Genomic DNA, 72,089 nt, shown 5'->3' on the forward strand with positions numbered 1-72,089 from the left:
CTTTACTTATGCCCCTCTTTACATATATTATGATATTGACATAATTCTCTTCATCCTTCATAAATTTTTCCTCATTTTACTGAAAATTATGTGGTCCTATATCTAGCATCAGTAAAAGTATTTACTGATGTTAGATATAGGTTGTTTAGCTATAATGTGGTTGTTTAAAAATACTGGTAAACGTCGAAGAGGTAAAAGTATCAGCTAGCCCTTATAGGGTCTCAGGTTTGAGTCCTAATTATATCTTTTTATGAACGAACAAATCATTCATGAAAATTTCTGAATTTCTTTACTGTCTAACCTCATAGGCTTGGAAGAGCCATTATAGATTTGAAAAAGATTCTCATTAGTATACGCAAGACGAAAAAGCGTTTAAAAAACTCGAAAAAGAAAAATAAATAGACTAATTAATGCATTTACTCGCCAGCTATTTTTATGCACTCGCCAGTCGACTGGTAATGCGAATCATAAACCAGTTAATTTCTTTTTTGCATTTTGCAAAAAAAAAAAAAAAAAAAAAAAAAATCTGATAGACCTTTTGTAAATCTTCGGGCGAATGATATAACTTCAATGACGATGTTCTGTTTAACATAAAATTGGACAATCATCGTACTAATCAGATTCTATGTTTTAAAACCAGTCCTCAATACATCTGTCATGAATATAACGCGAGTGAAGCATTATAAATCAAGTAACTGGTTCTTTCTTCGTTGTGATGCAATAAAAACGTGATATGGCATCTTTAAACTTTCCAACCATAAAAAATCTAAATGGGCTGTTATATTTAACATCAACTAGATTAATAATTTCACTCGCCAGATTTCTATTTTTACTCGCCCGTCATCTATTATCGTGAATGAAGTCATATAAATGCAACTAACTGGTTTCTTCTTCGTTTGGACATGATGCAAACGTAGTAGGATCATTCTACATCTTCAGCAAAATAATACAACTTCGATGAAACTGTTCTATTTCTGTTCTAGAGTCGAAACTCGACGAATCCATCAAGGGAGAACAACTTGTCCCGAATGAATAGCTCTGAATGTATCGATTGTAAAAGCAAAGCAATTTAAGGCCAAACAATTTAGCTCGTTATCGAAGAAGGCCCATTAGAGGTACAAAAGTCCTCAATACATCTGTCATGGATATGTACAGTACACAATGATAGAAACACTCTTGTTTTAGACCTCATAGAATGAAAAAAAAGTAAAGCAAAGCAATGATGGATGAGTCACTACACAATAAGGTTGAGTTTTTCGATCTTCACCCCCACCAGTGGCATTCTGGGTAATACTAGGTTAGTGCCGAGTGGATATGCATCATTAAACTGCGCTGATCGCTGTCGTGTTTTACATAGAAGCAAACCCAGCTTTGTTGTACTCGCCATTACTGCACTTTTTCCTCTTTAAAGAGATGGCCATTGTTGGTGAAAGGATAAATAGATGATATCCTTCTAAAAGAGGATTCGTTTCGTAAAGTTTTTCCAGATTTTTTTGCCAATTGAGCTTTGTTACTGAGATAAAAAGTTTTCTGCCATTGAAATGAAGATAGCAGAACTGGAAGTACGCTTTCATTATTGCTAGGCTGCATTTCTGAATTTGTCTTAAGATTGTTGAAGATATTTGTAACGTACAGTACAGTACACGAATCCGTTTACATTAAGACGATGGAGTGATAACATTGATTAAAAAATAAGGCGGTTTAACTGTAATAAAAAAATTATCAATTAAAATCACTCGCCAGAATAGCGAGTATCATTTAGTGATGAATGTTTCCTAAGCAAATATTAGAGGAAGCTATTCAATGCTATCTTCTATCAGACATTTGATTTTCAACCAAGAGTTGAAGTATATCGCATAACATATCGAAACTTTGTCATAATAAAGAATGAAATTACTCCTCGGATCAGGTTACAGTTCAGGATATGTAAACAATCATCTTTTTACTTCTTTAATCATTTTCTCCTGATACAATAATTTAGGAGGGGGATAGGAAACATTTCTTATTAAATTCGTTGCTTTGCTTTAATTGATAATGAGGTAGGGGAAGATAATTAGGGAGTAGGAAGGAGTCACGCAGCATGTGATAGAGACATCAGCCTTCATTGTTGCCTCTTGTCCTCTACATGCTCCTTTTGTAGGATAACAATAGATGTGTGGAGAGAAGTGCTGCTGTTGTCTTACAATCGAGAAAAAGAATACACATTCCCCTCGCTCTCCGCCGAGAGGCAATTAAGCACGCCACTGAAAACATTCATAAAAATATAACCGATAGAAAAAGTGTTGCAAAACGAATTTGGTTAGCCGAGGACTTAGATAAATATTATTCTTTGAGAATTGGGCGGAGCTGTTAGCTGTTAGGAGACATACAAAATGATTCTGACAAGATGTTTTAGTTTGTTTTTTTTTAATGTAGGATGTATGCAATTACATTTTTCTGGCAGGAAAAACATGCATGAATTTTATCAATTGGGCGGAGTACGAATCTCCCTACATTATATGTGAATAAATGAGTGAAAAACTCGTCTTAGAGGGTGGTACTCTATCGATTTTGCTACAAGTTCTGATAAATTTTCTTATTTCTAAGTCGGATAAAGCTTAGGACGTTTATTAAATGGATGGAATAATAATCACAACTTTATTAAATCTTGTTATTATTATAATTTGAGTAGATAAATCATTAATTTTATCATTTATCTTCTTGTTTTTTAATCATACGTATAGTACAGTACATGTTTTCTTTCAAATAAATTCGAATAGGCCTATATGTTATACATACATATATATATGCACTATTTATATTGTACAGTACAGTATATTTAGATTAAAAAACAAATCGAATATTGGACGGAGCACATTTGAAAACTGGCAAGAGTGACGAGCAGAAAAGTTTTGCAATTTTATAACAGAACAATAAGAAATTGGTAGTAGTAGAATTTTATATAAATATAAGTATAGAAGCTCAACAAGAAGAAGAAGAAATTGTTAAAGGTAAAAATAGTAATTACTATGCTTATTGTTTTCAACCGACCGATACTTTAGGATATATTGCTTGCAATTTCGATTCTGATCCAATGGAATCTTCTGTAATAACTTCCATACTTGCTTTGCTGCTACTTTATAGTTTGCTGCACTTTTTCTTCTCTCCAGGTGAGCTTTTGAAAGTAATTATATTCTACCCCTCTGACTAAACTCAGACCAACTTATTAAATTGAAAAATATAAAGGTTTTAAGAATGATATATATTATATATATTATTGATTTTTCTTTTATTTATTTATCTGTTTATAAAAGAGAAACATATCATTGTTTATTCTATAAAGCGCATTCTCGTACTGTACAAGCTCACTTTCTTTTTTTTATTAAGCGATAGTTAAAATTAATAAAAATACGGGCAGAATAAACAATTTTTTTTAAGTTTCGATAATTATCCGAAATTGCTACCTTCACAATATTGGGCGGAGCTAATATTTAAATTTTCAACACCCTTTATCCATAATTAGACGTAGTTTTCAACAGTTTAGAATAAAGTATCGCAAGTTTTTAAGGGCTTACATCCGCTATTGGGCGGAGATAATAGAAAAATACGAAGGTAGAAATTTTTGGGCAGATGCTACTGAAATTGTTAATTCTAATATTTTCTTAAAAGGTGTTAGCCTCGTTAAAACCGGATGTATATTTGAATCATCAGGCATCTCACTTTTGTTAACCTATATTATTTTGGGCGGAGTAGTCTTTTGCTAAGTAATTTGTTTATTTAAAAAGAAGCCAATTATAAATATCGTAAAACGTAATTATTTTTAATGTGTGTAATTTTGAGCGTGACATAAAAATGGTCTAATTAAATTAGGGAATTTCTTTGTCTTTTAAGCCAACTTTTACATAATTATAAACATCTTAATCACGGATTTATAAACGTTAATTATATATTAATTAATTTACTTTAACTCTTATAATTTGGATTCTATATAGTATTCAAGTATAAATATCTTTATACAATATTTCGTTGGCAAATATCGCGCCCGGCATTTTATTAATTAAACACATTATGTAGGAAATCTTGAAGATAATTATCTCCAAATAGCAATTTTTGGGCGGAATCGCGAATATTGTAGCAAACATCATCGATAAATTAGCTATTAATCTTTGACGTGATGCTACAACAAATGACACAGCTACTGCTATTATGCGTTGTAAGTTACAGTGACGAAGATGGATTTATTTCTGAAGCTGTGACGAATTTGTAATTCTGGAAGTGGATACATTTGTCTGTAGCAATTGGCTTCAAACTGCTTTCCGCTCCGTCAGACATGATTGTAAATTTAAATCGTAGTTTAATCATTAACTACCTCCCTCTTCCGTTTACGGAATCAGGTAAGTGGAAAACGGAAATTGTTCTAACGGCAGCTGCTCATTCCTTGCTTCGATATGAATTTGACAGAATTTTTGTTGTATCTTATGAAACTACAAGATGTTGCACAGTTTCATTGGGTGGAGGCATTAATATTTAATATACCGATTTTATAAAAATATAATACAGAAATCAAGAAACAATTCAAGATCTCCATCTCTCTTTAGCAATTTCGTTATGAAAAGATCATTTTTAATTACATTATACGTGGTATTTTCATTTGACTTAAATATTTATATTCGACTGATAGAAAATATTGACTGTTTTTTTAAAGTCATGATTTGAATTAAACCCAATAACTTTTTAGATAATACAACTGTACTCTCCTTAATTTAAGCATAGAAATTTTAAGCTTTTGAAAGTCATTTAAACTGTACAACAAAAATGAAAAAGTAAACTATCTTAACTTTTAAGTAATCAAAATTCAACGTAACTGGAATTTTTATTAAATTTTAGAATAGTGCCTCATAAATGTAATCGGGCGGGAATATTGAGGTTTATAACGTGCTGAATTTAGAATCTTTCAGAATACAGAATGAAGCGTTTCAAAATTGTTATCTTTCTAATAATTTCTCCAAGAAAACTCATTCTAGGTGAGCTGGGTGGAGAATTTCAGTTAAGTTTGAACGCCTACACTTGATAAAAGTGTCTAACTTCATGAGGAGTTAAGCTCTTTTATCCAGGAAAATGTGTATTTTAAGAAATTTAAAATAATCACTTCTTATTTGTGGATATCAATAAAAATTTCCTTTAATACGAAACAAAATCGATCTTATTTTTGAATTTTTGGGAGTATTTTATATTTAAAAAAAACAAATGAATTGATTTGATTGATCCATATTTTTTTATTTTTTACAAGTTTTTAATCTGTTTCTTCTTACAAAAGAGCCAATCTGATGATAACAATTATGATCATGACACAGTCATTACTGTTATATACAAGGATGTGGCTATGTTGAAGCTGGACTTCTGGTGAAAAATAATCTGCATGTTCACTCATCGACCATATGTGTCTTCCCTTCTATCGCGTCGAATAACGTAGCCATACTTAAAAAACCTCTGCTGAATGAGTAATACTAGTGTAGTGGGGGCAGAGTTATCGATTCTCCCAGATTTACAAAAAAAAAAAAAAAAAAAAAAAAAGGAAAGAAAAGAAAAGAAAATTAAAAGCAAACTGCTAAAATTCTATCTGCATAGCTAAGGTGCATAAATACCTTTACTCTACTGTACATTAGATATGAACAGCTATAGGGCCATCTGGCCTGCTCCTCTCACCTTTACGCCCACTGACGTCAGGCATGGCGTAACGGAGTTTCTCCCAAAACCTTTTCTCCCCCCAGTGAAGTAAAGTTCCTGATTTACAGCAGTCCTTTAGCTCGGCATCGACGTCTCTGGGAGAAACACCACAAAAGATGAGGATCAATTTATTTCTACAAGTCCTGAGCATATTGTGCTGCGTAGATTTTGGGTCGTATCGGCTCCACTCTGTTCTCAGAAAGTTCTCCGAAAGCAGTACGATGATCCGTCTACTACTCTCGATTGCTTCGAACACCGCGTCTGCTAAATAACCACCTGAAGGCAGGTCACGATAGTGAAGGCACAATCTATATGGTGGCTCACCGTTTTCCAGTTCTGAAGCCAGAATCTCGCTGACGAACACTTCATCTTTTTTGCTATAGGAGAGGAAAGCATCGAACAGTTTTTCCTCTTGGTCCCTCTGTCTAAACAGGCGTAGGCCATATCGAGTGTACATCCATCTGCTAACTCTTCTTCGATAGGCGCAGGCCACAATCACTACAAACAGAAGCAGCGCAAATATCGATGCTATTACAACAACAATCGGCATGAAATCTTGCGATTGTAAAGTCTGTACATAGCTGGTAGCGGTGTAGTTGGTACACGTTGTAGTATTAAATTCTACCAATGCCACGCTGGCTGTGTCATTATAAAAGCACTGAAGTTCTTCCAAATCGGCAATCTCTTGTTCAGTATATTGTAACCAGTTAGAGAAATCTTCCACGAAGTCACACCTACATAACCAAGGGTTGTGCGAAAGGCGAATGTCTCGCAATTGTCGATTCAACCGCAACTGCCACACTTGAAACTCTGCCAGAAAATTATGGTCTAGGTAGAGTATCTGCAGAGATTTTAAAGAGGCAAAAGTATTGTTTGAAACGGCAGTGAGATGGTTATAGGAGAGATGCAATTCGCGTAAGTTAACTAGCCTTTCGAACTCGAAGCCATGAAGCATTACCAATTTATTATTTTGTAGATAAAGCATCTGAAGAGATTTCAGTCCATTGAAAGTTCGGTTGTTGATGATGTGGACGTTGCTGTGATTGAGAAAGAGCACTCTCATGTTCTTTCTTCCGATGAAGGTATGGCTGGATAATGAAGGAATATCATTACCATCTAAGTAAAGTTCCGTCACATCCATGGGAATCCTCCTGGGGACTGAAGTATGTCCCCGACTACTGCAGTCCACTATATTTGTATTCCAGCTTTGATCGTAGTAACAAGTGCAATGTTCGGGACACACCATTTCGCAATCACAAGCATCAAACTCGCAGCAGTGGCACAGAGCAAAGCAGTGGCTTTTGTAGCGACACAAAAATTGTGAAGAATGGGTCTTTACTAAAGACGTCACTACTTTGCGTCGCGTGAAAGAAAGCTGGCACACGATTTCCTCTAAATCTACCATCCTCGGGTACTGACGCGAACCATCCAAAGAGCCAATCCTTTGCAACCATTCCATGCTGCAGTCGCACATATAAGGATTGCCAGAAATGGAGAATTCTGGAAGAGGTTTTCTGCTTCTCACTTCCGTCAAACGAAAAGCGTTAACCTCCAATGTTTGTAAATGATTTCGAGTCAAGTCCACGCGTGTCAGATTGGGTTTACCCATAAAAGTGAAAGCGTGGATGGTTCGAATATGGTTGTTATTCAAGTAAACTATCTCGATGCCATTTGGTAATGAAGACGAGTCGATCTCCAAAATTCTATTGAAAGAAGAATCTAGAGTTCGTAGTTTTAGTACATTCTCCAATTCGAAATAATTTCCTAGCGCCTCAATTAAATTTTGATGTATATCTAACCACTGAAGGCCTATAGGTACTAGGGCATAATCAAACCACGTGATTCTATTGGCAGATACATTAAGCATCAATAGATCGTGAAGATTGCTGAAGAGCCCGTTGATATCCGTGACGTAGTTCGAATCCAGACGAAGTGCGTGGAGTTCGGGAACATCATCGAACGTGCCTTGCTCTACCGTGTGAATCATGTTGTCCGCCAAATTAAGGATCCTAAGGGAGGGTAAATCACTAAAAAAACCTTTGGATAAATTTCCAATACGATTATTTTGAAGGATTAAATTATAGAGATGTTGCAACCCACGATACGAAGAGTTACGTATGTTTGTGATATTGTTGCTACTAATATCAAGGCTCCTTAGAAACTGTAGAGAATGGACGGCTGATGGCACGCTCCTTAATTGATTTTTCCCCAGATTGATCTCCATGAGATTGGTACCATTTCTGAAAGCTTCTTCATGCACGGATTCAATAGAATTATGATCCAAATACAGAACATTAAGGACGTGCAACCCGCTGAGAGTGAAAATATCGATATGAGTGAGGCGATTGTGACTGAGCATCAAGGTGTGCAAGTTATAGAGTGAAGCAAAGGCGTTATCGCCTATTGAGCTGATCTGATTGTGGTGTAGTTCCAAAACTTGTAAACTATAAAGAGAACGAAAAGTTGAAGCATCAACGTAGGTCATTTTGTTATGGCTGATATCGAGCTTCACCAAGCGTATCAAATCCACGAATGTATCAGGGCCCAACCAGTGACTGCCTAACTCGTTGATACTCAAATCAAGTACCGTTAAATGTTGCAGACCTGAGAAGAGTCCTGGAGGGATGACACTAATAGAATTATTCTGTAAATAAAGTTCCACCAAACGTTCACATTGTTGAAGTACCTGGGGTGGCACGGCGACTAGTTGGTTGCTAGATAGATACAATATTTCTAAATTTTTTAATCCTTCGAGTGCCGATTCCTCCGCACGGGATATATGATTATTTTGAAGGTTTAAAATGGTCAATTGTTGCAATGAAGTGAAACCTTGATTGGTTAAAACTTTAATTGAATTATATGACAAATCTAGTTCTCCTATTCTAAGTTGGCACTGTCCTAAATCTTTCAGACTCAAACTGTGCACGTCGGTGAAATCATTATAACTGAGATTCAGAAAAATAAGACGATTTAAATTACAAAAGATGGATGGAGGAAGAGAAAAGATGTTGTTGTGACTCAGATCTAATTGCTCCAGTTTTTCGAGATGAGATAAAGCTCCAGGATGTATAATTAGCACTCTGGAGTCGTCCCAATCTCGATTATAGGTATTTATGGTGAGATTAACTAAGTGATGCAACCCGCTCAGCACGAGTGGAGATATTTCCTGCAGTTTGCACTTATATATAAGTAACGTCTTTAATTCTTTAAGATGTTCGAAGGAATGGTTACCTAGAGAACTGTCAAAGAGGACGTCTTCGCAAGAAATTATCAACTGCGCGGTATGGTCGGGTTGGATAAGGCTAAAGTTGGTGTTGTCAAAGAGGCCGTTGATGGTTCTCAGATTGCACTTAAGTGCCACGTCATCGGAGGAAGGATCGACGTTCTTCCAGGAGCAATCTTCTGGTGCTAAGTACCTGATGGACAGGACTGTGGTTAAGAGGGTGTACACAACGAGACTCACCTTCATGGCTAACCCTGTCAGGTCCTGCCATCGTGCAAATGGAACGTGGCACTTCCACATGTCCTTGTGGATCTGGTGTGCACATCCATGCTGTTCGTCATGAGAATCCACCAGAGTGGAAAACACCAAGTAGTAGTAAGGAACTGTAAAAAAAAAAAGAAAAGAAAATTAGAAATCACATTAGGATGAAATTTTTTTCCCCGCGTTAAAAATAGAACTTTCTTAGAAACAGTAATCCTTATCAAGTAAGTGTTACATTTGATTAATAGCTGATTAGATCTTTATCTAATTTCTTTTTAAATCTGTACCTACACAGAATGAACACTACGAATAATAAATAATTCTATATATTTGAAAAAAATATATGCAAAAAAAAGTCTCTAAATTTATAGAATCGAATGCGATATACATTAAATATCAGATAAAATATATTTGAATGAAAAATGATGCGGTTTTTCTAATGATTATTGATTGAAAAAAACTAAAAACAAGAGCTATTATGGAAATATTTTTAGTTGTATTATAATCTACTAAGATAACTCTACTTTGCTTTTACTTTCCGAACCAATCGTGATTATGTTAAGCACATTTCCAACCAATCTTTACAAGACTATTCCTCCTGATATCTTAAGTACAACCACTGATGGTCGTAAATAGTCTTCTGCAATCTACTTAAAAAATCAGCAGGCGTGCTGAAATGTTTCCATTCTCTTAGGGACGTTTCCTTTCCCCCTATATAACTGTTAAGATATACAGCACTCTTTATCTCATCAGAAATTTTACTCCGTTTGGATACATACAAAAATATATTATAGTTTTTATTTGAGATAAAAATTATCATCGAAACGAAGGGAAGTTCAAAAATATGTTTTATTATCTTTAGTTGATATCATTTTAGTGTCTGATAACCCAGACGTTCAAACTAATATCCATGCAAAGAACTCGAGCAAAGAACCAGATAACCGCTACAGATGAATAAATAAATTTTGATATCACTGGAACGATACAGAATTACTTTCTATACAAATACATTCCCAGATAACAGAGCGGAACAATCGCTTATTCATAATAATTTCATATTTTTATCGAGAAAAAATCAATATCTACATCCGATATATCCCGGATAACGTAATTAAATAAACAAACAAAAAGATTTTCTTAGATAAATTTATATTTGATATAAAGATATACACAAAGATAAAGTCAGTTAATTTGTCATTCTTTAGATCTTGATAATGAAAATATAAAAATTGATATCTCGAAGATACACAAGACCCTCTCTAAACATATTTTTGGATACTTTTTCTAGATGTAAAGATATCGTATCACGTTCACATAACTATGATGTATCTGCTAATCTGGACATCAAAAATAAAGTATTAGAGCTATATCTTTATCTGGAGTAACTATTAAATTAGCGTAGATAGAATTGATATCTTCTAGCTATGCCTTCGTGATTATTTCTATATTTATAAATGTAATTGTTTAGTTATAGATCTCTATGATCTAAACAGTTGTGCCCAAACTACGTCCCCCGGGCCAAATTTTGCCCGCGAACATATATGACACATCATTTATAAATGATAGAACTAGGCCTACTTTTTATATATATGGAATATACAAAATATTTATTGCCCACCTACTTACGACTTAGATGCAAATTGGCCCGCCAATGGAAAAGTTTTGGCACCATCGATCCAAATAATAGAAAATATACAGACGTTACAATTGTAATTTGTTATATCTTTTCTCATTTCATCAGAATTTTGATCTTCTAAACACTCCAAACATTTATAGAAAATGTTAAAAGTAGATTATAAAGCAGATCGATATGAATAAAGGAAGATAGAATACTAAGAAAAAAAATAACAAACGCTTAACAAAATTCGAGTAGAGGTAGAGATTATCGAATTTTTGTTTGTATCCCATCGATTGAAAGCAGTCGGTAGAAAACTGATATCTTTATCAGACATCAGATGGACACCAACGTCAACTTATCTCCATTTCTTACCAAGGAGCAGCAAAGAAATTATACGTCACTGACGTATATTTCTGTAACTTCTGTCATCTGTCACCACAGATTTTTTTTAAAAAATGCCAAACATCTCGATTTATAAATATTATAACAGCTTTGTTTGCGAAAAAACGCGATTCTTTCCTTTAAAGCGTGCAGTTTTCTATCCCTTCTCCGTTCCATTCTAATCACCTGTTGTAGTGCCTTATGGGCCAACTCCTCCCTTTAGGCTGTTGTTAACGAGGCTGTTATCTATACGAGCGTGTGACAAGACCCTGAACTAGCCCTTCCTCTAAGTAGAAAGCATGCACGATCCTTAAACTATCGATTTTTTGGAGCCCCGAAACCTCATATTTTTAATACAAGTTGCGGTGGCGAAAAGGAACCCTTCGTACTTAACGGCGCACAAGATGACAAAATCGATAATAGAGTTTTGCAGCAAAAACTGACGCATTATAGTTCTACTTATCTTTACTCCGAGTTCAAAAAGAAAGAAAGAAAAAATTTTGGAGGAACTAGAAGCAGAGCTGACATTCCATCATTGGCGAGGGGTCAAAATTCTTATCTCCTAAATCACGTCTAAAACCCAGTGCAGATGGAGAAGCTCTTCACTAATATTGGATTCTATTGTAGAAGGAGAGTAAGGGAAGGCAAAACCTAATATTTCTCCTCGTCTGCGCCTTAGGGTCTGGTTAGGTGTCTTTACTGTAGTGGAATAGTCTTCTTTACTTTTATAGAACGATAAGGGGAAAAATGAATACAGACTCGGGGCATGACGAGGATATTCATGTTCACAGCTGGCTGGAAAGATAAGCAGACATCTGCCCCGACTTCTGGCGAGTACCGCCTTCAGATAAAATCAGCTAGAGAGGACCAGTTTTACCAGTTCTGACCCACGTCTAGCCTCTGGCAACACCCTGTCACGGCTCTAAACGCGTTTAGAGCCTTCTCTGGTCTTCGGTCAGTGCCAACTGGTCAATTTGCGATGCCGTGTCGAGCTACTGTGGAGATGCTCGTTTAGGTCCGAATGTAGCTCCGGGGGTCTTCTCTATTGTGAACCAAGTGCCGCCCGTCAATACACTTACACAACTTTACCATCTAATCCCTCTTCTGTCTGTTCGCTTCGTGCCACCCTCTAGGAATAAATGGGCAGGTTTAATCGCGACACCTCCTCACATCTAGGCACAAGAAGTAAATATTTCGTATAAGCGGAGTCATTCAAGCACTTTACTACCTCTTTACGGCGTCAGAACCCGCGAGCGATGACTCCACTAAATGTAACAGCATTAATCCCCTAGATCTTCGGCCATTAATCTCTTTTACATGTATTAAAAGAAGCAAAGCCGAAAAGGGAGTCAGAAAAAACGAAGGAAAATAATGTAATTCTACGTTGGGAATCACATTGCAATTTGCAAACCTTCTGTAACATCCCTTATCTCGATAATCACAGCTTCTCTCATTAGCGAGTTACATAATCCTACTAAATCTTCGCTAGTGACTGTTTATCATATCCGAATTAATCTCTCTTACTCTCTCTCTTCTACATATGATTACGGAGCAGCGCCACAACTTTCGCATTTGCAGATTTCCCCCAGCTTCCAATCACGTGACTCGGAGGAAAAAGATTTTTCTCGCTGGAGAAGCCGAGGAGTGCTTTGCTACTTCGCCAAACAATACTTTATCTAGATAGGACTCGTAAGCGTTAGAGAAGGGATTTTAAAGCTTACTTTGTGACGTGTAGACTGCAAAAGATAGAAGCAACGATCTCCAGTTCTTTCCTTTTAACGATTCGTGTTATTATTTGCCATAATTATAAACTCTAACTAAGGATTATTTTGATGCGAAAGGCTAATTAGTTTTATTACTAATGCAATAAAAAGATTTTTATTACTGAAGAAGCATGTTTATTGCTATAGTAGCATCGTTTGAATTTTATTTAGAAAAATAAATGCATTAAAACTGAGATTTTTAAGTACAAGGTGCGATCCTCAGAGACTTAAATGATACACTTTGTTTATCATAGATTTAAGTTTAAGATTAAATATTGGGAAAATAAAATGCTTACTTCATAATTATAAAAAAATCCACTTAAATATTTTGAACATTAAATCCGCCTTTTATAAGAAACTACATCATGGTCTTGAAAACTATAAAAGCCAAAGTCATTAATATTTATGTAAAAAACAAGCAAAATTTTAATGGGGCACGTCAGCATGTATGTTATAAGGCGGGTCTATCATTTGAAACACTCGTCACATCATAAAATCTTTCGAATTATTAATTGAGAAGCATTCACAAATTGATCATCAAAACTATCTCACTCGATTAAAAATGACTTCTTGAAAAAAGCAGCCTCCCGGCATCATCTATCTAAATCTGGTTGTTGAAGACCCTATCGATTTAAGTTTATTAAAGCAGCATAGCTTATGCCTCCTATCAAGCATGCATGAGTCATTAATGCTAAATAAATCAATGCAAAACTCATAAATAGCTCGTTAATTGTGGTTGTGTTGCAGAATAGCGTGTAATGCATTCAGTCACGTGGTGGAGAATATCCTAATTAAAGGCTGATTACTGTATTCATGTATATTTATGTAGTGTTGACGTAATCAGGTTACTCATTATATAGCTTATATATACAGTTATAAGGCATTATTAATTTAATAAATTCGGATATGTCAATTTAACCTTTCTTCATATTTAAAATACAAACAAACAAAATTTTTCAAAGTGTTTCGTGAATTTTTACATCAACAAGAATCACGAAAACCACCTTATTTAACGTCACGAGTCTTGATAGAATTTATTATAATACCCAACACGTCACATTAAAGCCGGTCTCCAATGGTTTACAATACGAAACAGAAGCGCGAGATGCTTTAATTATTACGTCATAATTAAAACCTTCTGTGATCGGATCGATTTTTGTTACGCCTCAAGTTTTATAACCTGTGACGTAACGACGTGAGAGGGAACCAAATCGAATAAATGCGCGCCACGTCATAGAAAAGTCAAACAAAGCCTTTGTAACAGAGTCCAACCGAAGAGTTTTATTCTTTAATTATGACGTAACGTAACCGTTGCTCTGTAATTGCGAAAAGCCGAGCTCAGATTTCCATTCAGATTCCACCGACAGAATTAACAAGGCATTGTTGCGTCAGACCTAAAGTACTATTTACCCCGTCACAATAGGAAAAAAACAAACAAAACGTTACACCAAAAAGAGAACGAAATATGAAACCGATTAATGATTTATTGCGTTACAATAAAATATCGGAATCAATTTTATTACATCACGAAACGGACGTCAAAATACAAGAATCGTGAAATCGCGTGAAGTACCTCGGCGCACGATATCCTTTAATGACGTCACAAAGACATATTATAATACAAAAAAGGATTACTTTTTTTTGTATGTATTTTTCAGCAATGATTGAACCAATAAATTGTTTATGATAATAAGAACGATCCCAAAAAAGATTTCTAGGAAAATTCGATCGAACGGGGAGCATTTATCCAATACTCGAATGTCATATGACAGAAAATTGTAGACAAATCAAACCCATTTAATTCGTTCCGAGTTAACGAAGGTTAACGTTCAAGAGAAACATAAAACAATCGATTGTAGAGGCGCTTATCGTGACAAGTAAGAAAAGTCTGCTTGAATACTAAATACCGTATTCTGATTTGAAGGTTGAGGCAGCGTAAAGCGAATAAAGGTAGTCAGACATCTCCCATCTTAAATCTGCTTCACTCAGCTTCGATAACTCTGCCAAACTTATATGTTCATTGGCATTTTTTACAGTTTAATAACCTTAAAGTGACATTGCAGTCCTCCCAGTAGGACATTTGTCCGGCGCGTTTGACAGTATGGGTCGATGGTGGTAAGGGTATTACAACACCTGCTGATTGGGTGGCGAAGTAAGTTCTGCTGCTTTGGCACATTCCAGCCAGACGTGAATCAGCTATTTAGAAGGTCACTTGTATCATTAGGAGGTCACAAACATACAGGTAGAGATGAGTGATTTTTGGCAGTCCGCTTAACCGGATAGTTGCAATTTTTTCTTCTTTATTTTCGTGCAGATACAGCAGCCTTTCTTCGCAGAGGATTTCCGGATTAATTAAACCAAGGAAACAATAAATGTATATAAGCAATCGTACAAATGACCTTCTACGTTTTTACCTTATTCGCTTGATGTTTGTGTAAAACGATTATTTGAAGTAAACTTCCGCGTTTTTTATTCAGTAAAAACACCATTTTTAACCCATGATGTTGCGTAGAAAGAAGAAAGACATTGTTTGCCAAAACCACACCTAGAACGATTTTGAGTCCAGTCGAAAGAATACGTTACCTCAAAAATGTAAAAGGCTGCTTCTATCTACGGCATCAATCTGTATGAAAGAAACAATAGTAAATCTAGAGGATGCACGGGTCACTGACCAGAACCTGTTACTGAATAACCAGAAAAAAACACACACACATAAAAAAAATGCTATAGAATGGAAAGTCGATTTTTTTAATATATAAATCACTTCTATTTTCCATCTTTTCCGCTCCGAAAATGATTTAAGATCCAAAACCCAGAACGAATCGATTGATAGGCCTATGAAATTTCGTTATACTCGGTTTAATATATAAGAGTAAAGTACGTAAATCCATAACTGTTAAAATGGTTCTCATTGTTAGCCCATAGGGGGGTCATTTTCTGTAGAATCGAAAAACATCGAAACCGATTTAGACCAAAACTGCAATATAGAAGAAAACCATAAGTTAATAATGGGCTCGAATTCCCACAAAAATAGCTTTTATAGTCAACGAGAAACTATTATCTGAAAAGTTTTTTCAAAATGATTTTTCCCTTGACAAAACAGACATCCGGAACTTACTGTTTTTTTTAAAAACCGGGATATCCAAAATTAGATAAGTTAAACTTATTTTTAACTCAGTAAACGTAATTAATGGAGGTCTAAACTCATTATTTAAATGATCACAAGCAAAATTTGATATTGTGATTCCTTCAGCTTGCCTTATCTAAAAATATTTTCTAAACTTTTTCAGATTATTTTGATTATATAATATAGCCTATAACTTATTTTATACGGCGTGCGCAAAAATAGATTATCTAAGCTTATTTTTGAATGCACCTATCTACTTCATCTCTATGGTATAAGGAACAATTTGATATATTTTTCATTCCAGATAAAGAAATTTGGAGATTTCAAATTTGATTTTTAAGTTTAACGTGCCCAAAAAAGGATATCTCGGTTCAATTTCTAGTTGAGTATTCTCATTTTAGGCAAGAATACAAAAGTAACTGGGATACAAATTCTTAAATAGTGGAGTATCAGTGTTAGAAATCAACTCGATAAGGGTGAACTCGTTAAAATCCTCTAAATCACTAAGTCCTTTATATCCTTATAAGGATCACTATTGATAAGCCCCTTCCTCCCTTCTCCGAAAGAAAAAAAAGTATTCATCTACTAAATATAACCAAGAGCCCACCCAAGAGGACGTCTAGCATTTTGATTTATCATCGTGTAATTAAATGCACATTTTTCATTTTACTCCACCGGTACGATCTTTATACAACTTCCTCTTTACTTTTACAAATGGGAACGTGCAGAGATTAAGGGAGATTTTCTCCAACAAATCTGGATTAAGTAGAAGTGTGTTCAGTCACTAAGATCATTTGAAAAAGGTAGAAGATATCAGTTTAGTTGTTGGAGCGTGTAATGTGCTGACTATGCTACAAGGGGAAAAAAAAGGTGCAATATGGGATACAACTGGATAGTAATGTTATCTTTAGTACTGTAGAAGTACAGTTATTGGACCATCTCGTGTCATTATCGTTTGTGAAGGAGTATAAATCGATAAATGTGTAGCACAACCCACAAGAAGTCATTATTACCAGATCTAGAAGTAATTAAAGCATGCAAAACATACAAATCACCAAAATGGAATTTTGATATTACAACATATGTTTTGTAGCTTTTTTTATGACGTCGATCGACTTATTTTTTCGTCATCTTTTTTTTTTAAAGTTTGAGGTCGAAGATTTAATTAGAAATTCTTTACGCTACAATTTTGAACTTTGTGAAATTAGTTTGCTCTTTAAGGTTCTCTAATGCATTATTAAAAGATCAATTAATGGTTTATTATAATTTAATTGGCTTTGGAAAGTTTGAAACTTGTTAAAATTTATAAAATTATTATTTTTTAAATTATTTTAAATAGTTTCCAAGCTTTATTTTTAACATTTTGATCGTGCTTGGTATACTGGAATTTATCCCTTCGGGGTCACCTTCAGGAACTTCAATACTTTCTAAATGCTATTTTTTATGATGAAAAATTAATTGGTGTCTCTTCTTGAATTGTTATTGATATATCAGATTTTAAAAATAAATACAAGCTGCAAGAAATTTTTTAAATATTTTACTCCAGATAATTTATTACAAAATCATTCTTCTACATTTATACTTATATAAATACAATCTAACCTCCATTAACGGCCACCTCTAAACTGCGGCCATTTTCCGGAAACTTTTTTTGACAAAAAAGCGTACAAAATAACCTCTATGCAACGGCCGTTTTTATATTCCCTTCAACGACGTTGTTTACAGGTTTGGCTGTATTTTTAATTAAAATCAACTGTAATAATATTATTTTAAAATCAATTAAATATTTTTTAAAAATATTTAATCAAGATTTGTGCATTTTATGAATATTTTAGTATCTCAATGTAAAAATATTATGAAAAATATTGACTTGAAGTGTATCAAGTGCCTCATATTAAACTTTTAATAACGTGTATTAAAATTTTAATAAGAACTTTTAATAATTCTGAGTACAGAGAAATAGCACAATACACTTATATTAAATATAGCATTAATTAAACACTAGACAAGACATTATTTAACAATCTAAACAAAACAAAATTACAGAGCAATGCACAACAAATAAATAGATATAATAGTAGAAATGTTAAATATATAACGATAATAAAATTAATAATGATTAATAATTTTCCACGCTTAAATATATAAATTTAACATTAGTTCTTAATTCACATAATAAATCCAATATTAAATTGAACTCACTTCTATAAAAAAAATTGTATTAATAAAATATAAATTAATTAAAAAACCCATTAAATAATTTTTTAAAAACATTTTTATCAATGCAAAAGTTTAGTTTAATTTAAAGAAAAGCAGAAAATAAGAAAAACTTGTTGGGCATTTTCATTAGAGTTGATCGTTTCAATTATTTAATTGTTAAATAATTATTATATAATAATACCTGTATAGTTAAATTTTATTTTGTTTTATATATTTAGAATCGAGCAAGTTAAAAAGTTATAATCTGTATGAAACATCAAAATTGTTAAAGAGACAATAGGGTGGCAAAGCTTGATACCATCGTGTTGGGTGTTATAAAGTAGCAGGATTAATCAGAGTTATTCAATACTGCATAATGGAATAGTATAAAAGTCAAAGTATGGAAAGCTAAATAGTAGAGCCGGATTTATACGTAAGTTAAACAAGTTACAGCTTAGGGCCTCGCGATACGTAGGGCCTTCGCGCTTTTAATTCATTGAGTAAGGAGGATCTCTTATATCTTATAGCTTAGGGCTATAACAAGTCTAAATCCGATCCTAGAATAGGGAAATAAAATGCAAAATCACATAAAATAAGCATATGTAAAGTAGTTGAAAGTAAAGTTACACGTGTACGGTACCAGAGGAAATGTAGAATAAAGAAAAAAAGACAAGGAAAGAGTTTAATTTTCTCTTAAATATACGGATTAAATATAGTGAGGTAATTTAGAGATAAAAAGTACAATAAATCAGTATTATTAGATACAGTAAATAAATATTAGAGAGTGCTTTTATAGTTTTCTTTCGTTCTTTACATTTACTTTTTATAGAATAAAGTATTTATCGTATTTTATAATGTAGGAATTATACGTTAAAATAATAAAATTTTATTTAATAAAAAATATTTTTATCTATTAAATATACAATGTAGCAATTTAATGATAACATATAACTATACAGTCAAACCTCTATGTAGCGCTCTCCTAACTAACACCACCTTCATTCTCCTTAATGGATCTTCCGCAAAAAAAGTATTAAATAAAATGCCCTTTGGTGTATGTGAATTACTGAATATACAATTTTGCATTTTAAAGGATGCAATATCACCAAATCACGTGACTCACAAACTCAAATTTGTCTTTAGATCTCATTAGTAAGCTATATATTGTTTGTGTTACTTCAGTTTAGTGCTAGTTTCTAATGGCGCTAAATCGAATATTCTCTAAATCATTTAAAATCAAAGCAAATAAGTTACATATTTATTTTATATCAAGTCGTTAAACTTAACTTTGATTATTTTTTCTACAAATTTGAATGTGAGAGAAGAGATAAAATTAAATTTTTAATATTGTTTTAAATGAGAAAAATGCTTTTTTAAACTATTTTAAACGTTATTTTATTCTTTATTTAATAAACTTAATTTTGTTAAGTTTTTTTTTATAAAAAAATATTTAATAAAGTGTATAACTTTATTTTTTTCAATCTGTCTAAAATATTAAAATCTATTTTTTTAAAAACTTTCTCTTATTTAATTAAATATTTATTTTTTTTAACATTATAAAAATATTTATATACTTTCTTGATACGTTTTTCACCAAGTTTATTTATTAAATTTAAAATTTTAACTTGTTTTATTTAACTAAAAACTTTTTCCAGCGTTCGGTTTAGATCGTGTTAAATATTTGACATTATTAAAATTCTATTTTTTAACGCCTTTATAACATTAAACAGCACGCTTTAAGCATTAAAATCGAACTTAAAGCTAGTTAAATTGAAGTAAAAAAATAATTAATTAAATTACTTATATTCTAATTATAAAAAATTAAAAGTTTATTTACAAATCTTTAAAACGTTCGTACTGTTTACAGGCGGGGATGCGTTTAATTTATGAATTATTTAAGACTTTTATTGATACTTTAAAGTATTAAATATTACCTTCTCGAGCATTTTAGAATATTAAAATTTATTTTTCTTCATTCTAATATATCAAATGTCCAAAAGGTTTCTGCAAACAAATGAACATGTAATTTAATGTAGGGGAGAACGAAGTAATTCGTTTATGTCATCAGAATTCAGCGAAAGCTACTTGATCAATCTTTAATTAAAGGAACAATACTTAAAAACTAATTAGGTCTAAGTCTTTTAATGATGTGCCTATCAGCCATTTGATTGAACATCTCTTAAGATACCAGATCATTGTTTTCAAGTAAGAAGAAAATAGAAGATGCTTTACCTATTAATATATTAAGGGGGGAAGTGAAACTTCTCCAGAATGATTTTTAGTGTAATTAAAATAATTTCGAGTGAAATTTTTGATATTTATAGGAAATTCTCGAGTGCTAATTAAATTGCTGCATTTTAATATAATAATTGAAGTGGGTTATTTTTGTTTCTTGTTTCATTCTTCTCTATGAGTTTGCCTCCATCAAAAAATAATTAAAAGAAATCGCTTCTTTTCTATTCGTTTAACAAATCAAATTTAAAAACAAAGATAAAAAAAAACAATTATTTAATTAGTTTTAATTGCATCTACGCAGATTTTTCAGAGATTTTTTCATGTCTTTTTTCTTTTTTTTTTTTTTTGTAATATAAAAATTCCGTTGCGTGTTGATTTTGCTGGAAATTTATGTTAATTACTATTTACTGATATTTTATTTGAATTTTTCTACCAAAAATATTTATTGTAAATATTAGTTAAATTCCTTATTTTATTACTGATTTTTTTTTCTTCCACGTAACGTCTTAGTTCTCAATCATTTACATTTTAACTTATATCTTTAATCTAAATATTTTGCTGAAGTCGTCATTCTGAATATTCTGATAAATTAATTTCACCATAGATTTTTTTTATTTTAACATTATATTTTGTTAAATTCTCCATTAAAAAGAGTTTTCTGAATAATTTACGAATTCTGCTACAGATTTTATTATCTTTTGACAAATTTCTAATTGCAGAAATTCTTAACTCTTTATTATTACTTTACATTCAAGATAAATTCGTTATTCTGCGTGTTTTATTTAATTCCAATCACTTAAATTTCGGCAAAATTATAATATTACATTTTAAAAAATATCTATTTTATATTATTAGATCGTTTTTTACTGTATTTCACTAAATAGAAGGCAGCTAAATTCGTCTAACATAAGATTTATCCGAACACCCTACACTTAAAAACAGCAATTCAGCAATTTGCCCGGCTTCTATTTTCAGCTTATATGTTTATATATTGTTACACATTGTAACAATCCTATTGTAATTTTTAAACATTTCGTTTTCTTCCTTTTTTTTCTTCTTCCCCAGATAACTCCTAATCTATTTTTAGATTTACCACGATTGTTTAACCAGTATAATTCAATGGAAAGTACAAAATTAACTGCATAGTTACGATCTTAGTCGCTCTCGATTGTTATTTAGCAATTATTGTCAGTTATTAATGATGCACGCATTCAGTTTCCATTTCTACTTATTGTTTAATTTCGTTTAGAAAATGCAAGCTAGTTTAATTTCTGTCCGTTGTTATCATTTTCCATTACTCTTCTCTGAGTTGAATTGACATTTTGCACTGTTATTTTGTTCTTGTTGTAGTTCAATTGCCATTTTCTCTTTTGTTCGTCTGGCAGTTAAATTGGTACTTTATTATCATCCCACTTAAATCGCCATTTTTCAATTGCTATTGTTTAAAAGGTAGTTAAGTTAGCCATTTTTCTTTTTCTTATTTTTATCAATGTGCTAGTTTAATCTCAGTTTTTCCATTAAGTATCTTATCCGAGAACGATATTTAATAATTAAAATACATATTTATACATATATACAATAAATAAATTCATTTATTTTCAGATTATGCTTCGTTTATCCGTCATTAAGTGTGTGTTTGTCTTGATCGAGTCGTAAAATAAGTTTAAAATTTGCATAAATTCTTGCTAGCAAATATTTATGTCAGATTTCGAGAAAGTACTTTAAGAGTTGAATATTTACAGTGAGAGAAAGTCTTTTTTTATTTTTATTTTATTTTTTTTGTTTTATATCGACTTTAACAGCGACCAAACAAAGATTCGTTAGAAGCTACCACATCCAATTACCATCAACGTTGTCAACATTTGTCTAAGCCAAATTGTGGTTTTAACGGCAAACAAAACAAAACTTTACCCAGTTACATCTCAAGAAAACTTCATTTTAAAATTCATTTTTGTTCCTTAAAGTTAAAAAAATAAAACAATTAAACTTAACTGGGTAAGAATAGGACGCGACGACGATAATCGCGTCGCGCATCACGACGCCAGCTGTGTTTAGAGTTTAACATTCCAACATCGATTACTTAATCTTCAATGCTCTTAATTTAGAGTTATTTTTCTAGAACTTTCTTTAAATCGAACTAAATTTCGGTACGCAGATGAAAATAAACAAATGAAATAATAGAAAACGAGTGAGCGAATCGCGCGATTCACGCCTCCAAATCGGCATTTCTCTTTATTACAAACAGATTAAATTTACTGCCTTCAAATGTAACGTTTTAACTCATCTTAGAGCAGTCATTAGAATTTTAACCCTTAATTAAACTCGAAAGTGACGCGTAAAGACGCGCGAAGCGATTGCCGCAACGCGACGCGCGACGAATTGATAATTAGCGAGTGCTTAACCAGAAACAATTGCCTAGACGTAGTCTATGATATGAGTATTTATGTTGAAAAATGATACGACTAGTCATTTTTCAACCAAGTAGAAAATGAAAAAAGATTACTCCAATTACAAGTTAATTGGTAATCTGTGTCATTTTTTCTTCACCCGCTAGTTCAATTACCATTTTTCTATCTTTTTGCTCGGTTCACCCCAAGTTCACTTGCCAATTTATATCTGATACTCCATTTATTTATTTTTACTTTCCCCCTTTCGTCATTTTTATTATTTATTCAATGAAAGTTTTCCTCTCTTTTAAATATTTATTCACACTCCAAGTAAACGCTTAACGTTTCCAAAACTTACGCTGTTTACATGAAAATATATACTGTTAGTTTGCCAATTTTTCAACACCAATTGCCAACTTTCCATTTTCACTATATTCATTACACGAAAAATTTATTAACTAACTTTTAGCTCGTTTGCTACTCTTTACTCTCTTTCATCTTCTAGAATTCAGTCGGCAATTTTTAAAATTTTTCTTTCTAAGTTTCCGCTAATTACCATTTTTCTCTTTCTCCTTGTTTTACTTTTACTTCGGGTAAATAATTCAATGCTTTACTGATTTCTCTTTCTTTCCCCACTCTTCTTAATGTATTCGTCTAGATTACTAATAGTCAATTTAATATTTTCTATTTTTTACCCCCCTTTCATTTTTCAAGCCCTTTTTTACGCCGAGTCTGTTCTTTAGCTTATTAGTTCAATTACAAATTTTCATTTTCCTTGATATTCTTTGATCGATATTCTATTTGACTAATTTCATTTCATTCTTGTTCATCTTCTAGTTTAGTCACAATTTCCATTTCCTTTTCATTTTGTCACATTTTACCCGATTCCTTTCACCTCGCATCTATCGACATTCTCTTTGTTTCATTTCACTTTACCACTTTTCCCATTTTTACTTGTTCATATTATTACTTTTATATCCATTCCCTTCCAACTTTTTTGTTTTATTTTATTTCTTTATTTTGTTTACTTAGTTTTATCCCATATTTTATTTCACGTATAAATATATATTTTATAGTACCAAATATTTTACTAGGCTATTGTACTGTACTCTTATATCTACCTTCTACGCCACGACTCATTTATGCAAGATCGCCAAGAATCTCTTCTTCAAATAAATTCTTCCGAAAAATAAATTCTACATCTCGTTCGGAATTTAGATATTTACTTAATTTAAATATTCCTTTTAAACGTGTTAAAATGTATATACTTAAAACTATGTAAATTCAGCTTTAAATATGTTAAGAGATAATTAAAAGGCGCGCGGCTTGACTCTTTTATTATGTTTTACAATAAATTTTAGTTCAAATTATTTAATTTCGATTAAAAATAGATAAATTCCCGTTTTAATTATATATAAAACTTGTTTAAAATATATATATTTTCATTTAATTTTATTAAAATAACGAATTAAATGATGATAAAGACGATAATTGAATTAAAGAAAATCAGATGTAATGTAAGACTTTATAAATATTTTCTTCATTAAAATATATTAAAAGTTATATATAAATTTATAACTTATATGAGCAAAATTTATTATTTATTCGAGATTTTATTACAGTAGTTTTAATTATATTAAATCGAATTACTTTAAAATTATATTAAATATATACTGCATATTTTTTTTTTAATTTGTTAAAACTAAGAAATGAAAAATATGAACTTTCGATAAGTTGTAGTTGTTAAAGCGTAAAAACTAAGAAAAATATAAAAAAGGAATTGAACTAATCCGAAAGTTAACTTCCTAAACTATCTCTAAGCCTATATTTTTTAATCCTACATAATCCATTTTTCATTCTAACTTTATTCACTTCAACCAGTTGCCAATTTTTCATCTGCAGACATTGTTCACCTGCTAACGACAGTTTCCAATTTTAGTCGCAATAGCAATTCGAAGAAACTTTCGACAAGAACAGACAAACATTAAACCATGGAACGAGACCAAAAAATTCTCATCTAATATAACAATTCGGATCGGACGTGGCAGAGAATTACTAATAAAAAGGAAAAAAATTACGATCGCTTTTCATATGTATGAAAATCTTAAAACTCCCCGGGCTGGAAGGAAAAGTGATATACGAAAATTACCTCGGCGGTGACACATTATAATCACGATGGAAATAATTGCTGTCGACATAGAACTGTGACACCTGACAATATCCAGACCACACATGGCTTATAAATTTCTCATCAAGATATACGAATACGCCCTACGAATGATAGTTAGATAATTACGTCATGATATCATTAATCTTAAGACAGCTGATTCGTTCTCCAGTAATTATAGCCTTATTAAACCACAAATGGACATATATATATATATATATATACATACACACACTATCGGGGATCCAGCATCCAACCCCCACTCGGAATGAAAGACAAACCAATATGTCGACAGGTGTCGAATTATATAAATCCTGCGAGACCAACCGAAAGCATTAGGACAAAATATTTCTATTTTAGTAGCGATCCTTAAGTCGCAAAAGTAATCATTTCTTGGTCGACTCTTCTTTCCCATTCCGTGCTTTTATTATCTGTGCTATCTGCTTAATTGAGTATCTCATTCACAAAGTCTGACTGACTCATTTTTGCCTGGTATTGTGCCAGCGCAGTGGGACTTCTAATATTGTCCTATCTCTCTCTCCCAGTTACGTCATGGGACTTATGTATGATGATTGTGCATCCCTTCTTTAAATAGATTCGCATGCATACCGTTCAGAAACGAAAATTTACATATTTTAACTATGTCGGTTGAGTTTGCAAGCCGAGTGGTTACCAAACAGTGAGGAGCGAGAAGGGAGGGTAGAAGCGGATTCTTTATATCGCTCGAACTAAGATAAACTTCGAAACTATTTTGGAAGGTGGCAAGATAATTATCCAATTCTAAACAACCTCGTCGTTGGCATAGTATACATACTAAACACAGAAAAAAAAAGATCAAAGATAATTAACTCGATGCTTATTTCCTGTTAATTTTCTTAATTGTTGGTTATCGCCAGTTTGTATCAATTTAAACAGAAGAATATAAATTTAATTTAAAGAGAATTATAATGTAGTAAATAGTTATTATAAGACTCAACGGTTAATTAATCAAAAATATAAGAACAGAATATATTAATTTCTGAAAATATTCATTTATTTTATATCACGTCTATAGTATTTATTAATTATAAATAAAGTGGAATTTAAGAAACAATTTTATTTTAAATTAATTCAATTACTAAATTTAACTTTCTCACTTTTGTTTCTTACAACTGCTTCTTGGAGTTAATAAATTTCCCATTTACTAAACTTAGTTTTTTTTGCCCACCTGCTTCTCTATCCATTTTTACCACGTTTTCATTTTGTTTAACTCACTTTCTAAATCCATTTTCGTCCATAATTGACTCTGTGAACTTGTTCAATATATACCAGACTTTATATATATATATATATATATATATCTTATATATATGCGAAGTCAATTACAAGACATTAGTTTTCCCTTTCAACTTTATAACATTATTTTTTGGTACAAAACTATTTATTTATGTATTTTTGAGACTTATTTTCGTCCCTCTACCTTCGGCTATTGTTATTAAGTTAAATATATAATTTTTTTTTTAAAGTTCAATATTCTAACTTGCCATTTTTTCTCATTTACAAATACCATAAACAATTTTTAACGTGAGAAAAAACTTTGTTATTTCTGTAAAATGAAAGTGAAAGATAAATATTTTTTTACTGATTAAAAAATAAAGTTAATTAAATTTTTTTTCTTACCAGAAATTTTTAAACAATTACCTTTTTCTTTAAAAAAATAAAAGATAATTATCTGACTTTATTTTGACAAGAATATGATTATAATCACCGAAGACTTTTTCTTATAAAGTAATTTAATTAATTCAAACTCCATAGATTGAAAAATAAAGATTAAATTTGTTATATATATATATTTTTTTTTTTTTTTTTCATTACAATTAGGTATTTAAATAAACCTAAAGTGAAAAAGTCAATTAAAACAAAAGAGAAGAAGAGAAAGAGGAGGAAGAAGAAGAGAAGATGCGAGAATAATGTAATGTCTCATAACTGTGGAACTAGACGAGCAATTTTCATAAAAATTAATGTAAAAAGATGTTTGTTTAAATAATTAATTTGGATTTTAATTTTTGATCAGTCTCAACTTTCTCCGTTTAATTTAATTTGTTAAGAAAAACAGGTATAATGTTTATGGGAATATTTACTGTTAAAAAAATCATAATAAAAATATGGCGGTTGCAATTCTTTTATATATTTATAGCTGTTTTGTTATTTAATTGTTTATTTACAGTCCATTAATATTTTATAGTAAAAAAATATTTATTTTTAACCTTTTAGTAATTAAATATAGGAAACTTATAGAGCATTATTTAAATTTTTTATTTTTACGTCTTTACTTTGGATTTTATTCTTTAAAATAATCGATTTTCAATTTCGTATAAAGGCAAAAAAAAAACCTACAAAACTATGAATACTCGATATATATTTAATGTACACAGTTTTATTTTTATTACAAATTTTACAGAAAAATTAAAGTAAAAAATCAAGATACAAGATGCAGATTAGTACGACAGACCCGGTTTACATTTATATTTGTAAATATATCCGTATATTCTGTAAATTATGAAATTCTGTAAATTAAGAATTGTAGACTTATATTCTGCTTATAAAAGATAAAAAATTAGTTTAGTTTTATTCAAAGAGCAGGTAAATAACATTAAAAATAATATTTAAAAATTCATTTAAAAAATTAACGGGGCAATAGTACACTAAATACAAATTACCGGAAATAGTATAAATTAAGATTTAACAATCGATAATTTATAACGTTAGTTTAGAGAAATTGAGTTAAAACGTTTTTGAGATGTAATACATTACTGCTTCGAGCACGGGTCAAGACAGACAGGAAGTGCATTTAAAAGCGGATATAGAGGGAAAAGAGCTCGTTCAAACAATTAATTTTTCATTCACTTGTACTTTGTATAGGTGAACGAAACACGTTATGTATGTGTGTGTGTGTGTGTGTTTATACATGTGTAAATTTTAACAACGCGACTGGCAGAATAAAGTGATGGGTAGCAATTACACATTCGCGACTTAGCTTCTCACAATGGAAGATAGCGTGTATTCTTGATGACAAGTAGAAATTCCCTAACGACATAATGCACGGAGCTAGTAAGAATGATAAAGGACTTGAAAAGAGGAGGCATTATTGATTTGGCCAAGTGAAAAAACTGAATTTTACATCCTCCTGCGCTACCACCGATAGATCTTCACCTTGTATTATGTGTTAATAGATAAAGCTAGCTTATCTTTCCTTTGACTCATTTATTGATAGGCAACATGTACATAATGAAATTTCCGATGCCGCTCTTGTTTTTGATGGTGATTCTTGCTTTATTACGTATTCGTAGCAATAACGCTTATACTAATTCGCTTTTTTTTTCTCTCTGTTTTCGCTAAGGACAAATAAATAATTTTCTTGTTTAAAATTGAATAAATCGATAAAAATCGATACAAATGAGGAAAATTTGAAAAATATCTGAATACATTTTTTTTCCTATTATTGAAGAATTCGATATTTTTGACATTTTTATACAGTTTTGCAGGAAGTTGTGCAGTAGACAGAATTTATATATATGGGTACAAATCTGGATCGTATGCTGAATAGGCTCTATGGGGAACTGTGACTGCTGGCATTGAGCTTGAAATTTACTGTAAACGGTCAAACTATTCAATTCTGGTTGGAATATATAAGTTGCAGTAACCTAAACTGAACATAAATAATATTCACTACCCGACGTTAACTTTGAACGGAACTTTGAACAAAGTATCGTGTGACAGACAGTTAAAAAAATTTATTATGTAGCTGCCTGTATTGATAATGATACATAGAAGTTAAAGCAGAAATTTAAATTATTAATTTATTTGAAAATATATTCTAAAATAACCATAAAAAGTAAACTGAAATTTTTCTGGTTATAGACTATTCGGCACTCTCTTACATCATTCTGTATTGAACATGAATTGGTAAGCCATCTAGGCAAGGTTCAGTTTCGGCTCAATGTATGAAATATTGGGCTACCGTGGGAGGTTTGTCAGATAGAATATGACAGATATCCACCATAAGAAAACACATTATTGAAGATAAAGATTCAGAAATACGGAATGGCTTCATCAAAAACACATTCGATACTGTTGTCGAGGTAAAATGCATTATTTTGAAGCCGGATAAAGGTGAATAAAGATTACAGAAATGTATAATATATGGAAAAAAGAATATAGAAGCCTTTTGAAAATGGTTCCATTATCTTATGGCCTATGACGAATACTTTAAGATTCAACTTAGTTCAGATAAATCTCTCAGAAGACCCCTTCAGCAGGATTAGGTTTCTCTTTTCGTGTCTTCTTCAATTAGACACTGTGTCTTCTGTCTTCCTGCTACAAAACTAAAGGATCCGTTGAACTTTCGCGATGTCTATCACTTTCTATTTTAATCTTTGTTTCTATTCTATTGAGACCGATAAAAATAGTTTGGCTTCTATTCGAAAAAAGAAAAAAAAAAAAATCTATAAAATTTAGCTTTTGGGAATTGTGATTTTTTTTCTTTTAGAAAGTATTTGTTAATCTTTTAAATATATTTTTTCTATTAGATATAATATTAAAATTCTTCATTTTAATATTATATTAGGACTATCGATGTGTTAGATAAACGAAAATAAATTAATAAAACTGGAATATTTTTAAAAAAATTAAGAAAAGTATGTGTGAAAATCACAAAAATTATACGAATTTTTTTATTTTTCAAGTAAATTAACCTTGAGATTTTACAAATTATAGGTTAAGAAATTCGTGTCTTGAAAATTAATGGAAACAATAACGTTTATAAGCTATAAAAAAATAAAAATTTAAATTAATTCACTCCAATTGAATGAGCAGAGCCGAATAAAAACGTCCAGAAAGTAATTAGTATCTGTAAAAAAGAAAGCTTAGATATTAATTTTTAATAATTTAAGTTCAAGTGCTCTTGTACTAAGGATTCTAAGTATCAATAGAATTTCATAAAGTAGGCTCTCTTAAGAGATCAAAATCTATATAAAGAGAGGCCTTCATCCGTATTGAGGACTTATCAGTTGAAATAGATAAGTAAAAAAATCAGAACTAGTTGATTAAAATGGAAATGAATTTAAAAATACTGTCTATGGTGAAAGATATATAATTATGAAAATTAGAAATGATAATTAAATGTAATCTAGTTTTGATATCATCATTAAACATGAATAGTCACTGAATGATCAACATTAGGATATAAAAGATCAAGTACAGCAGTTTCTGCTTTAACCTGTTGAACAAAAATCATCCAATGGATATAATTGGCCACATCCTGTGGCTTGTCTTCTTGCCTTTATGGATATAAGTCTAGCAATTACTAGGCCCTATATCTCTTTAGATCAGTTACGCCTCACAATATTGATTGATAGTTCTGTCCCTGTTTTGTTCTAGATTTTTTTCCAACGTTCGAAAAGTGGTAATTATTGTTTCTTTTAGGTAGAATACATTAAGCAGGAAATTCTTTCATTAGAATAATAATTTTTTTTTCTTTACATCCTTGCTTAAGATTATTCTTTAGTACATTAGCGCTTTTAAATTCTCTAAGAATATTTATGGATTTAAATTAGTTTTCTTTATATTAATATGAAGTAGTAAATCCGTCAACTCATAGATAATTCATAGCAATATATATTGTTTGTTATGAAATTTTAATTATATAAGCATATTTTATTGTAATGACCTAAATATATTTATTTAAAAATAAAATATAATATATAAAACATATAATTTTAGATCAATCGCTGTTAAAAATAGTAACTGTCAATCAATATTACATAAACTTAATTATTTAAATAGAAAATTTTGATCAATTTTTAAATAGGTCTTGATTAACTTCTTATTTTTCTTTAAATTTTCTAATTGCCTTTAAGGAATTATAAACTTATCTTAAATAGCTTTTTGAATTGCTTATAAATAAATATTTTAATGATAATAAACCTTTTCTCATGTTTCATATTTACAGAGATGCAATTTTCATTTTAATTTAATCATATTTAAGGATCTATTAAGCTTAAACCCAAATTTTCGCTTCAATCTACAAGGTACTTACGGACCAAACTCGTTACCAAAATTAATGAATAATCTGACATTAAAGCAATTTAAGGTCAAAATTCAATTTTAAACTGCGATAAGCTTTAACTTTAGACATCATAATTTACAGCATTCAATTTCTGCCATAATCACCTGACCCAACAGATCACCCGCTCAAAATTAATTTCTATAGATCAATTACATTTATACTAACTATGATTATATTATTAATCTAGTTAAATATAATATTACATATATAGGTATAGGTTAAAATTATTGTATAGAGGAGACAATCAATTTTTTAACTATTTAATTACATTTTTTTTAATTAAATAAACACATTTGTTCTCTAACAAAAAAAGGGGGGAAGAAATTGCATTTCTATAATGAGATAATTAAATTTCTCTTCCTTTTAAGTGCTTTTATAAGTGGATAGAATTTGTAAGCTCTTTCACAAAGGCCTTTTTTCTAGAAAAAAAAACTTAAAAAATTGATATACAGGCCTTCTGCAACTGCTCATTGTTAACAGAAAGCATTGGGTTTGCAAGGGGCAGGTGTTACCGAAAGCTTCCTAACTTATAATTTTGGTCTAGTACCTAATCTGACAAAGAGAAAGGAATTGAGTTACAGGAAATTTTTCACAGAATAAGAGCTCTAGAGTTGAATGTTATATTAGAAGAATTACTTGTGGATAGTGTCTCGACTGTTTCATTCATGAATGGAGAATGTGTAAAAAATTGCGACTATGTTAAATTTTTTATCACTTCACACTTAGTGATTCAGACGTTCTGTGAAGCGAGAGATTTTCTAGCTTCAAAAGCATTTATATTCATTTAAAAAAAGATTTTAAATACAATTCATAATATGTAGATTCAATTAAAGAACTTTCTGAATATTTTATGCTTATTAAATATAATCTGTTGTATGCGGATGTAGTCGAGTAATTTAAACCAGTTTAGGGTTTAACGTATGAAAAAGATTTTATTTTGAAGAATAGTTTTACAGTGACTAAATTTATAAAATATATTTTACACGATTCCATTTCCAAACGTTTAGCATCATAAATTGAGAAATATCCGATTTCAAGTTTCTTAAAATCAAATTGAAAGTAGTTGTAAGTGAATCGTGTAGCATATTTTGATGGAGAATAAAGGCCTAAAATTCAAAATGAAACTAAATATTATAAAGATGTTCTAGTTTAACGCATGAGTATCCTGTAAAGTTTCAGCTGAAGAAAGAAGAGATTTGAAATTTTAATTTTCCAAAAGAAAATCCGGTAGTTAAAGCAAGTCTAATTTTATATCTTGCAAGCTATAATTAATTTCCCGAATGGAAGATCGAAAAATTTTCGCAGGACTTTGTGTTGTTTTATCAGATACCATAGAAGCGAAATTATTCGTAAAGTACATTTAATTTTAGAATGAAAATCTAATGTATACAGACTCATAGTTTCTTGACAGGAAGTCGTTTTGACTCATAGCAAAATTTAGCGAGTAGTAAATCAACAACTTTTAATAGAAATACATTAAAAAGGGCCAGCGAAGGCGTCCATTCCCCAAACGGCAATATATTCCTTTAGTTAGACTTGACTATCAAAAGGCCGAATGGGAAGACGTCAGCCGTCCTCGAGGGAGAAGCGAGTTCGCTTCAATTGTTTAGACTCAAATCCCTTGGGAGTCCGGAGACAGAAGCACATGCAATTTATGTTCATTAAATGGTGTAAAAGTTAATTACTGACGTGCAACTATCAGAAGGCCTTCTCGGCGCTAATTACTGTGTAGAACAGGTGTTAGGGAATAATAAATCATATCTATTAGATCTGTATAGTTAAAGGAAAATAAAGTTAAATTGCTGATGAAGATGATCTGCTTACTAATTGGTAAAAAGGTAAAGTGCTATCTGCTATGGGATCTACTGAATTTTTATGGTATTCATGCATTATTTACTTAATCTAATTATGGAGATTGTTTTACTTTTTCCAACAGAGGCATACTATTAGGCTGTCACCTTTTTGCATATTTCTACATGATCTTAGACAAACAATCACACATCTGTCTTAATTTTTTATTGACTTATTATTAAATATAATAAAGATCATTAAAGATTAACGAGATCGTTTTCCGTACGTTACTTACGGTAAAACCAAATATTTTAACTAAAATTCTAAAAATTTGGCAATGTTAACCCTTTAACAATCTGTTACAGATAACAAATGAGCTAAGTTTAACTTCTTAGCTTATCCGCACAACTTATATTTACTAGTTTCCTTGGCAGATACTTTATTCTATATTAATCTAAATTTAGTTTTGATCCATAGGCAAATTTTGATAATATAAACTGACCTAATTCGAATCATGCAATTAATATCACTGCTAGTTTGATTTCAATTGCATTATCTAATTTTTACTAATTAATGTGATCTCATTTATCACTTTCACATACTTTTACTACTTTAATTAGATCTAAATTAGAGGATATATTGTATTAATTAAGCATAAGAAAATCTGCATTAGTTTAGCTTTTAGCACGACTATTGGCTTCTTTATTGAATTTGTTTAGCTACAGTTTATTAATTTCACTTAGAACGTGTAGTTTGTCTAAGAAAAATCTATAAATTCCTATAATTAAATTAATAGACTGTATATTAAAGTCATCGTCTCGTAATTTCGCCAACAATTTAATCCCGATCTAACTCGAGATCATGGCTAAATTTCTCCTAATTTGATAAATTTTATGTTAAAATAACTTAAGAAAATCTACACTCGAGTTAACTTTTACAGACTTCACAGATCTGTCTGGTTGTTGAGGAATTATAAAACAGACAAAGAGTTCTAATTAAAATTAATATTTTGAAATTTAATGTAGAGGAGATTTAGAGAATTAGTAATTCTTGATTCTTGACACTAATAGAGCGACTGCTGTAAAGATAGATTATCATACAGAGATTAAAGGAGCATTGTCAAATTTAAACTTATAAATTCAAATAGGCCGCATTTCCTTTTTAAAACGCTCTTTATCCGAATTCAAATTTATGCTTGGATAAACTAACAAAAACACATTTTTAAAGAGTCGAATAATGGATAGGCCTTTAGAAAATGAATGAATATAAAAGTAAAATAGAAGTCAGGAGTGGGGAGAGTCCATTGTTTCGTCAATAGAAGGTCCTCCCTCGGGCCTTGGAAGGTCCGAGTAAACATTACACAGCACACTTCACTTATTTGTACATCCCTAAGGCCTTGACATCTGCTGCCGAACAATAATATTGAATTGCTATCTAAACACGGGGCCTAAAAAATAGAATTAATATATAAATAACTTTTTTATTATTGTTTTTACAGCTTGCTCCCATCTTTAACTTCTTCTTTTCTTCTTCTTCTTCAGGTGTAGCTTGTATCTTTGTCCTGGTATAATTAACGGCTGAAGTAATTTTGTTACGCTTCTCCTAATTACATTTGTGGGCCACAAAACAATCGGATTGTAGGTTATGTTGTTTTGTGGTAGAGCAATCCTTTTACTTTTATAGCACATTTGAGACGAACGAAAGAGAAATTTTTATCTTTATTAATTTAAAGGCAACTTTTCTTCTTCGGAGACGTGTTATAGTTCCCGAATCTCTAGATTTAATGATATTAAATCTAGATACAAAGAATATAATTTAATATTTCTTCTCTAAATTAAACTTGTAATACAACAGATAATTTAAGAAAAGCATCTGAACGGAAATTTTTTATAAGAAGATAAACAACACAGTTAACAGATATGAAAGCACGTGACAAAGCAGGATCTTTTCGTTTTACAGTGAATAAATCTCCTTACTTGGGCTTAACTTATTTATTTATCCTAACTAGAGCTTTATTTATGACAGTACGATAACTACAAATTCGTTTCGCTGTTTTAATTTTTAACGGCCCTAAAATGGGTTTATGTAATACCATTTATCTAAATTATTCGAGATATTTTACCAGAAAAGGTGTTTTCAAGGTTAGAGTTTTGCTTGACCTTCCCTGGGGTTGGGAGAAGTGGAGTTGTGACAGTCTATCTTTCCTAGACTAGATCCAATCACGCTTATAAATTACTTCTACTTGTCTCTTTGCAAGCAAGTTGTTGACAAGTTGTTGTTTCACCGTAAGTGGTCTTGTAAGAAAGGAAAAAAGCAGGTAGTGTGGCATATACAGGTGCCCGGAGTGAAGTGACAAAACAATGAAAATGACACGTCTGACAATATCCTGACATGTCAATTCAGCATTTCTTCACATCAACGCCGTAGATTTACCCAGGGAGAGAGGAGAGAGAATTTAATACTTAAGTTAACCTTTGGTATGCGTTGGAGGCATCGCCGCTCCTTACAAACTTGCTCATTCTTGCATTAAGAGCCAGACATCTGCTGTAGCGTAAAGTTGATGTAGATGCGTACAAAACTCGATTTCGGTTAAGATAATTTGTAAAGGTTAAGTTCTTTGAGAAGGGCAAACAACTTTACGAAATAACTTCTTTAGCTGTTCGTAAAGTAGATTCTTCGGGATGTCCCAAAAGAGGAACTTCATCTAATCGTAAAATGTATTCGAGCGTCGCGATTAACAAAAGTAATTTCTAAGAGTAAACATTAGCAGCACCCGGATTCGGCATTAAAAAATCACGTAGAAAAGAAGAATAAAAAAAAGAAAAGTGACGTTAACAAAATAGAAAAGAAAAATCCGAAAGCAACTGCCAACGACCCGCGACATCCTCTTCGTGTTTTCCTTCCAATTACACCAAAACCAACTCAGTAAAAGTCCATGAATCGAGTAAAGAAGGAAACTTGACACATAGTTGGAAAGATCTTTTGGGAGAAAGGAATCTCCTGAGACCCGAGGGGAAAAGTTCCATCCAACCAACTCTATTGTATTTGCAACATCGCCTCTTTTCCGCATCTCGATCGACCGAAAGACTTTCTTCTCTAAGGAGTCAATTCGACCACATTGTCAGCCTATCGAATCAATAAACTACATCTAAATTACCTACTCTCGCACTTCTAATCCATTTAAGGCTACCATCTGCGTTCTATCTCGTTAATAATCGGGTGGGGGTGGAAAGAAAAGTCATACGAGTCTCGGCGCGTCCGGAGACTTGGCTCTCTTTTAATACTCCAGCACTCACCTTAGTAGTCCCATGACATGGTATTGTTTCCTCTCATTGTCTGTTATAAGTCCTGTGTACCGTCAGCACCATACTACTACTCCAGCACTTCTAGTCTCCGATAGACGCTCTAGCTGGGAGGTGTATATACAGCGATTGTTGTGCCCTCTGGTGCGCGTTTCCTTAACCATGCGGTGACGGAGAAGAGAAGTGGTCAGGTACAAGTGTTATTCCCACCCCTTACTCGGGTTGGTTGGATGCTTTGCCTCTCCTCTACCAATTGTATCACCTTTTCAGACTCGCTGCACGTGTATTTCTCTCTAGGAGTTTTCTGCAAAAAAAAGTTTGAAAAAATTTAGAAAGACGTCATTCCTCTATTTGAAAAGTGAAGTATTCTTAAATTAAATTATTTAAAAATTTATTTAGAGTACGAAATTTTATTTTTTAACACGTAAATATATATATTCTGTTTAAATTAATATTAATGTTTGTGTTGAGCGGTAAATTTTTTATACAGGTAATTTGGACGTCTTTTTTTTGGATACTTTTGTCTTCAACTACGATGAACTTGTTTTCTTTATATATATATATATATATATTTTTAAAATAATTTTTAAACATTACTTTTTTATCAGATCTATAGAAATATTTCTATCAATTTAAACGATAAAAAATCTTTATTATCTAAAAATTATCCTTTCTTATATCTTTATAATTTTCGATAAGTTTAAAATTCTTTTTTATATAAAAATATTTTCAAATTTTTATAGGTGTTAATTAATTAATTTGTGAAAAATCTCTAAGAGTTCATGCATCTTTACAGGTATGGTATATAAAATGTCTACTTATAAAAAATTTCAGGGATAAATTGGGATTTTTGGTTGTATAATAATAAACTTAAATTAATTAAAATTATTTTTCCTTGAGCAATCTCAAATCATTTTAAAATCTAATTTGGTTACCAGCCAAGATTTTAAGAAAAAACAACAAAAAAATTCTGTATCCAGCTACGTTCCCAGGTATAAAGTAGCTTTTCCAGAGCGTGAAGGATCAGTTTAATAATAATGTAGAGTTTTAATACTTCGTTAGGCCATCTTGAGCATTCTGATAACTTTAGATCGTTAAGTAAAAACTTTTATACTATAAGCTTTTTCGTATTTTCATCACGGCATCCATCTACATCATTTAACACTCATCTTCAGCATCACTTTCCGATCTAGTACTTTCGTTCTACGCTGTATCTATAGTTACTTCACCCCTCAACTTCATCACCTCAGACGAATATTGGCACATCACAAATCAATGTTTTATCGCAGCAACATTGAAGACGTCGTCCAGATCTCATAAATAAGCCAGCATGTTGAACACGTCAATCAATTAAGCTGTTATATGGTTGAAGTATAGTTATTCAATAAGTTAACGGTGTGTTGAATAAATTTAATGGAAATGACAATTTATTGTATTTCCCTGACAAGTCTTTATCGGGTGTGAGTTAGTGGGCTACTTTCCAAAATATCTGTAGAAATCTCTTTTTTTTTTCCTTCCCCCTTCTCCTCCTCCTTTTCCTCCTGCATCAAGACGAACAATGATAATGGTTAATAATGAAGTAGTACATTCGGCTCTTTATAGGTCGTAAATACAAAATAGTTTAGGCTGATTTGTGGCCATAAAGTTTAGGATGATAATGAATTTAGTGTTTACTTTTCTTATTTTTCATATTTAAAAACATCCGATGGATATTTTCGCTAGTTTTATCATTCCTGAGTTAAATTATAATATTTTCGTTTAATTACAAAACTTTTTCTCGCTTGTTATTATTATTAAAGACTAGCAACCTACGATAATTTCCCTTTTTCCTGCAATTTTTCTTCGCTGTTTATTCAAATTTAATCAAATTCCGCCAGCTTAGATAACATTATAGTAATTTATCGGCCGTATTGGGAATTGTTGGTCGTGATGCAATAATTTTTCCTGTTTGGTTAGGATTTTTCCTGGATTTGACGAAATTCTTCCAATGTTTATCGAATAAGAATATATGACAATTCGATAAGATATCGGTGATTGAAAGTAGAAAAAAATATTTAGGGATATTTCGGAGACTTTAGGGATATTTTTAAAGATATTTCGTGGATACTAGGGATTTTAACTTTATCCAAAAACACACACGTTTTTTCCCCTATCGTATAATTTATCAGAATATATTTAAATAAGAAGACGTTTTAGGAATTTTCCCCCAAGAAATTCTAATCCACGGCCACCAGTTTCGAAAAAATTGATTTAAAATACTTTTATATATTTAATTTATTAACTACATCAGAGACGGTTGAGATGAAAAGAATTTTTTGTTAATAGAAAACTTTCAAATATTTTAAATATTTTTTAAATTATAATTTAAGCTACAAACAATTTGTTTCGATTACGCAAAAGAAAAAAGTATTTAATTTATGTTTAGAAAAAAATTATAAAAAAAATTTAACTGCTTTTCGAACATTAAAAATTTAGTGATTATTTCAAGAGTTGACTTAAAATTACTAATAGTTAATTTACTTCAATAAGAATTGATTATGTAAAAATTTTTAAAGCAGTAATTTATAAGTCATTTAGTTTACTGAAAATTTTCTGTAAAGATGTTCTTTTTTTTCCTTAAATGGGATTTTTTATGATTTTTTACAGGAATCGATTTAACACAAGAATAATTTGTTTCGATAAGAAACGATTTTAAATGTTTTTACTTGTAGGTAATTTAATAGCAGTATTGGGAATTATTTATAAAGATGTGGGGATTTTTAAAAAAATAAAAGGTCTGATTGACTTCAAATATAATTTATTTCAATAAGAAATGATTAGAAAATAATTTCCAAAGTAGCAATTAATGCTTATGAACCTTTGGGGATTTCGAAGGGGAAAAAATAGACGAGTTTTTCTCTCTTGACTACGAAATTGATTAATAAATTTAGAGAAATTTAGGAATTTTTCTTTATTAGCTGCTAAAATGACTGATAAATTTAAGGAAATTTCAAAGACATTTAGGGAGTTTTCTTGCTGTGAAGTACAGTACTGTACATTGGTAAATCTAGGGGAAAAATTTAGCGTGTTGGAAATCGCTTATAAAAATTAAAAAGTCTGATCGATTTCGAATATTTCAATAAAAATTTATTAGAAAATAATTTCCAAAGTAGCAATTATCTCTAATGAAGATTTCGGAATTGATTAAAGTGAAAAAATTGACGAATTTTCCCTATTGACGACGAAATTGATTGTTAAATTTAGGGAAATTTCTGAAGATTTAAGCAAAGTTTAAAATCTTAAAAACGAATTTAAATAATAAATTAGACTTTTTCATTGATATTATTTTAATTATTGAATAATAACGAAGATTAATTAAGAAAATGTGAGAAATTTTTTGCCAAAAAAAATAAATAAATATTTTAATTTTTATAACAGTGTGGATTTAAGGATTATTTGGGGATTTTTCGCAATTTATCAGAAAATATTTTCTCGCTTTTTTAATTTAAGAAGATTAATTAAGAAAATTAGAAAATTCAAAGAATATTTTTTTTTAACATAATGAAGTTTAATTATTTTAGATTTATCTAAAATTAAGTAATGAAGAAATTTTGATATTAAAATTAATATTTAGAAAATAAAATACATACGAGAATATCTTGCATTTAAAATAATAATATTATTATTTAAAAGATGATGAGAAGAATTTTGGAAGTTTAGAGCATTTATTACTTAAACACATCCCAACCAGTAGACCGCGATCTCCTGAAAGCTCGCAAACATATTGCCGAATAACGTCACAGTTTAAAGGTTGGAAAATTATAATATTTAGGAAAGATGCCTTTTTAATTAATTAAAAAATTTGTTATTGGAAAATGCTTAATAATTTTAATAAAAATTAACATTTTTTCACATTAAAAAACTCATTAGATTACTCATTAATTATCATCATCTTTTTTTGTAGTTGGTTTCTAGATTAAAAAAGAAAATATATATATATATAAAAGAGAATTGTAACATTTGCTCTTTTCTCTTCTTAAGTGTGGTCGAGTCCTTTATAAGAGCCCTCAGATTTCCTTTGAAAAGCTGAAGATCCCACAACAGATGTTTGTTAGTCATCTTATGTCTCATAAATAGGTGCAAACAAAGAATTCTTATAACACATGCTATTTATAGTAAAAGTTAACCCATACAAGACCGAAATTAGTGGGTTTTTGCAAATAGAATGTGCCTCATCTCAAAGCCCTTCATGCCTCATCAGCAGAAGTTCTTCCTCCAGTTTGGGAATAAACATTAATCATGGCGAGATGATTTTTTTCTCACTCTTTTGTTTTTCTTTTTAAAATTAAGTGAAGCAGAAAATATTAAAAACGTTAGAATTTAACACTTAAGAGGGTTTAGAAGAGTTTGGCTTGAAGGAAACGGCTAATTATAAAAGGCTACGCTTGAAGAAGCAAGGAACTTGAATATCAATTTTCTGTCCAAAATATAGTTGTATGCATTAGTAATTATATAAAATATTCTTGTATAATATGTACTGTACTTGTTTAAATTTGCTAATGTTAAATCCAAATTTTTATTTACATTATTTCATAGAAAAAAAAAAATGTTTGTTTTGTGAAATAATATAAATAAAATTCTTTAAATATTAATCTAGCTTCTGTCTATAAAATATAATTCAAGTATAAATTTTTGTCCATCACCAAAAAGCAATCGGCTTCATCCCAAATAAAGCCAAGCGACACTTATCTATGAAAGAAAAACGATGCAGATTGCAAATTTCACCAGTGAAAAATGTCATTTTACCGACACACCCTATAAAACGACATTAAAATTTTTTCAAAATGGATACCTTCATCAATCAGCGAAAGATGGAAATGCGTGTATTCATACTATTTAAAGTAAAACATGCTCACGCCACAAAGGAAAATCCGCCATATTTAGCACCATCACTCTAAAGTACAATTATGCAGTTTTTTTTACCCTTCTCTCTTGTTACTATAGTAGCATCAGTCACAAAGATATGTCATATGTAGCGTTTTCTTACTCCAATTGATGTATGATTGGACATGTTCCAGTTTTCAACCTATAAATCATATTTTTGTGGATCTCTAAATGCATTTGTCCTTTAGGAAAAGAGAAAAAAAAATTACAATTTGCTTTACTACCTACCGACTGAATCATCTGTTATCTTTTATATTTTCTGCTTTTTTTTTTAATCTCTTTTCTAAGGGTCTCGGGTCATCGAAGACGAGTCGTTATCTGTTTTAAGTGTGACGTTAGATAAAAATTACGCATCTTGTGTGTTTTGCGGTTAGGAGATTTTTGCTCTTACGCCATTTTGCGGCCATTTTAAAGAGTAAGTTTATATGGCGTAACATTTAAAAAATTAATTTTTTTTTCAAACTTAAGGGTATCATTTATTGCAGAAATTTCTCAATATGTGTGTAAGGTAACGTTCTGATTTTAAAATTTTTATAGTAATTTTGATCTCTTGAATTGAGTTGAGGGACTTCATAATTCAATTGAGCGATACTTCCGGATTTTATTTTTTTAAATAAATCTTTGCTTCAATAATATTAAATCATTTCGTTATGTGAGAAAATATTTATAAATTTTTTATTTTTTAGTGAATTAATTATCTGTACTTGTAGCGAGGATATCTGAGGATCTGATAGCAACAATGGCTACAGACATTTTAGATATAGTACTTTGACCGATTTATTTCTTAATCTTTCATTTTAATAAATTTTGTCAATATCTTAAGAAACGGAGGCTAAACAATTCTTTTGGATGCTTCTCAATTATAAAATCTTTTCTTTTCTACAGAATTCCTAAAGAATAACGTGCATTTTTTGGCCATAAAGTTAAAATTTATAAAAAAAGAATTTTTTTTTAGCAATTATTTGGCATCAAATGCTATTGGAAGATGAAGATGAACCATGAGTAACTAATCATAAGTACTGTACATTGGGCGGAGCTCTGTTCTCCATTATTCTTTATCTAGAAATTGTATCGAACGGTTAAATATTAAGGAAAAGACAGATCCGTTAAACTTCATGCAAAATTACACTAAATGCTCCATTAAGAAAACTTTTAATCGAAAATTCGATAATGACATTGGGCGGAGTTCAATGATATTATTGACAATTTTAAAAATAGGAGACGCAGTAAGATCTTTAATAAAAGCTATAATAAACTGTTATGAGTTTTTTTTTTTTTTTTTTGGAGATTTAAAGAGAATTTCCATTTACCGAAACAATAAAGAAGATTCTAATGATTGGTAAGGAAAAAATTTCGAAGCCAATAAATATGATTACTAAATAATTTTTTTTTTAAATTCAGCTAGAATTTCTTGAAATTGTCATAAAACACATTTAATGAGTATTTAAAAAAATTTATTAAAGGTTATTTTTAAGTAATTTTCTCTTACTTAAAGAGATTGACACTCAAACTTCGATTCGGTGTCATTATTTGTTCGCCTCTGAAACTGGCACTAAATCAAGTGTGACGCTAAACTGAAATATCTCAATTAATAAGAATTATATAGGCCTACAGTAATGTAATTTATATACGTGATTTGGCGTTAACTATTATAATGCAAAATCGTATTCTTAGTAATTCGTATGTAACAATACGAATTACTAAGAATACGATTTTGCATTTTCTACTTAATATTTTTGGGAAGAATCCGTTACGAATATTCATTGGCGTGTTACTATATCGAGGTTTAACTGTAATAATTCTCGAGTGTCTCTTTCGAGAAATTAGAGAAAAGAGAGAATATCGAGATGGACTCAAAATTGGGAAATATATTTTAAAAATTTCACGTATAATAGAAAATATTGCGCAAAGAACAAAGTAACTTTATTCTAAGCTTAAAAAATAAAGTTTATTTTTTAGTCAATGGATACAAAATAAAGACCTCGAAGAATTTCACAGAAATAGAATGTTTTTTCTTATCAAAACAATTTTTAGACATCATTGAAGAGGTATTTTTTCTGTAAAATAATTTTTTACATTTTAACTTTAAAAAGTAAAAAGCGATAATGGATTATCAGTCTTAAAAGGCGTTTTGCTTTTATTTCAAAAAGATTAAAATTTAATGAATTCTTTACCAAAAAAGACCGTTTAGAAATAATAAAATGACCTAATAAAAAATTATTTAAACTGAATAAAATTCGGTATTAAAAAGGATTAAAATATAGAATATTATTTAAAAAATTAAATAACTGCATTAAAGCTACTTATAATCGTATTTTATAATATGATTTTAAGTAGTAGGAAGAATAAGGTAATGAACATCATTTTACTTTATTCTTCGTGTTATATTAACAATGATTAAGGAAATTTTAGTAAAATGGATAAAGTGAAGATCAACGTCAGTTATCAGACAGACGGAATAAAAATTATCACAAAGGATAAATGAAGTTCAACATTACAGTAGACAAAATCAACACCATCGTTAGAGGATAAATGAAAGTCGTGATTAGAAAGGATAAGTAAAGAACATCATTACAAAGGATAAATTAGAAAGGATAAAATTAAGACTAGAGTTGAAAAGGAAAAGTGAAGACAAATATTAAGAAAAATAAAATAAAAGTGATTTATTATGTTGAAATGACAAAAATGGAAAATATGAAATAAAAATTATGAATAGAAAAGATAACGAAAGACTACAAATACAAAGAAATTAGAATGAATAATATTTAAAAATTGAGATAAAAAAAAATCAGCATTTTAAATAAAGGATAAATGATATTCTCCTGGTAAAGCAGAATATCATTGAGAAAGATCAAATAAATATCAATATAAGAAAAGATACATGAATCCAAAACGATAATGGATAAAACGAACACCACCATTAGAGGATAACCGTGATTAGAAAGGATAAGTGAAGAACACAATTACAAAGCACAAAAAGGAAACAAGTACTACAAAGGAAACATGAAGAGCAATGGCCAGATAATAAAAAAAAGAGACGATATAAACATCAACATCAAAAATAATGAATGAAAAAATCAATAAAAAAATTAGAAATTTAAAAAGATAAAATTAATATTAGCATTAAAATGATAAACGTAGAACATCATTAAATGATGGATGAAGAATATCACAAGAAATGTTAAAATGAGAAACATCGAAAAGATAAATGGAAAAATGGAAGCAAGAACGAAGAGAGAAAATGAATATCAATAATAGAAATGATAAACGAAGATAAAATGTATAGCAGCATTAAAAAATAATAATAATAAAAAAAAGAAGATAAGAAGAAGAGTAGTATTATAAAGGATGTTGTAAAGGTCATCAACAAAATAGTAATAATTTAAGTTCAAGATAAAAAATAAAATAAATATAATTTGTGTAACTAAGCAGTCATAAGTAAACATTATTTTTCAATTAAAATGCTAAATTAGATTTTTAAATTTTCGATCCAAAAATAAACAAAAGAGAAACAAATTTTGCCTTAATTACAAAATTAAAAAAAGAAAAAAACACGATAAAATTTGTTAAATCACACCAATTAACTTAGTATAAGAACATCTGCACTCAGATTATCGAACATAAACACGGTAAAACATATATTAATTATCTTATTAAAAGATAATTATTTTGAATAATTTAAGTGGAGGGAGGGGACTTTTTTTTTTTTTTTTATATGAAAAAGTTTAATAATATAGTGAAGCCTCCTAGATAGAACACTTTGCATTTAGATAGATCTGGTTTAGAGTCTGGAAATGAAGAAACATCTAATGTATGTGCATGTTTTAAAAGTGTTTTTGACCGTTGAAGTGTTTTGATTATTAAAGATTCTTATTATAATTTATATTAAAAAATATTTATATTTTTTGAAAGAAATTTTTCTGTATTGATAAGCAAAGTGCTTGTTTATCAATGAATATTATTATTCTTCTCCTTTGAGAGTTATTTAAAAAGCTTTAATGTGACGTTTCGTTAAAATTGTAGTTAAAAGACTGAAAAAAATTTTTTTAAATATTCGTTTATCCGTTTTAAATTATGTTCTATCAAAATTTTGAATAGAATGAATATCTAATTTAATAATTATTCTGAAATAATTTTACGCTTTTTCTTAGGAAAATGCAGAAAATATCAACTAAGTAACTAGTTTAAATTATTATTATTTTATTTTTGTGTGTTTATTAAAAATTAACACAAATGTTATGAATTTTAAACTTATTTACTTATACACAGAAAAAAAATATGGCCTTAGGAGCAACAAAAGACTCTCTCAAGTAAACAAAACTGCTTAAAAATGTATAAAATAAATAAATATTAAAATAATTAAGATAAAAATAATAATGGTACAACTAAATAAATATATATTAAATAAAAATACACCTTAAAATAAGGTTAATTAGCATGAAAAATACAAAATATTCAATATTTTATTTTATATGAATTATTTGTTGCTTTATTTTCTCATTAACATATATCGAAACCTTCATGGAATGTAAGCTACATTCCAAATTTCGAGACGATATCTATAAATGGTGAGGAGTTATCGAATTTTGAAGATTCTGTGCCACAATCGAGACAAAGCGCTGTAAAAAGCAGGACGTTCCAGAATTTCCTGGTGATTGGTTTCAATTAAATATATCATCACGCGTAAACATTGCGTCTTGGAACAAACAAAATTTCCTTTAATTCCGTGACGGAAAATGACTTTAGATAGATTTCATCTGGTGGAAAATGAAATTGGCCTGGCCCCATGTATTCCTAAATTGATGCCGGTTGTACTCGTTAATCTGTCTTGACAAATGAAGCAAATGCGATAACAGATGGTCGTGGTTCGTGTTCGTCACCAATTAAGATATCCGGAGTATTGGAATACCAAGGAACCCCTGACGGTGATTAAGCGAAGTATAATAGTGGAGGATAAATTCACTTCTTCTTATCAAAATTAAGACGTCTCTAAATGGGATAATGATAAGAATTACCAAGGGATTAACTATTTATTGATGATTATGCTAATTCGTTACATAAAGAGATGCAGCATATCTTTACCATATTTCGATTGAGGTACTTTCGACAGGGGGTAGCCTGTAATATGTATGGCAAAGGGTAGAAGACAGTGGGTTAGACAGGTAGACACCTAATAAATTTCTTTCTGATTTTTGTCTATCTTGTATCATCGAGTATGAAGTGCAATAAGGTAGAAGAAATGCACCTGAGGTGTTAATTTAGTTGCTGCAACGACAGCTGCCTCGATCCCAGAGGCGACAATAGACGGCCTACTTTGCAAAAAAGAAAGGAAATGCGGACAGTTAATGGGTGAGCAAACCTAGCTACTGCACACAACCCCAGATAAATCTGGATCCGTCTCTTGTGCCACTTTTAATGTTAAAGGAATGGAATCAATAGAAGTCATGCATTCTTCGTCTTTATTAATTCGATATTTTCCTAAGTTTTGCAGCATTTCCTTTAAAATTAAAAAACTTTTTTTAAAAATATTTTTGTAAACTCATATAATCTATTACAGAAAAATAAAATAGATAGAAGAGCCAGTTTAAGTACGGAAAATAAATAAATAAAATAAAGACAAACGTGATCCTTTTTAAAGTTTTAAAAACTCTTAAATTGAACTTGACGTTTCCTGAAGTGAAATACTTTCCACAAACTTGCACTTTTCTAAAATGTCAATAGAAAGTTTTAAAATGAAAGGAAAAAATAAAATAAAATAAAGAGGCTCAACTTGCTGGAATGACCAGCAAATTTAGGAGATTAACTAGCCAGTAAGACAATAGAGTTTTGCTATCTACCGTTGGTAGGAGGGTATGACGTTTGGCAAAGACAATAGAGATTTGCCAGGATAAAAGAAGGAAAAAGAAGGGAAGAAAGAAAGAAAGAAAAAAAAAAAAAAAAAAAAAACTAAATGGTCGAGATAAAAGGCCCTACATTTACACTGTTATCGTATTTTATTTTTTTAACCGAATTTCACTTATACACTTTACCTGTTCGAGTTGGAGAGGTTAATTGTGAAAAATTATTTAATGCCCTTGCTGAAATATAAATGGTGAGATAATGAACTTGAAAACTCAGAACGGTAACTCAAAAAATATATTATTATAAAGAATAGTCGTTTACATGATTAAGTTTACGTGAAAGAATTTATTAAGTTAAAAAAAAAAGAAAAAAAAATAGATATTTAGTTAAGTCTATAACATCCCCTAAAGCTTCGAATGTTTAGCATATCGAAAAACTGTTACTGTTTTAAGACTGAAAGTGGTTGTATCTGCTACTTATTATCTTTACAATCATCCAGTCAATAATAATTATCGAATTATTTAATTTCTATACGCCGTCAGTCAAATTGGATGACACACAATAGGCGCATCATCCGGACCGAACGACACATCATCATCGCATTGTTATGACACTTCATCATCATTAACAAACTGAATTGCAAACAGCCTCTCTTCCATTTCAAAATGATGAATGACTTCACCTCATTTTCGGTCTTCCCTTAATTATCTCACCGAAATTTCGCTTTTGGAAATCCTTTTGCATTAACTCGGCACCTGTTCTTTTGTTAATTTTGCTATTTTTTCTACGAATTCTATCTCCTCCTTATATTAAAATCGCGTGAGACATTTATTCGAAGAGGCGAAAAAGAAAAAGAAAAAAAAACTATGCAAAGCAACGTTTAGAATTTTAAAGAATTTTAAGTCTGTAAGGCTCGTTTTCTACTTTTATAAACTACTTTTATAACTTTTATTAAAAGCTTTCATGTTACAAACTCATTAAAACAGCGAATTTTTAAAGAATTAGTGATCATTAATGTCTTTAACAAGTTATTAAGACCACTAACTTTACACAAAAAAAGAAATTCAGGCGTAAATTGCTAACAAAAGCAACCTCCCCCTTATTTTCTAGTTAGAAGTTAATATCGATATCCGCAACCCACAGAAATGTCTCGAGTAACAATGACAAGATTCTAAATAGGTAGAGTTATCATTCACCGATAATGACATTTTTAACAGATAAAAGAAGAATTTGCGAAAAAATGGGCCAAAAAAATTCGACTCACCGCTTTCTTGGTAATAAGTTTCGCCACCCTTTACGAGAAGTTAAATCCGTGAAGTTGAAGAAGTGCACTTCTACCGAAGAGAATTTCCAGAGATAGCATCAGACGTGAGAGAAACTCGTGCACACAAACCTGATTCAAGTGCTAGAGACCTCATAATGACAAGTCCGACTCCAACGTGGAATTTAGCATCTGATAAAGGAACCTTTCTCCCCAAATACTTCACAATATAGACCCGCTATCCTATATAATTTGAAAACGGTGTTGATTTTGGAATATGTGCTTTGTCTAACTTTCTCCTTAAGTGAAAGTCGTCGTCGGCAACTTGAGATTTGACCCGATGTTGGTCACGTGGTCTGGCACGTTGCCAACCTCAGTGTCATGGTCTCCCTTCGCCTTTGTTTATCCACTTGCCTTCTGCACGGGTGTAGTCGCTACAAGCTTGTCTTTCACTTTTATGTAATAAATTGTTGCTTTTCCTTTTCCAAAAATCTTTCCTCGTTCTTTTCTTAAAGTTATCTCGCTACTTGGATTATTTAAAAATTAGTTTCAATTATTAAACAGGATAATTATAAGGAACAGAAAGAACCAAAGTCATCATTGACTTGATTGTTTAGCGTTTCTTATATTTATGATTGTTTAATCCATTTTGATAATTACCCTTTAATTTCTGGCAATTTTATCAAAGAAGAGAAGGCATAAATCCAGTATCTAGGTTTATGGTTTACGTTAGAATTACACTATAAACATGTATAAAACTTAACGCATAAAAGAAGTGTAGTCTACATAGTGCCTTCCATAACATTTACACGTCGATATAAGTGAAAATTACTTGTATATATTACATGACATAGCCTTAAAATTTTTTTATAAGAATGATATGTTTAAATAGATTTATATTCTTACAATATAAATAGAATAAGTCCATTTTTGCCGTTTAAAATATGGACAAAATTATATAATATTTTTGTAATATTATATAATATTTAATATTAATATTTTACTTAAATTTTCATTACTATTGAAATTTATTGTAATAATTAAAATAAACTCATAATTATTGAACATTTTACTTTTATATAACTTAAAAACAATTTATATAATTGCTACTAGTTTTGAACACTGGATTTACGTTAGCGTCAGCATAAATTTTCTATACAGTGAGAGTTGATTAGAGTAGATAGGTATAGAAAGTCTTCTCCTGTCAGACTATTGAATTTCTATACTATTGAACATTATAGAACAGAAAGTACTGATTCTCATTGTATTGAACTCCATTATATTGTACAGTAAGCTGTACAGGAAATGTATAGACCGGACAAGTTATTGAACTCCTTTCGGTTAGATAGCAGCCAATAAATCATAAATGGAAAAGTCTCTTTATTATTGTTTTTTTTTTTTTCATTAAAAGTGTAAAGAATGGAAGGTTAAATATTGAAATTACAGATTAATTTACATTATGCCGCTTAAAAATTCATCATTCTGTATTTAAAATTAAGTAAAATATACAAGAATTTTAAGTATATTATAATACAGTAATAAAATTGTTCGGCTTGGCTCGAAAATTAATCGAAGTTTTTGATTTAGTTGTTAGTTTTTAATAGAGAAAACCATATATAAAAAGATTTGCGACAAAACTTTTTCAGAGTATATATATTACTCCGATAAAAAGTGTCTAAAAGCTAAATTTTTATAAAGCAATTCATTAATTTAGGTCATGTCAAAATTAATTTTATTTAAGCTTTTATCCGTCATTACAATCTGAAAATAAAGGACGAAAACAATATTCTACACAAAAGCAATTTTACAGTAATACAACATAATCCAAAAATTAAAATTTGACAAATGAAAACTTGAGTATATTAAAATTAAAAATTAAATTTTGATTTAATTATAATGTCTCTAAATTATTTTTAAACACTAAAAAAGAATGATACGCAAATAGAAATTATTATTTAAAAAATTTAATAATGCTGAATTTTATGAACTGTTTATAGCGAAATGCTATATTAGTCATTTAAAAATTAATGTTGCTACATAATTGTAATTTAAATCTAACTAATGTAACTAAATTTGATTATATAGCGAAGTGTTCACAACCAATTCTAAAGTCACACGTCTCTAAGATGAACCCATTACCATTCATTGTCGTGTAAATTGTATATCTACGGTTATTTTTACCATTGAACCCCATTACAGGAACAGTATAGACCCACTGTATTGCAGAATTATACAAAAGGTCCTATCTACCTCGAATTAACGATTTCAACGAAGAGTTTACCAATCGGTGTTATAATAAGAAGTCCCGAAAAGTAAAATTTACAACGGGCGTAAAGTATATTGGTTAATCCTTCTTCATTAGACAATGAAAGCATTGTTGTGTGATAGGTCGTCATTTCCTCGCTTCTACGCAGCAATGACCATTCCATTGTTACATGTCAATTCCGACAGAACAATACTTCTGTTCAATACAATTTTTATGTCTTCTTTAAATAGGGTTGCAGCGACTTTCAAACTTTATTTCGATAGATAGTGTGGAGAGAATCCATTTATTGCATTCACGACTTTCAGCCGAGAAATTTTTAAGAGCCAATTAGTAAAACAAACTAAAGAATTAGTCGATGCAGTTCTGTTCTTTACGACGTTCTCTGTTTTTTCAAATTTCTGGTTTACATTTCTTAATACGCTTGCACATATGCTTAACTGAATATCGTTAACCATATTAATTTTACAAAATGGTTAATATATTTTAATATTCTTCATTAAATTTTAGAAATCTTTAGCATTAATTCGAAGAAATTGTGCTTGCAGACAATTTACGAAGTAGCCTAACTAATTTATCCTTCATTAACTCGTAAAGAATACTTTTGTGAAGGGTGCATGCACCTGCATTTGATTAATTTCTATTTATAACTAGTACAAATCATATCACTTTAATTTGTAAAGTCATTTCTCCTAATTCAAACTTGTCTTTCTTGCTTAACTAATGCTATACATTCCTCACTGTCTCGAACAAACCACTTCACCTTATCTCAATCAAGCAAAGAAAAAGTAACAACATTAATTCACGACTTCTTTATTCTAAATCAAAGAAGCTAGACATTCGAACAGACACGCCACACATTTCTCCATTATTAAAATATTTAAGCTTTACTTCTCCCAAACTACAAGTCTAACTTTAGCCATAAAGATGTTTTAGTGCTCCTAAATGGCTTGGCTGTCTTTGTGTCTAAAAGGACAAGAATCTGATCAAAATTAATCCTAAGTAAAACAGCAAAACACCATCACCTTCCTACGTGGGTGGACAATATGCAGCTGATAAGACAAACATCTGGTTTTTGTACTTTTCATCTTCGCATCTCCATTATTTCTACTTTTATTGTCATAAATGTCTTGTCTTTCGTTACTCGGCTCACTTTTCTACAAAATGGAAGAGCAGAGAAAAGAAAGTAAATTTAGCAATTATGGCAAATTAATCAGTGGCTTGTGTCCATTAAGCGAAATCGTCTTAAAAGGTTGAAACATACATGACAAATAGTAAATTTTATTTATTTAATTTCGTCCCCTCTCGAGAATAGAGCCACTATTTGTATCCCGCCGAAGCGGGTTATACGTTATCTTACACACTCACTTAATGTTGTTATAGTAGCAAATCTATATATATGTACACTATAAAATGCTTAGAAACATAGCATCAAAAACATCTAAATATTTTATAGTATGTATAAGTAAATATAAATAAAATAAGCCATAAAAATTTAAAAAATAGATTAAAGTATTTTCCTTCAACCCGCAATATCTGCATAATGTAACGCATTAAAAAAAGACGTAAAAATAAATAACAGATGCAGTTATCTCTAGTTAGATAGTAGAAAAATACGAAAATCATTTGTGTACCGGAATAATTCAAACCTTATCAGTATATACATTAGCAATTCCGATCCTTGCCAACTTTGTTTTCTTGCTTATGTAACATACAGTTTGTATGCGTGTGTATGTGAGTGTGTTTTCTGCAGCTGGTTACTAGATTTATAAAACATGGGGATCTTGTAAAGATTGGTTGGGCACGAACAATGGAGGAGGAACCGTTCATGAACAATCGAGAAAAATCTTGTCGATGATTCTTCAATAAATTTACAGACAATGGGGCATTAACACGACACATTGGCACAATAATAGTCCCGTAATGGCACGAAATTTCTTGGCACAGTGAGAAGAAAAGAAAAAAATACATTACAAAATGTCCACGAACCCCTTTATCAATAGGTGATTAACGTCTCAACAATTAACGAAAAAAAAAAGAAAAGCAACTTAGCATGGAAATCTTTAATAGTCGATTTAATTGTAAAAATTAGTCGACAAATAGCGACAATTATTCGTTTAACTTAAACCAGATGCCGGATGTGAGCGTTTTTTCTATAATTTTGATAACTTTTGAGACGAAAGAATGTGATTGGCCTATTTCAAATCAATCTAGTCTATTATGTTCCAATAAAACGATAGAAATTTCAAATCCTGAACTCTAATTGGTTCATTTAAATATATAGTGTAGGCCATTAAGCGATAAGATGTTATAATTAGTATTTAAGTGATTGTTGGTTAGTTTTGAATTGCGTGATTTGAATTTATTTAATTAAAACAGAATTGTATTTTTTTAAAATTGTTTTAAATTTAATTGAAAAGATTTCGATTTAAATCACGGGAGGAAATAGCATATAAATTGAAAAAAAAAAAAAAATATACAGTAGCCTATATAATATCAGAAAATTTAAATTATGAACACAGGATAAACAATATTTATATGTACAGTACAGTATATAGATTAAATATCGTGATGAACTGCAAACTTCATATATTTTACATTCGGCAATCAATATATTCAAAAGAAAACATATAAAAATAAAAATAAAATAGGAAAAATTTTAATATAAATTATCTAAATAGACTCGAGAATCGATATTTTATCTGGTAGACGTTGTGAATCCTTATCAGAAATCCAGGCCAAATAAATAAATAAATAAGTAAGTAAACCGTGCATTAAAATTTTATTTAAATATTACACAGTCGCAATTGAAAACCATTCCAATACATTTTTAATCTCAATTCTGTACATACATATTTAATAATATAAATGGTACTTATAAAACTTTAAAAAAATGGGAAACTATTGAGATTTGACTGATTAAAATTTCTTTTTAATAATTTACATTCGGCATATAAATACTAGTTAAAACCATGATTGGTTATAATTGGTTGCACGAAATTTAAATACAACTAATAAAAGAAATTTCCATCTCGATTTGTATTCGTGTTTTATTTATATATTCAGAATTTATTTAAACAATTAAATAATTTGTTTTTAAACTTAAAAATATTTAAATTAAATTTTACTTTTTTAATTTTATATATATTTTTTTCAAATATAAATTACATTTTAAATATTTTTTTAACTCTTAAGGTTATATAAAAATTAATTAATTTTTTCAACGTCTTGTTTGGTTGTCTGTTTTCTAATTTTCTAAATTCATGTTTATCCAATTCTGATTTATAATTTTCGAAAAACAAGAAAAAAATAATAAAATATACAAGTTTAGTGTTAGTGTTTATTTGTTTATTTCATATTTCGAGATTTAAATTTAACAATAAAAGAAAATTCAGTTTTATTAACTGTTCACAAATTTACGAAACAATAAAATGAATTAAATTTTGAAAAAAATTTCGAAAAACTAAATCGATATTTGCATAAACTACATAGAAAATTCAGGAACAATATTTCATTTAAAAAGCAAGAGGGGAAGAAAAAAAGTCAAAAAATGGTATATTTTAGAAAGTTGAGTTTGAAATTTTCATTTATGTCCAAATAGCAAACAAATCATAACAGAATCATGATATTCTATTAAAATTCTGTCATGAAACGAATTGCAAGACGATATTTCTTGTTATATTATTAGATTTCCATTTGTTTTACTGATTTATGATGTAGGGTGTTATGCTGTTGTAAAGTTTTATTTGAAAACAATGCACACCTGGCCACAAATAGATGGTTATCTGCAAAATTGAACATTGTTGGATGAGGTTATTGATAAGATACTGTAAATAACCTTTACTATTTATGATTGACCCTGAATAATAATTTAAAACCTCTTTTAAATGGATTAGTAGCAAAACTCGTGTTTTTCTTTTCTCTAGCATGAACAGTTAATGTTATATATTTGCAATTTTATTTTTCTTTACTTGAACATTGTTTGGGAAAGAAGATAAGTAAAATGTTTTCCTCCCAGTTTTATAATTGAAAGATTAATGTGTTTAAATATATATTAAACCGGATCTTAAAATATGTAATAATTAAATTATATTACGTATTTCGAATTTTAATCATTAATATAAGCGATTGAGTCGTTAAATATTAACAATATGCTGTAGATATAACCAATTAAACATAACAAAATATTCAACTGATTAATTCAACGCGCGTATTGGCTGAATTTAAAAAACGTATTTTAAATTCGGCCAATGTGTAAACACGTATTGGAACATTTTTATTTTCTCATAAACCAGAGTTTTATTAGATACACAGCCAGAATGTTCAGATTTATAATAATAAAAAAAATTCTTTGTAAAAAATTTACTGAATTCTAAATAAAGTTTTATTATTTAATCACATTTGGTATTATGAACGCATCGATTTAAGAATAACTTAGACATTTCTGAAATTAAACCAATAACACGTAATATTGGATCATTTAAATTTAAAAATTCAAATTTAACCAATTGTACGATATTTACACAATTGATTAAACCGCTACGTTTATTGATTGAATTTAAATTACGCAATTCAAATTTTAACCAATACCAGTCTTGTAATTTTATTTTTCCTTGTAAATTAAAATTTTAATTATTTAAATGTTTGAACTCTGGTCTAACGATTATAAAATACGATGAATAAATGAATTTTGTCGTATGAATTTTTCATTAAGAATTTTAACTTATATTATATTATTGATATTGATATTTTTGACGTTATTTAAATAAAATTATTTCCTATAGTAAATATTAAACTTTAAACAAATGAGTAAGTAAATAAAAATTAATTTTAAAATTTTAATGTAATTATGATCTCTTAATTATACAAAACGTTAATAATTATATTACGTAGAGATTTAGGAATCGTCTTACAAGCTTTACAATGCACGAAAATGCAATAGAAACTCGATTATCCGAGATATTGTGGACCAATGATACTCGGATAATCGAAAAATCGGATAAAACGGCCATTTGGAATTAAAATTACGAATATAAAAGATTTATATGGTATCATCTTTAATTTTATTCATATACTTTAATGAATTTAATCATATAGGTTCATAAGAACAATAATTTTTACATAATTTAGTATTATAGTATAAGAAAAGTAGTGTATTCACTGGCGAATTCGCCACGGATAATTGGGATTATATTATAAATCTAAAATGTAGCATATTTAATTGTAAATTAAAAAATACTTTATAACAAACTTTTTAAAATTATAAATCCTAAAATTTAATTACAATTTTGTGAAAATGGCATTGGAAAAAATTTCAAGAATTCAGAAGATAATAAATTCAAGCTATAGTGATTCAATTTCTCAGAGAATTCACTTCCAATTTGGTACTTCTATATTTGGTTCATTCCTTCTTACATTTCTTTATTTAACGTTGCGTGTTTAACTATTTATTGACAAATATTCTATTTACTATCAGATTTCTTACAAATTTTACGAATTTATTTATTTTTTTTTTACTTTTTAAAATTGTATTATTATCTCTAAAAAGCACTTTCTCACAAACACAGCTGTCACTAGCAAATCACTTTACGCTTTCATTTTACAAATATTTATTATATTTATAAGATTATATCACTCTTAAAATGTTTTTAAATTGCATAAAATTCTTAGTTTTTTATTTGTGATATCTTATATAAAATTAAAGTTTCAGATTACGTAAAAAATTGATCTTTGTATACTCTCAGACATTTATTATCTCTACAATATAATTATGTAACTATAATTGTAACTATATGTAGTAATTACGTAATTATAAATTCCTTTAAAAATATATATATATATATAACTCTTACAATGCACTTAATAAGTCTTGCATGAAATTAATGGAAGTCTTATTGCAAGAAAAATAAGACTAACGATAATGGAAAGGAAAAATAATTTAAATCTATATGTATATAAATAGTTCATAAATAAAAAATTAAATATTTTCATTTTTATTATACATGTAGTAAAATATATAAATTTATTGATTTGTTGTGAAACCGTGTTGTATTGTCCGTGTTGTTAAAACGCTGTATACACTATTTCTTATATTATTTTAGTTGACTGTTGAGGAGCACAAGACCCGAAACGTGTACCGTATCAACTAAATAAAGGTGGAAAAAGCCATGTGATTGTTATTAACACGGTCTTGTGTTCTATATAAATTTATATTTTTACAAAATACCTCGCTAATGTAACACGTAAATAGACGTGTAAATATACTACATATATAATAAAAAATATATTTAATTAGAATATAAAAATATATATTATAAATTATACATCATTTTTAAACATATATTATAAAAATAATGTATAATTTATTTTTAAAATGACTGAATTTATTCTTAAACTTCTCAAAAGTTATCCGAATTAATAACTTATATAAATGATATAAAAATCAGTAAAAGTTTATATCTGAATACTATTTTTTTTAAAATACAGAATTATTTATAAAATATTTAATAAACAGAAAAGTAATTGTTTATTTTAAATTAGCATTTCTTATGCATTCTTATTTATTTACAGTTCGTACAAATACATGTAGATATAGTCTACATTCATATAATTTTTAATACATTATAAGAGCAGCTTTAAACAATTAATGTAACTGGAATTTTATCTTTAAAAATGGCATCTGTCGATCTAAACTAAATTTATTCCAAAAATAAACAAACGGAGTTAATTTTAAAGTCCTAAATTTGTCATTGGCGTCATCATCAGTAATAAGTAAAACTAATCAATTATGATAGTTGTATCTATTCATAATCATTCTTAAAATCCCTTTAACGTTATCTGAATTAATAACATCAGCAACTAAACATTAAGCTTCGGATGCTGATTAAAGTTTTAAAATGTTAAACTTAATGCACGTCCACTAATTAGTTTGATTGTATAAAACTACCGCATATATTCTAATTAATTATATATAGCGGTTATTTAGTGTTAATAACCGGTTAAACTGTGCTAATTTATGGCGTTTCTAGAGATTTAAACTTGTTACAAAGACATTTTTTCTTGTTAGAAGTTAAAAGATGCCAAGAAGTTAGAGTGCTGTGTCACGGGAGGGATGAAGTGAATTATAAATTAAAATCTGAAGTTTGTATGAAATGTAAACTTTGAAAATATTTTTAGTAGAAAATAAAATATTATAAATAAATTCGAAAATTATTGTCTAGTTTTAATATTTATAAATTTAATATTTAAAGATTTGAAAAAATTCCTGTTTTATATGAATTTTAGAGTACGAAGAAGTGCAGTATTAAAGAGCGAAAAAAGCAAGCAGAGACACACGCTTGTTCCTGTATGAATAGAATTTAAAATACAAGCAACAATTAAAAAATTATTGCAAATTTACTATCAAAAGTTTATTCATTAAACTACTTTAAATGTCATATAAAAGACTTTAATTTCTAGATTTAAATCTATTCAGAAGGTTTATAGAATAGAATATTTTATTAAACTGAATATTAACGAAGAAAATATTTTTATGTTTAATTATAATAAAGTATTAAGATGAAAAATGAGCGGAAAAACAATAAAATTACTGTATTTTCTGAATTTATGAATACATTAAAAATTTACTTAACGCGTTTAATTAGTAAATTTTAACGAATGAAAATTATTCCAGAGTGTTGAAGAGATAATTCCTAATTCGAAAACATAAAAATATAATAATAATAAAAAGTAACAAAATTAATGATAAAATAACGATTCCCTTTTTATTATTAATGGGACTAAACTAGGCTCATTATCAATAATTTTAACAACTTAAACTCATTAACAAACAATTTTTTTTCTTTGCAGATTTAAAAAATGCTATGGAGTGAAATGTTAGAAGAAAAAACGTTGTGTATTATATTATATACGACATTTTGATGTTATCTATACAAACTCGAAGACACTAGAAAATAAGATAAAAAAAAACAACGAAAATTACATTCAAAACTTATCACTCTTGTCTTGGTCCGAGACGTTCATTACTTCAAGAGAGAAGAGAGAGAGTAGTATGTCGACTAATCCTTCCTGCAATGTTATCTGTTCAGCTAAAACATCTCGACTCGAAAAGTAAACAGGGTCTCAATAACATCCACTGGGATGGTGTCATTCGGTCATATTTATGGCCACAGCTAACGTGTTTCCTTTGGTGTAAATTGTCTGCAGTAAATGGACGACTATTGTAACAGAGACTTTGCATCTAGGACAGTTGCTGAATGCATCACTAAACATGATTATAAATACAGAATATTTCCTCGAAATCGAGAAAAATGAATAGAAATTAAGTTTTAAACGCAGATTTCTTCTTCTGTACATAGTTTACTTCATAGTTAACTCTAAACAAAGCTAATTTTTAAATTATATCTCATACAAACTAAATGACTCTAATCTTAATATTGTATGCAAATTACCCATTCTTACCGTTTTAAGTAATTAACTAGGCATATTTTATCTTTATAATTTTCTTTTTTCTTTTCTTTTCTTTTTTAAACAAGACTTTTATACAAAATAAAATAAACCTTTAAATATTCTCTATCGCCATTTTGTTTTTAATATCGACAAAGCGATTTAGTTTAGTATTGAGTAAAGTTACTCGAATCGATTGAAAATGTAATTAACCTATCGATTCTGATGCGGAATGGTTACATTAAACATCGATAGTGCGTTTGTCTTACAAATTTTGGCGGCTTTCTGATCATGTAATTTTCCATTTTTGTTTATAGAATGGGTTCGAATCCTCGCCATTAATCAGCGTAGATAAATAAATATATATATTAAAAAACAAATATGGCTATATTATTGTATTTTAGAACTATTATATTTTCTGCAATCGGCGATAAAAATTTTATACTATTTCGAGATGATGTATTACTTTTATTACTTTTTTAAATTAATAAATCCTGTTTAATCTTGAATTTTAAGTTAGAAGGCTTATGATATTGATTTAGTTCGAAATTCAATAAAAATTTCCATTAAATTGGTGAAAAAATTAAATAAACTAAGTTGGATCAAGCTCATTTGAGATTAAATTTTAACTTTTATAATAATTTTAGTAATCTGAATCACATCTTCAAAAGAAAAATCATGAGAAACAGATTAGACAGATTGTTTTCTGTAATTTTTATACTTTAAGATCATATAAATCTTACAAATGTTAAATATTTATAAGGTACAATATGTGCTTTCATGTCGTAACGTATATTTTAAAATTAACAAATTAATAAGTTGACATAAATAAATAAATTGGATAATTTTAACGTATCTTATAGCATATAATATGTAATAAATAATTAAAAAATAAATAAATATTATGAATTTATGAATGTTACTGAAGTCCTAAAGTCGCTACTAAAATTCATAAATTAGTCACTTATTTAAGTCTATTAGATTAAATATTAGTACGCCGAAGAGTCTTTAAAATTTATAAACTGAAAATATTCCATAAATTATAAATTCAAGAAAACATAAGATTCTAAAAATATTTTCTAGCATTTATATATCTTAAGATACGATAATTATAAAAATCCAAATTTATTTTAATTTCAGAATAAACAAATTTTATATAATATCGACTACAAAATAAGTGATTTTTGAATTAGAATCAGAACTATTTTTATAATTTTAATGCAATATTAATTCGTAATAGATTAAAATTTTTTATAGATTTTCAATCGTTTAATCATAAAAAGATTTTTATTTACTGTAGACTATCTATTCATCCATCTATTCATTCATAGTCTCTGTGTCTGTTTGCAAGAGTTCTCGAAAAGTATAGCAGAGAAAGAGACTCGAAATTTTCTGAAATGATGGCTTTTCGTACCTTCTTGCATAGCTTTGAATCAAATACTTCTTCCCTACAGCTCTTTTAAATTCCAGCTCTTAAAGGTTCTGAGACTCGTGAAAACTATGAAATATAATGTGTGTGTATTTTAGTAATGAAAAATAAATGTTACACAAATATATTCTATTTTGTACATAAAGATTTATACTTGTATAATTGAGCTGCAATTTTAAAAAAATTGTACACCTATAAATTCCTACTGTCGTTTGTCTGTCCGTCTATCTTTCCTTAATCTCGAGAACGGTGTTAGATAAATAAAATTCAACACCAGAAATGGAAAGCTTAGGGGCAGGGGCCCCGATTAACTATATAATAGCTTCCGGAAGTCACGTTATTTTAATTCAAAACTTTTTCCCTGAAAGGAGTTAGATAGATGACTGGAACGACTCCATTTATAAAGGAAAAGTATGGTGACACTACAGTACTAATTTTGAGGTGGAGAGCATATTTTGAATCTTGTATTTCAATGGTTTTGAAAAATTACTTCAATTATTTTCCACGCAATGCAATTTTCATTTAAGTATTAATAGACTAAATTTCGTCGTAGACATAATAAAATTTTTAATGTAGTTTTCAGTAAAGTTAAAGTATTTTTATATATTCTTAGAATCAATGGAGTATAATATTTATCCTACCAAAAATTTATAATAAGAAATGTGTAATAAATTTATAAATACACATTGAAAACATTTTCTTCTTATCATTATCCGAACCGAAAAACCCTTTAAAAGATTTTACTCAACAATGGTTTAACATAAAAATCAATAATAAAAAAAACTTATGGGAATAATTAAGTGGAGTGTTTTTGTACAACGTTTATTTGCCGTTTTATAAAATTTGCAGAAACCTTTTCCGTTGGGTAAAACGTAATGATGTTAAAGCAAACTCGACACAATTATTTATAATGAGTATCAAACTCACTTTACATCATTGAAGCGCAAGTCCCATGAATGATGAACATTCTTGCATAGAAGATGAATAAATTGCAGTTGAAGTTTATAAAAAAAAGACAGAAAAAATAAATAATAAGATAAGGTTTAAGAAAAAATAGAGGATTCGGTGATTTTATTAAATTGGATTCTCCAGTTACACATTTATTACCTTAGCTATGAGTAAGAGTAAGATAAGTTCGAATTTTATATAAAGAAAAAAATTATATATATATTAAACGATTGCACTATTTTTAAACTTTATGCATTCTGAAAAAATTGCACAGTCGAAAAATTGGATCGATGATAAATAAATTTTATTTAATCTACTTTTGCATCTACAATATTCTTTTAACTTAAAAATTTATAAAAATTGAATAAATTTCATTTCCTCCCTCTTTCTATCAAATTATGTTTTGAATTTAATGGTTTTGCAGTTGAATATACCTGTTTTTTTTTCTTTCTACTTAGAATATTTATATTTGATTAAAGTAGCGTATATAATTTATATATAATTTCTGGTTAAATATAAAATTAAAATTCTAGAAAAGCGATCTAAAAGTCATGATATATTAATAAGAAAAAGAATATTTTTTTCTTTGATTTTTGTACAATTAGATTAATACATGATAAACTAAAAGTACTGTAAATACTTTAAATAGCTTTGGCAGATGGTTAAAAAAGACAGAAGATATAATAATAACAATAATAAAATTTTTTTACGGATAGACTTCGAGACGATTTTCTGCAAAATATATAAGATATCATCGAAACAGATCTCAATGAAGATTGGTTGGTAATGTGTTTATCTTATCAATGGATCGCAAAATGGTGAACAAATAGAAATTGACAAAATATATTGCTCTGCCTACATTTATTTCTTTGGCCAATCGTTGTTAAAATGCATTTCGTTTAATAACATTTATACATTTCTGCGAATTTTCTACTTTCAAATAGTTTTTAACTTTATTTTTTCCAAAGTTGGTGCACATTTTACAAATTAAAAATAAAATAAATAAAAGATTAAATAATTCAAAATGCCTTATCTAAAATTTTCTACCACCGTTCATACATATTTAAAAGCATCCAATTGAAGTACAGATTGAATAAATTAAATATAAATTTTTATATATTTAAGTCACAATGTATGTTATATTGATTCGTTTTTAATTTTTAAATTTCGCTAAAAATTATCGATTTTATATAAATACCAAATGAAAATAGATAATAGAGTTAAATGTAGTGATTTTTAGTCATACAAATCTTAAATACTTTGTCAAATTGCTTCTAAGTTTGTAATAGGGTTTTTAATAAATCTTGAAACAAGTGATGGGAAAGTGACATACTAATATGGTTGATGCATATTGATAAAGTTTTTGGTTAATGTTACTTATGGTTCCAAAATGGCGGCTCGTCTCTGATTCCAGCAAATAGAAGAAAAGAAACAGTGGGGACGCACATTCTAACCTAACCGAACCTATTCTAATAATTTTGTTGGTAATAATTATGGTAATTTATTAAAATAGGTTAGGTTAGGTTAGAACGTGCGTCCCCACTGTTTCCTTTCTTCTATTTGCTGGAATCAGAGACGAGCCGCCATTTTAGAATCATAGGTAACATTAACCAAGTTTTCAATTTAAACTGTTGGTTTATTGTATTTTCGCATTTTTTTTTTTTTTTTTGCAGTTCTGTATTAAAACTATTGCAATATACGAACTACTGTACAGTAATAGCTACAATTAGGGCCAGATTTGCAGGGATAGGATTATTTAATAGTGCGTTTATCGAAAATATATCCCAAGAATCGAAGGGAAGGATAGGGAATATAACAGAAAATAGTTCAAATAAAACGTTAATTTTGGATATTAAAAATAAGTAAGTTTTTTGATGCTGTAGGAATACATCTCTAGTTTACAAAACTAAAATTTTTATGAAACTGTTAAAACTATGAAAAACAACTGCAGGGCCTCACAGTTTTACACGTATCATTACTTGTAGATGGAAAGCACCTGTTATATGTTGTGCTGTACCTTAGAGCAATAACCGATCTAAGTCCAGCCACTATAAGAAGTAATCAGCGAATACAAGTGTCTATATCGATTTTTATTAATATTTATTGTGCTTAATAAATTATTAAATTTACTAATTATTAAGATAATGACATGCTTGATTACACGTCAATTATCGTATCGCAAACGAAAAGGACGAGACGCGATTGTAGTGTGAATCGCAAATTACAGTAGTTGCATTTCAGGTAATGTTCCTGTCAATTTTAAATAAAACATTGCTTGTTGATTATATAAATAAAAAAAAATAAGAAAGTATACATAAGCCTATAATTAAAACAGCAATAATTAAATAAATAAATAGTAAATTCGGTATCTATTTCTTTCATTATTGATTAAAAATATATTAAAAATGTAGCCCAGATGTGACACTTTATTATTTTTTAATAAATATTTTTACGTTATAAAATCAAAAGAACGACACAAAAATATTAATAATTTATTATTTTTTTAATAAAACAATTTAATATAATTATCTAAAAATTAATATTTTCTTAGAAATACTTAATAAACATTAATTAAATATTAATTTCGTTAAAAAATAATTAAAATAAATAAATAATTCATTTATATAATAGATACATAGGCCTATATATATTAATTATTTTATTAAGAAAATTATTTTCAGATTGATTAAAAACAAGAATTCTTTTACTTTATTTAAATAATATTAATTTTAAACTAATTATCTTAATGATAGCAAATAAGAAAAATTTTAAATCATAAAAAGATTTCTACGAAAATGTTTAAATAAATATACAAATAAAAAACGGAAGTAATTTAATAATTATTAAGTAATTTTATATATTTTTTTCCCTTTAATCGTGTAAAAAATAAAAAGAGATTATAAGAAGAAAATTAAAATTATTACTTATTTAAAAAATAAATAGGTTATTGAATTTAATTTTTCAAGCACTAATTAAATTAGTTTTTAAAATAATAAAGGGATAAATGTTAAAATCCTTCATCATTATTAAACAGGATTATCAGTTAATTAGGCTTATGTATATATACATTATTTTTTTAATTTAAAAAAAATACTATAAAATACATATTTAAAATATAATTTTTCTAAATAGTAATTATTATATTTAATATTCGTAAAATTCATTTTAATAGTAACTAATTTAAAAATAAATATTTTATAAAAATAATTTATATTAGACATGTGGGACGTTAGAGTATATTTTTATATGTAACTACTAGGATTTATCTTATAAGAAAATTTTAAATATAATAATATATTTTAAATTTACTTCCTATTTACGGTATATCCTACGGTATAATTATAGAAGTCATTTAAAATAAGTTTTTGAGTATTTTAGAATTATAAATTTTCTTTATTTTAGTCGGAAAAATAATTATAATAAAATAGAATAAGTAAATAACTAAAAATAATAAATGTGCCTATACAGAAAAGAGATTTTATGTTTGTGTTTCTATTTAAATTTAAGGAAAATACGTTATTATTATTATTTTTTATCTAAAACTTTAATTTTATAGACATAAATCTATGAAGAACTTTAAAGCTAGCAGAATATATAATGTATTAAAATAATCTATTTTAACCCAAAAAACCTAAAAAAATTAATTTATATAGGCTTAAATGTTACTAAAATTATGAATCAAAGAATATTTGACAGATGTATGAAATACATTGCGTATTTCATAGATTTTCAATTAATGAATAAAACAAATTATAGATTCTGCTAACTGTATTAATTATTTTCCTAAATATATTCATTCAAAAGTCAAGGAAAGCAAGACTTTTTTTAAAATATAAATTCGTCTCTTCTCATAAAAAATAATTTTATCAACTAAACTATTAGAAACTTAAAGTATCCCGGTCTTTATTACCTTATTTAGATATACACGTGATTTAGAAATTAGAGTTTATACGCTATTTATTAGGATTAATATTGTCAGTATGCTTATCATTTCTTATGTTTCGGCATATTTTTTTTAAATTAAAAAATGCATTTTTCTGTTTCGATGTTATCATAAAACTTACTATTAGAGAATCTAAATATAAACCAGAAAATAAAGAGAAAAGATAATTTAATAAAAACGAAAAAAACTGATTTTTTCAAAATTTAATTGATTTTTCTGCTTCTTTGGAATAAGCATATTATTTATTCAAAAATATCATTTTTTTGGTTTGATATGCATTTCTAATAAAAAAAATTATATTTATGATCAAATATAACAAACTATACAAAATTTTAATTGAATTTTGGAGAGGATAAAAGAAAACTATAAAACGATAAGAATATTTGATATACATGTGAAAAATAATTATAAAATATTCCAGTACAGAAAACTAAAATCTAAAGAAAATAGTTAGTTCTTTTTAATATACCGACTAATAATATCCGAGTGGTTGTGGATATGATTATCTCAACGCCGATTGGTTAAAAATATTTAAATTAGAAAAGACATGTTAATTTCATTGGATTACGCTAGATCATGATTTATTAACGGAAATCTACAGACTCTAACAGGTCCGTGGATAGATTTTAGGCTAAATTTAGAATGCTCGTGAACTTAAATGACATAAACTACATTTTAATTCTCATTAAACTTTAACTATTGCTATTTAATACGTTAATAAAGAAGCATACAATATTGTAGATATGATTCTTAGTATTTCAATAATTGTCTTTCAATATAATTAGTTTCTTTCGGAATCCTATGTTTATTTTTATTTTTTAATGCATTTAAAATCATTATTTTAAGAAGTAAACCATGAGCTTCACTAAACTGCCAAAAGAATCTATGCTACACAAAAGTTTAAGAACCCCTAATCCAGAAATTATTCTGATTTCTTAGCTGCAGGCTTAAATTAAATTAATACAGAAACAAAGTGTTCGGTTAAGTATATAAATTATAATAGATATTATCTTCTTACCGCTGATAATTTCTTCTTCAATTAATTATTATGTCAGCTAATCGTGGTAAAATATAATTCGTGTTATTTTATAAATATCGCAGAAGACCGCCTATGTTCATAATACTTTCATTCTTAATTTCTATCTTCCTTTCTCTGATATCTTGCAAAAATTTCTAAATAAAATTGAGGTTTTTTAAAATTATAAGTCAAATTAATATAAAAAGTTAGAAAGTGTACTTAAATAAATAATAAAATTTAGTATTCTAAAATAATATTTAAATTTGAATATTGATTCAATTGAGAAGTAAACAAACAAAAGTAAACATGACAATTCAAAATTTGCAATTATATAAATTACCTGGAATAAATTAGGTTTTATACTTACAAAAAATAAATAAATAATATTATAATAAGTTTTTCGTATTAAAATAAATAAATCACTATTGCAAACAATACTAATTTAAGTTTACATTCTTCAGTTTTCATTTGTTCTAATCATTTTTACTCAATTATTTTTAAATAAAAGAAAAAAGAAATAAATCTGCATCACTCGAAGATAGTTAAAGAAATCTTCAATTATGTAGAAGACATTTAAAATTTGTGTTTTTTTTTAAATTCCTTTTAATTTTTTATTGGAGACGAGAAAAATTGTAATAATTCGTTTTAATAATACATTAGATTTTTTCTAAGCTTTATTAAATGTCAAAATATTGAAGAATGCAAGAATTATATCGTAATAATGACCCTTTCATGCACTTTTTTTTAATATTTCTTTTTTCTTTAGTACCTTTAATAATTGAATTTGCCTAGACACAAATCAATTTTGATGAATAAGCAGAGTTTCTTTCTTTCTGTACTTTTTCTCGATGAGAAAATTATATCTTAATAGGCTTCTGCGTGTATTTTTTTCTATCTCGTTTGGAGCTTTACTAATTTGGCTTGCTAATTTTCTGTTATGTTTATGGAATTTTTTTCCTATTTCTACTGTTTTTCGGTATGTGTTGCGGTAAAATAATTGAAGTGATGAAAAAGATAAGATGGAGTGATGGAAGCTTTATTAGAAAAGCTTGAATGGAAGTGTAGTGGTAAATAGCCTGATATATATGGAATTGCAATAATTATATACTGAAGAAGTAAATCTGAACAATAAAAGACCCTCATAGAAAACTTAAATGATGGACAGAAACTAATAGTTTCTAATATAAGTTTAGTAACGTATGTCATAGTGAATACAGGCTTGCATAAGTAGCTTATTATTTAAAATAAATAACTGTGTAGGGGCCTAAAGTTTACGCCGATAGGGCAACCCTTATGACTTTTAAATATTTGAAAAGTGTCTACTATGAAGGAAAAATATGCAAATTTTGAATGCGAAGACTCGCAAATCTCTTAGTAAATGGTTTAAATGTCATTAATAGAAAAAAATAATTAAGAAGTTGCTTTAAAGTTTAAATTTAGACATTAGAAATCTATTTCTCTTACCTAAAAATTGTTTATGAAGTTTTTTCGTGCCAGGTTTAAGGACGCAAGAAAAATTTGGTGCTATAACTTAATGAAACTTAATAATATAAAATTTGTTGCGTTGGTAATTACACGATAAACGATTTAAAACAAGAATTTAAGCATCAGGATGGAATTTTAAATTCAAAAAATCAGAATTTTCGCACTGAAATTTCAGAAAATTAAAAATTGATTAACGAAAAGGTGAACGTACCTGATATATCAAAGTGAAGACGACGTTGAACTTAGCTAGATGAAAAAAAGAAAATAAAATAAAAATAAATAATTTTGTAATGTTTAGTGTCTAAACTGCATCAAATTATTGTTTTAGCGGTATCATTTAAAAAATAAAAACCCAGATACGATGTAATTAACCAATTTCTGGAATTTATAAGTAAAATCTGCAGGAGCGTCATCATAAATGGAAAAAAACTGCACATATTGGAATTGTGTAATTGAATTGAACAGAGGAAAAAGAAAAAAAAACTATTAATAGAGTAAAGAAACTGGAATTTTCTACAAAAAAAAGAACACGAATAGCTCGAGAACTAAAAATAGTATGGCGAAGAGTTTAAAATACCGGAAATTTTGAGCAATATGCTTACAAGTGGCTCGATTAAGGAAACAAATGGTAGCGGGAAGGTGATTACAGCTTAAAGATCGAAACAAAACTACGAATACGATATGAGAATTGTACAAGAATGATGTAAAATGGCGCAGAACGAGAAATTTTATGAAAGAATTTAAACATTTCAAAATATTGAGCCAAGATTAAGTAAAAAGTTGAGAAGAACTAACGAGTAAGAACAAAAAACAAGCAAATGATCTTAAAAATAATAGTAAAACGAGACGGAAATTGTATGATATAACTTAATTTCTACATAATCATCATATAATATGCCCGCGTTTATAACGAGATACACTTCAAGAATGATTTTTCAAATGAAGCGTTAGTAAACTATAACCAACTTAAAAGTGGAAAGGATCAATTTTTTTCATTAGAAGGCGATAACTAACGTTCTGTAAAACCGCCAATAATTCAGTAGATAGAAAAGTTATGTTTAGAAGTCGATCTTGTTGTAGAAGTAGCCTCGGGACATCGAAAGTAATGATTCACAAGAGAGAAAAAGACAAAAATAAAAGCATTGACACAAGTCATTTTATCTTTCAAAACTAGATCGCTATCTTTTCAAAATGTTATTGGTTGAACTTTTTTTTTTGTAACTATTGTATTTTGCTAGGATATTGCTGTCGGTAAAAGTTGTTTTTCTTCCATTTTCTAGATTTGTAATATGAGAAAGCCAGCTTGATATCGCATTACTTCTGTACCAGATTTGTAAAAATTGAAAATATTGAGAGACAAATATATTTTATTTTTTAGGAAAAAAAATCTATATATAAACTATATATTGTAGTTTTCGGTTTAAAGAAATCTGATCTTAACGTAATTTCGTTTTGCGGTTTACGGAGAAACCGGGGTGAAATGTTATCCCTGTTGTATTTGTTTAGCTGTAAATGTTTGAAATCGGTGCAAAAATGATGTAAAATATTGAAAAAAAAAGGAAAAGAAAATAATATACAGTATAATTTTTCCAAAATTTTGCTTTGTTTTATCCATTATCCATAAAGGATTTTTATTGATTTAAAGTTAATTAACCCTCTTGTAGCTGATTTTTATAAGTAGTAACGCAATAATGTAGCTGCTAAAATGGGAAATCTAGTCCATTTGGGAATATAATGGATGATTTATCCCTATTAATTTAGAAGATAGGAAAATATCTAGGCTCTGTTTATTGATAAATGAACAGCGATTCGTCTCTATTAATTTAAGAAATTTGAAAGATGATCAAATCTTCTTTTTTTATAGAAGAATGAAAGGTGATTTATCTATATTAGATTATGAAATAAATGTAAAAACATAATGTAACATTATTTTTTATGAAGCAAGACAGCGGTTTAACAATATCGATTTGAGAAGTATGGAGTAAGAAAGATGATTAAAGCTTGCTACAATATATGGAGTTATTTCGGTACTGTTGACTCGAGAAGAGGAAGAAAGTTTTAAAAATATAAGCTTTTATTACTGTTACTATTAAAAATCTTATAAATTTGTATTAACGTTGGGAAATACACAATTAATTTTTTAGCCTTAAAATCAATACGAATCGTTTAAAATATTTGCAATGATTTAAACTGTTTTAGTTCAATTTTTTACGCATTTTAAAAAATATTTGATCGTCACACCTCATGATAAATCAATATAAAATTAATTAACATTTTATTTAAAATAACTTTCCTCCGAATCAAATGACTACAATTCTTTCCATGAAATAAAAAACACCAATAATCACAAAAGTCCGGTTGAAAGTAATTTTAAAAAATTGTGTTTATAAATCAACTTCTCGGTCTTAAAAATGTTATTTAGAAAAGAAAAACGCAACAGTCAACTTCATTTCTGTCCGAACCTTAGACCTACAAATAACACCTTAAAAAAACTGGGCTATTTCGGTGAAGAAAGAGGACCAATGCCTCTTTATCCACTTTATACTCAGACATATAGTGGAAGTTGACAGTTCCAACAAGTCACCTTCGAGCATTCCAAGCAACAGCTGGAGTCAATCTCTTTTCTTTCTCTTTGTGAAGGGAGAATGTGAGAAAACAGAAGCTAGCTGTCACACTAGCCTTTATATCTATCCACACACATTCTAGGTAAAAGGAACTAGTCGAATAGTGTAAATACAAAAATAAAATTCGATATTTTTTTATTTAATTATCTCTTCCTAATTGAAATTTAATTCTTCTTAACGAGAATTAAAATCGAATTTTCGATAGAAAGTCATTTTTTATTACCGTAAATGTTAAAAAGTATAAATGGCAGAAATTTTAAATTTATTTCTCTTTTTTTTTTTTTGCTTTGGTCTCTTGAGCTTATTAAAGTCTAAAATAGAAAATTTTTAATGTTACTTTACAAAGAATTAATTAAAATGCCATTTTTTTAACATTAAATTCTCTTATGTATCAACAACATTATCTTAATGATTTAAAATTGAGCTTATCCAACTGTTACCTGCAAATTAAATTAAATTATCTGTTAGAGACATTACAAGTATCCTTTACAGCAAATGATAAGTACTTTTAAACAGAATTAAAGTTTAAAGAGTAGGATTCTTTTGTCTGAAAGAGTCTTTCTGAGTCTTTCTCATGTAAAAAACCCTCTCAAAACAAAAAAAAAAAAAATATAGCTGAAAATTAACATTTTTAGTTTCGATTTTTTGAATTTATTCACCTTGAATGTTTGTATGTCTATCTGTTATAGTTAAATCTAAAATTAAGATTGAATTTGCTACTAATTTTGGTCAATTTTTGACTCACGAAGTCTATAATAATAAAGTTTATTTATTATTATATTTCATCGAAATGATTAACTCACGCTTTTTTCTAATTTTTATTCACCAAGCAGTTATTAATATCAAGATGTATTATAGATTTTACTTTAAAAAGAGTGAAACATAAAACAGAACAAAAAAATGGCCAATTTCTTCAAACCACGAGCCAAATAAATCTTTGACAGGGATTATATTTTATTACACGATATTTACTAAGCTCACATTTTGTTATTTCCGTTGTTAAACTTGATTATAAAATAAGAAAATAGAAAAAAATGAAGTAAATATGATAAAAATAGCATTTTGCAAATATTTTTATGCACGTGGGAGATAGGAAAAAACAAGATAGGAACGTGCATAGCTTACGATATCAGTTGTTGATCAGATGAGAAAGTGGTCCACACCCGTTTCGACTAGAAAGTGTGGCAATGGCCGTTTTCTCTTGAATATTTCATTTCACTTGATCTAGACCCGAAGAAGAAGAAGAAGAAGAATGAAAGCATCAGCATGATGCGCTGTCTCTTGTCGTCTTTGGGTTCGTAGCTCTTTCGTCAAACCAAAATATCTTCTCCAAATGGAAATAAAAATAAAAAAATAAAGTTTCTTTTGCATAAAATAAACTGGAAGAAATGGTAGAATTTAAAATCTTTCAGGTGTGAACATTTTTAGAATGGATTCGATGATGAAGAGGATAGCACTTTTTTTTCTTCCTCTCTATCTCGCATCATTCTCCTTTCTTTTACCAAACGATTTTTTAAATTTCCGGGATTGGTTTAGGCTCTGCAAATCTCTAAAATGTATACTTATCTGTTAGTTAAAGGATCTCTCCTAAGTTACGTTTGATGAATGATCCGTGTTTTAAAGTCTCTTGGGATGAAAAGAAT

At 28.9% G+C, this 72,089-nt stretch overlaps 1 protein-coding gene across 1 annotated transcript; it reads right to left on the minus strand.

Annotated features, from left to right (window-relative positions):
- Nucleotides 1-5,231: 5,231 nt before the first annotated feature.
- Nucleotides 5,232-48,591, minus strand: LOC136970999 (toll-like receptor 6). Its single transcript, XM_067265484.1, has 3 exons — nucleotides 48,295-48,591; nucleotides 36,261-36,570; nucleotides 5,232-9,312 (listed from the first exon to the last, which is right to left on the minus strand). The coding sequence occupies exon 3, from the start codon at nucleotides 9,227-9,229 to the stop codon at nucleotides 5,642-5,644; it is 3,588 nt and encodes a 1,195-aa protein (XP_067121585.1). The 5' UTR covers nucleotides 9,230-9,312; nucleotides 36,261-36,570; nucleotides 48,295-48,591; the 3' UTR covers nucleotides 5,232-5,641.
- Between the last annotated feature and the right edge of the window lie 23,498 nt (nucleotides 48,592-72,089).

This window comes from Centruroides vittatus, unplaced genomic scaffold (assembly GCF_030686945.1).
Source record: "Centruroides vittatus isolate TY-2023 unplaced genomic scaffold, ASM3068694v2 contig_1050, whole genome shotgun sequence".
NCBI lineage: Eukaryota > Metazoa > Arthropoda > Arachnida > Scorpiones > Buthidae > Centruroides > Centruroides vittatus.

Bases quoted from the DNA above. Each gene is read 5' to 3' on its own strand.
- LOC136970999 (XM_067265484.1), bottom strand. From the start codon at position 9,229: ATGTGGAAGTGCCACGTTCCATTTGCACGATGGCAGGACCTGACAGGG.